Raw genomic sequence first — 72,089 nt, 5'->3', positions numbered from 1 at the left:
CCACTGCCCACCAACGAAGTTCCCCTTAACTCATCAACAAACTCTACCCACCAGTTTCGGGCCTAGGTAGTCTCCAAAGTTGCTAGTTGGTGGCCGGGAAGGAGAGCTGGAGGGGATGGTGTTTCTGCCTGCAAAATTTTCTGCCACCTTCATTTTTAGCCTCTCAGTTTCCTACAACCTTGACATGCCACTTGCTTCATTTTTTGCAACAATGGCATTCCCAGTTTTTTCTCTAGACATCATTTTCCTTGTCTGTAGCATTCTCCAACGTTCATTTTCGTGTGCTTTGTTACTTATACTTCTATAGCATTAACTCTCCGTTTTGTCTTGTTCCCTTGCAACCTTCAGCGCGAATCCTTTAACTTCGTCAGGGTATTTGCGACCAAATATTTTCTGTTCGTCAATCATTTTGCGTTATTGATTTTCTTTTTATTTAGCGTTTTTGTAATATTCATATTCTGTCTACTAAATTTTTTTTCATCTTGCCTCTTCTTTGATCATTGTTAAATACTTGCTCATCCAGAAGCTAAAACTTTGACAGCCCTGCTGCTGATTCAACTCTTCATCATAACCGCCTAAATGAAAACTAACCTAACTCAACCTAACCTAACCTGCTCGTATTTTAGTTGCACCTGACTCTGTTACATCTGATCCAAGATAACTTAACCATTACTCATTTTGCTGATGGTAGGATGTTGCTTGGAAGGTACTCAGCATGTTGGCTTTCACCCACCGGCCCATATTCGTGAAACCTGAATGTCAAGAATATAGGGTTCCACTCAGAATAACACTCAGAAATTCCCAGTACTGTGCTCTGTGTAGGAACATGGACACAAAGGAGTTAACGTAACATTACCTATCCTTACCTAATCTCACATAAAACACAACAATATTTTAGGATCAGCCACGTTGGTACATGTGATTCATAGGTATGTTGATGTGCCCAAAGAAAAAGGAAACATGAAGTATCCCTAGCGCTTTCTTGCACTGGGTCAGGATAAAGTATGGAAACGGATATAATTAGATACCAAATAAGGTTTTATTTTTAGGTGGCAGTGAGGATAGTCTTAATCAAACTGTTATGTGACCAGTGACATTTTTAAATTCACAAAATAATTTTCCAGTCTTCCTCTCTGACATTTGTACTTAAGCTCAACCATTTTATGTTTCCCTTAAAATGTGATTACCCGAAAGCGTTCGAAGTATTTCTTGCTTTGTTTTACTGTGATATTATGTTCGTCAGGGAAAAATCATAAACAAGAAAGATGTTACAAGTTATCAGATTCATATGCTCGCTAGATTACTCTTACAGTTTTCACCGCCACGGGCATATACTGTATTTATACTCGTTTTACTCTAGTCTGGCCCAGATTTTCGTTCTTTTGTACCTTATATCACTAAGTTCATCGGCAGAAAAAGACAATGCTGTGATTCTACTTTCTTGTCATGCCACTCCTTGGTGACTGGCATTATATTCTTACGATTATCCCTTGTAACAGCTTAGAATTCAAGATAGAGAGATGGCAATCGTAGGCCAGGTTAAAGAAAAAGAGGTATAGCAGATACTACAAGATTCCTACCCTACTGTACACTGAATAAGGTCTTTTGGTGACAGGTAACAAACTATAAAAGGTTATCATCATACTGCAGGGGTCAAGACTCTAATGTACAGGAGGAACTACCTGTCGTCTAAAAAACAGCATGAAAAACAGAGAGAGAAAAAAAAGCGAAAATGAATTAGACATTAACAAGAAACAAAACACAAGACAAAGACAACGACAGCGTAACAAAGAGAACTACAAACGACAGTCACAATTGAAAATATAAACTAAAAAGCAATAACTCCACCACCACACCCACCACCACCGCCACCACAGTCGCCATCATCACCACCACCACCACCACCACCAACAACAACAACAGCAACAAAAACACCCCCACCCCACTAACCGAGCGTGCAGTACCGTTAGCGTAATTTCTGCAATATCTGTATCAATTAAAATAAAACAGCGGCGGACTGACAGCCATTGTCGACACAACTAATTATGTGCTGCACGGACGGGGATACTTTTGTACGCACACACACACACACACACACACACACACACACACACACACACACACACACACACACACACACACACACACACACACACCACAGGCTAATGTTAAGTGAAAATGTGTACGCTTGCATGTATGTATGTATGTATCTGTTTATCTACACACACACACACACACACACACACACACACACACACACACACACACACACACACAGGCTAATGTTAAGTGAAAATGTGTACGCTTGCATGTATGTATATATGTATATATGTATCTGTTTATCTACACACACACACACACACACACACACACACACACACACATATATATATATATATATATATATATATATATATATATATATATATATATATATATAAACGAGAGGCCTTTGGACACGTTATAGTTTTACCAGGATCATAAAAATGACCAAAATCGCCTTCAGTTGACTAAAGCACAACTTTCCCCAGTAACTTTTGCCCAGCTTCGCCGTGTGTCCATGGATCACTACCATGAGAAGCGTTGAAACATCCGATCATCTTTCCCGTTTGTTCGTTCATTTGTTTGTTTTTTAGCACAGGTAGAAGACCAGTTGTGATGGCTCCCGGAGTGTTTATTTGCTTAAAGAAGAAACCAAGTGTATCTTTCCAACATTTGCTTTAGGAGGTTGATGATGCCCCATACTGTTTTTGCGTGGTGATCCTTACAAAGTTCACATTACAATCAGAGGAGAGTTTAGAATTTGTTATATGTAGATATACGTGTGTCTCTCCACACACACACACACACACACACACACACACGGTTATTTTATCACATACACGGATCATAATTACAGACACAATATGCTGTACACACACACACACACACACACACACACACACACACACACACACACACTCACACACACAGAGTTCAGTCACACAAAAACTACTGCTGCCGAGTTTTGCATTTACCCTCACATTTTTGTTTCATAGAGCAATTTAATATCGAAATGAAAACCATTTTAGGATGGGGGAATGAAATTGATTGTCACAAACGAGACGCTTTGGGCCATTTTTTGTGCGCCACCATGAATGAAATAGTCTCTCTCTCTCTCTCTCTCTCTCTCTCTCTCTCTCTCTCTCTCTCTCTCTCTCTTTCCTGACCTCATTCCAAGGTATCATTATCTATTGTAACATCAGGATTAGGTTTAACCCCGTTTTAATTTTACTGATAAGTACAGGACTCGTGCGAGGAGTAACGCCAACCACAATATCCCCAAACACACCAAAGCAAAACTATACTGAGACAAGGTTGGGAAAACATTGGTCAATTTCGCTATAGGGCATGCGAATAGTCCATCAGACACAAAGGCAACATCAATACATAGCAAAGACAATGAACAGGACAGGTAAAGAAAATGCTCATGAATTCGCCTATGTAACTCACGCAGTACCATGTAAGTTGGCAAATGCACCGGAAACAGTCCACTAACCTGGGCTGCCAACGTGTGCATCGAATCTATCCTTCTTGTGACTACCGGCAAGTGTTCTTTAGTTCTTTAAGCCACAGATGCCAGTCAACCAACCAACCCCTCTCATTCCAAGCAGTTGAACCCTCCTCCTCCCCATCTTGCTAATGCGTTCGACTTCCACTAACCACGAGCCCCATTCTTTCCTATCAGTCGTCTCTGCCCTTTTCCCATCTCATATATTCGGCTCGCACCAACTCAGTCTTCTCTGATGTAGACCTTGCCTCTCCGAGACAACCACTACGTACCGTACAATTCAGCAAGCCACAACTAACCAACAGTCACCTGCCCCACCCATCAACTCTCCCTTCCCGCATGACACATGAAGTCCCTGCCAACTAGCATCCTTTCCCTGCCAACTAACTCATCCCCCTCCCATCTGGGAAACTCTCCTCTTACCAACCACCGACTCCATCCCTCCCTACGAACCAGTTCCCTTCCATTTTAATATATTTCGCTCTTACCAACCATTACTTCTTTTCCCTACCTGTTATCAAGCCCCAATAATACGCATTACGCAGCCTTCTTTCTCGGCACCTACCAACCATTAACGCTTGCCGAGCTTCAGACCTCATATGAAGCACAATAAAGGCCTTGCCACGATGCAAGCCTCATATGAGGTACAATTTACACTGATTATAAAATAATGACGCAGGGGAGGTAAATTACCTCACAAAGAATCAGCCTGGCAAGGATTAACACCCTCCTTTCGTACCACCCACTTCCCTCCTACCCATTTTCCTCCACCCCTCCTCCCATTATGCACCTACCTTTGGTTGCCACCAGCCATTAAACCTGTCCCTCCCTACAAACCTGGCCCACTCTCTTACTAACCATAAAACCCTTCACTACCAGCCCCGGAACTCCTCCCTTCACCCTCTCCCTTTACACCAACTCAGCCTTCACATCCCTCTCCTACAAACCATTCAGCCCTTCTCTGCCAACCATCAACTCCCCTCTCCACGCCCTCCCTCCACACCAACCCAACCTTCCATTCCCTCGCCCACCCATCAGGTATCCAACCCACATTCGGCTCCCACCCACTTCGCCTCCTCCGCCATTTTTCAAAGCCGTATTATCCATCAACGTCAGGCGTGATAGAGCGACATATTTTATTACCACCACCACCACCCCTCCCCCTCGCCTCCCGTCAAATTGTCAGCGATGTGGGGGTGGGCCAAGTCAACCATGAACCGGGAAATTTTATTGGGCCGGTCGCGCTGATGTATATGTGGGCTTCAACCCAGATTCATAGCTAAAGGGCATGTAAGACCCCCTAAAGGAATATATGAGGAAAACAAGGGACATTCAGCTTCCTAGATGTAACATTTAACCATAGAGAGAGAGAGAGAGAGAGAGAGAGAGAGAGTCGTCTCAAATGAAAATGTAGCGCTTGACTTATATAGTCCTCTAATAAGAACATAAAATCATATGCAACACTCAAGAGCACTCGACCTCCGAAGAAGAGCATACAAACCTTCTTAAGGAATACCTAGGGTTATTCAACCCCGCAAGAAGAGCATACAACTCTTTTAATGAACCTACAGTCCCCTAAAAGTCCATCATCATCATCATGATCTTAATTTATTGATACTATGCATTTAAAACGATTGAGGCATCACTTTCCTCTGATGAATGTCACTGAGTCGGTCATGCTGATCAGAGTGGGGACTCGAATTTGGGACCATAGAAAAATGAAAGATGCAGTCACCAAAAGGAATGTACAACCACCTCAAAGCACATTAACTACCAAAGGGAACGTGTAGAACAGGAAAGGAACATAAATGAGCAGTGAACTCTCTAGAACAAGCATAAGACCTCATAATACAAGAGAGAGACAGAGAGAGGGGGGAAGAAACTTCAAAATATGAAGGCTTTTCAAAAAACGATCGTATAATATGTCCCCAAAAATGTGAATTACAGCAAAAATTATCATCCTCAGTGTCATCATCATCATTATTTTAACCATCATTATTACCCTGGTGTTCACAAATGTTAATGGAACTACAGTATTTATAAATGCAATAGGGAAGAACCAGACACAAAAAAATGGAGAATATACAAGTCATCATCATCATCATCATCATCACCAAATATCTTAATAAAAATGGAGCTGTCTTCACGAATTGGAAAACAGAACACAAGAGAAACTAAGAGAAAGAAACAACAAGTGGACTAAAGAAACCAAGAATATGAAATGAAACCGACTACTCCAGTACTACTACTACTACTGCCACTACTACTACAACTACTAATACTAATACTAATACTAATACTAATAACAGCGATAAAACGTACCAAAAGCACTAACAAGAAAAAGTGTAAAGTATTACTGGTAAATTATGACAAACACATATCTCAAACAAAATCTCAAACATATATCAATAAATAACTAAGCTAGAGAAACAGTTTAATGATCGAGTGACATAACTAAAAAAAGAATGCGAGAAACAAAGGACACGTTTAAATTACAGGAGGGAAAAAATAAAAATAATATGAACAAGGAAACAGGGCAAAAGAGGGAGAGAAAAAAGTAATCTGTTTAAAAATGCATAGGATGAAAACTGCATTCCAATCAATAGGGACGACTCGCTGGAATTTAGACAAGCCGACTGGGAGAACGTAAGAGGGAGAGAGAGAGAGAGAGAGAGAGAGAGAGAGGAGGAGGAGGAGGAGGTACAAGAAGGGAGGGTGGCTGGGAATGAGGTTGGAGGATTGTGAGGTGGAGAAGTGAGAGGAAGGTTATGAAAAGGAGGATGGGTGACGAGATTGTGACAGGGAGATGTCTTGAAGGCGCTGAGGGAGGGAAAGGGGTATCTGAGAGGCAGAGGGGGTGAAATGGCGCAGGGAGATTCCGTGGCAGAGAAGAGAATGTGCGGGGAGGGGGGCGGAGAGAAAGGGACAAGGGGAGGAAAAGGAAGAGAGAGGGAGAGAGAGAAGGGAAGGGGGAAGATAGTGAGAGAGGTGGAGGGAGTAGGGGGAAAGGGTGATGTGAGGAAAAAAGCAAGGGTGAGAACAAGGATATAAAAGCGGATAGATCTCGACGGAATATTTGGGCTGTGAGGGTTATGGGAGAGATAAAGAGAGGGGATTGTGCTAGAGAAAAGGGGAAACGGTGAGTCAAAAGCAGGAAGAAGAGAATTGGGAATAACTCAAAATTAAGAGATCTTGTTATCAGAAAATCCTATGGATAGAATGCTCAGTCTTTTTACCAGGAAGAATTATAACCATGTCAAGGAACGTCGTAGAGGGCATAGAACATTCTTGGCCCGGCTTGGATCCTCTTTTGATATGGAGAGAGACGGAGCATATGGATATATGTATGTATAATGAGGTGAGGAGGAGGTGGGAAGAAGAAGGGAGAGAAGGGGGAAGGGGAGGGAGGTAACCAGTGGGGATACGTACTGGAAAGGGCTGATGTGAAGGATGAAATGACAAATAATGATAAAAGAATAGGGACTATAATAATAATAATAATAATAATAATAATAATAATAATAGTAATAATAATAATAATAATAATAATGATAATAAGCAGTTGTAGTAGTAGTAGTAGTAGTAGCAGCAGCAGCAGCAGCAGCAGCAGTAGTGTTATTATTGTTATTATCACCGGTATTATTATTTATTATTATTATTATTATTATTATTAAAATTATAATTATCATAATAATAATAATAATAATAATAATAATAATAATAATAATTATTATTATTATTATTATTATTATTATCATCATCATCATCATCATCATCATTTTTGTTATTATTATTATAACAATAAGAAGAATTTGAAGAGGAAGAGAAGGTGTAGGAGAAGGAGGAGGTGGCGATAAAGGCAAATGCGGAAAGATAGCAGAATGTTAAGAAGTAACGAAGTGAGGAAGTGGAGGAATAGATGCGAGAAATAGCAATAACATGAATCAAAATGAGAGAAGGCGGTTAAAGGTGTAACTGAAGAGGAAGGGGAGGAGAAAAAGGAGGAGTAGGAGGAGGAGGAGGAGGAGGAGGGGGAGGACGAGGAATACAACGAGCGAGAGAAGGAAGAGGAGAAGAAAGAAGAGGGGGAAAAAGAGGAAGAGGATAAGGTAAAAGCGACAGAGGCAAGGACAAAGAAGTAGCACTTAAAACAAATGGAGATAAAGTAGAATGAGAGAATTAAAGCAAATGACGATGCATGCAGTGAACGTGGATGAGGAATTATGGGGTGCATACGAGAAAATGGAGAGAGAGGGAGCATGTGTATACGAGAAGAGATATGAGAAGGGAACAGCAAATGAAAGTAAAGGAGAGAGAGAGAGAGAGAGAGAGAGAGAGAGAGAGAGAGAGAGAGAGAGAGAATAACGATGATGTTGGAGGGAATGAAAAGAAATATGAAGACAGCAGAAAAGAGAAGTGGAGTTACTTCAATACCCAGACCACACTGCCATATGGTCCAGCTCTTTGGGGTCAGCCTTAACCCTTAGACTACGATGCCGTCTTGTTATTTCTTCCGTGATATCACCAGACGATTTTACTCAAGAGAAACCACCCGCAGTAATGGGTTAGTGAAGTGGTCTGAGCTCCTACACAACGAGACCTTCCTAAGACAAGTAAAATCGTCTGTTGATAGCAAGAAAAAAAAGTTTACTGAAAGGGTTGACCAGTTCATTATCATGTACTTTATACTTGAAATTTATTCTAACTCTCTCCAGGTGGTTTTATTTGGCTTAAGAGGAAGTTTTTGAAGTGGAGAAGTTATATATAGCTTTCATTAACCCCTTCACTGCATGGGGGTATTGTTCTTGGCTAACCGTGATCTGTACTTTTATCCCGAGGTGAGGAGGGGAATCCCTTCATATGTGCTTGCAGGGTAGGGCTCTCGTCTCAGCTCGGTCTGGGATCCTGTCAAGGTCACATATATATGAAGGCTGTTGGTAAAGACTACGGGACTCCTGCATTTACGAGGGTAGGGCTAGAGTCAGTCCTACTTTTAACAAATGTCGTGGTGGTATACGGGACACATGAACCCCGAATTTTCATCAGCAGGTTTCACCTTCAGAAGGCACTTTGGGTGGGCACTTGGAACATTTTAAGCCTCTTGGAGGACCACCGACCGCCTTTGGTGTCACAAGGGTTGGGGCACCTGAAGGTTGGCACAACTGCAATCTCTGAGGTGGGGAGACTTGATCAATGAGAGATCGGCAGATATGATTAAGCATGCTACTGACATACCGGTAACTGTAACAATGGCACCCATCTTAGATCCATTGCTGTTGTGATTTCTGTTTGCTTTCCTCCTTCTGTTGACAAGTTACCTCAGTCTATGAGCATATAATGCTGGTGAAACACGCCTTGGGTTTCATCACTCTTACTGCAGTATATGCTTCTGGTAGGGGGAATGTTCTACACCAGACTTGACAAAATTGTGGAACAGGGCCCCTCATGGGATGCACTAGTGATCTTGAGCAACTTTAACGCAGATGCTGGGACTGTCAGAAAAAACTATGAAAAAATGTGTAGGTGTCAGTGGCTCTGGACCTGGAATACCAGTGGTCTTCCCGAAAGATTTAATGACCAGGGATGAGTTCATGGCACATTTCACTGGGAATTCTGTTAATTAGTTCTTCCATTATCATTTCTCTTCATTGCTTTGTGGACTTCACCGCACCTCACCTGTGGGTAGGAAAAAGAGGTAGGATAATGATAATGAATTACGACTTTGCTTCTGGATTTCGCAAAATCCCATAAGCTGAGAATTGCTAGCCCTTGTCCCAGCAGCTAGATCTTCATCGCTGGACTTGTTATTCCAGTGCTGGTGGGATTGCTACAGAGATGGGCCAAATCCTTTTAGCTACTTAAATGAGGAACCTTTAGAAGTGCATGCCGCAAGACTTCAGAATTTTTTGCTACTGGCCACAGACTTGTTATTGCTGGTCTGAGAATGCAAATTATATCTGTGAAAGTTCGTAGATGCCTTCATGATAACTCAGGGATGAGAACTAAGCTAAGGAGAATGCAGTGTCAGTCACGGATCGGTTTAAGGGAATCAGTGCTCGAGAGCATCTTGTTGAATGATGGGACATGTTTAAACACATTACTCTGGAAGTAACTTATGAGTGTATTAGAAACTGTATCAGGAGACCCGGGGTCTCACCAGGGACCACTGTAGTTGGAGGGAGACCTTCAGGAAGACTAGCTGGGGATGGAGACACTTTACTGTACGAGACGCCGAAAGGGGAAATAACAAACAAAAAAAAAAGATAAAAGCACGGAAGAGAAAAGCAGAACTTGATTATCTAGGCAACGTTTGCGAGTAAATGCAGGAAATTTCCCAAAGTTTGTTCCTATAAATACAATTTTTGGATGTAAAAGCAAAATACATGAATAATTTTACAGAACAGTCAGGCTTGAGGGACCCTTCAGATCGAAACGGCCTAGTACCTTAGCCTCGTCCTAGGATTATTGTTTTGGCATGCGATATTTCCATCCTTATCTTTCTACATTCTGAGGGCTGTTAAACAATTCTAAAGGCTAAATTGAAAGTCCGGGAAAGTTGTCTCAAAATACCAGATCCAGGAACGTACACAATTAGCTTCTGGTCAATAAGTCTAAAAATAAAACTCGTAGGTTTTAGCAATAACCCTAGGAACGAAGAACAACACCATTTTGAAAAATCCCCTCGTAATATTTTCAATCCGACGAAGACACAAGGCTAAGGAAGAGAAAGAATACGACCGAACAAAACACACACACACACACACACACACACACACACACACACACACACACACACGAGAATCAACAATAGAAGCCTAATCCAGCACTATGAGGACAAAGAGACATGAAAAGAGAAAGAAGAACGTAACACACACACTCTCTCTCTCTCTCTCTCTCTCTCTCTCTCTCTCTAACCAGGCAAGACGAAGCAACCTACAGGACTCAAGAAAAAGAATGTAGAAACATACATAAGGCCAGGCATCTCCCTCCACACTGTATATCCTTCATGGCTCCCGCACACGCAAGGCAGAGACGCCATTGTGTGTGTGTGTGTGTGTGTGTGTGTGTGTGTGTGTGTGTGTGTGTGTGTGTGTGTGTGTGTGTCAGGCCTGGGGTTATTGAATGAGGCTGGGATAAATAGTTTACTGCGCTTTTGTGAACATCAAACCTGCGTCCTTCCTTTTGATGATAAAGCAGGAGGGGGCGTAATATACATGAGTCTCCCCCCCACCCACTGTGTCCCTCTCTGCTCCCGCCCCCATCTTCGTTCTTTTTCTTCGTTTCTGTCTTTCTGTCTGTCTGTCCTCTCTCTCTCTGTCTCTCTCTCTCTCTCTGCTTGCCTATCCAGTTACTCTAAATTTCTGTTTTACCCGTTATATAACACAGAAGGAGGAGGGCTTGTGTATACACGACCTGCCTATACCGCCCTTCTCTCTCTCTCTTGCTTTTGCTCCTCCTGCCTTTCATCCTCCTCCCACACATAACCTATTCCTAAAGTTGCTAAATTTACTTGTCTCCCCCAAGGTCCTGGAGAGTTTTTTATTATTATTATTATTTTTTTGGTGGAAAGTTGTGATTATTGCTGCTGTCTAACCCCGGTTTGTCTGAGATGGCAGACCGGTTAGGCACAAGTAAGCCTTTGGCGGGACCGTCCTATAATTATGTGCAGCTTGGCTTCACAAACGTTTTCGTGAGGGAGCCCGTATGCCTTATCATATGGCGTCATTGGAACCTGGGCCATCCCCACATAGCGTAGCACATACCATAGGTCATTCAGTAGCGCATGCCAATACTATCAGATTCACTTAAATGCTCCTGTAACAGCTCGTTTACCGAATACAAAGGATTCAGAACACGAATATCCATCATTAGAGGTGATGTTCAGCCCGCAAAAAAAATATATATATAAATAAATTAAAATAAATTAAATAAGCAAATTCAAAAATCCACCCGTACATCACTAATCCTTTTCTTGCCCCATCAGCAGTGGAGAGTCCCGCGGCTAAGCTACCCTGGCCTAATTTGCACTGCAAGGATGACCAGTTGCTCTCTTCTGTGTGACGTCAAGTGAGAAGTACCTTGCAATCCTGCCTCAGAAATAATCTCTTATGGGCCACTTCCCGTTGAAGCATCTTAACCCGCTAGACCACCATGCTTTTATGTGTTGCGTATATGTTTACCTCCCGACGTAGCTAAGGTGAAGTTTTTATTCTTGCTACCTCCAAGTGATTTTTTGCATCCTATGGGAGACAGGTTAATGAAGGCTGTATCTAATGCTCCCTTTTCGGTGAATGCTTCTAAGTTACGTAAAAATGGTTGTTAGTCGAATAAAGAATAAAACGCGTCATTGAAGTGAAAGAGACAAAGATCTTTTTACCGCCATGCAAGAATAAGCTGAAACCTTAGCTCTTCATTAAGGCATGAACATTCTAAACTAATACTTTTTATATCGTGACAAGAATAGTATCAAAGATCTCGAGCCGTCTCTGATATGAATAAAATCGTCTGGTGGTAAGAAGATTGAACAGAAGTGTCACTGTAGTAAGGGTTAATAGAACATGTTCCTAGCTTTTTCACCGCGTCAGGTCTTTCAGAACATGCTTACAGTCGTCTGGAGGTGACAAGAATATACTAAATAGAAGTCAGTATCGTGCTATATGTTTCAGTGAAGAAAACTCCTAACCTTTTCACCATTTAACTCCCTTCTAAGAAGGATAGACCTACTCGAAGAGGATAGAAGAGACTCAAGCAGACATTATAGTACTGTTGACAAAATCTTAATATGTTCAGCATTAGAGAAACTGATAATACTGGACATGTCACAGGGATGCGTGGTTGCGAGATAACGAAGAGTGCTGATGAAGGAGAGGACCATTAGGGTGGAGGGGAGTTGATGAATGAGCGAGGATTGGGGTTGGAAGAGTTGAATGAGGGGGTTACTGATGAGTGAGCGCATTTTGGCGTGGACGGCTGGGTATACTCTTGGGAGGCGGTGTCAGGTAACTCGGACGCAGGCATGTTAGTGCAGGGATGGGTACACAGAGCTGGGAGACAGAAATAGATTGTTGGGAGACACAGAATAATTGAGATCAACATGCAAATAAAAGCAAATAAAAGAATAGTTTGCAGGGAAACAGATCCATAGACTAGCAGGCAAGAAGACACAAAAAAACAAGAAACAGTGCCAAGGCACAGCAAACCCTCCCCGGCAGTCATTTTAGTGCTGACGTATAAACACAACAGGATATCTGGTCGAGGATGTCACATATCAAATTTGGAGTAAATCGGGTGAAAATTGACGATTTTATGCCCATTTGAGGCCCGACCCACCTGACATTGACCCCTCTACCGCTGTATATATATATAGATATATATATATATATATATATATATATATATATATATATATATATATATATATATATATTTGATACTCTCATTCAATTTAGTACATCCCATACACGTCCCAGATGCAACCAACTGCACCTCAGACTCACCCCTGACACGCCCCTGTTGGTGCGACAAAAGCTGATAGAAGTTAATATGTGACACTCAAAAACTCTGTGCTTTCAGCTTGCCAGATTTCATCCTTCAAAAAGATACAATTGTTTAGTTTAGTCAGTGAGCGAGTTAGCGACACAGTTATGGACACACTGGATTTGGCCGTCCGTATGGAGGTGGCGAAAGTACATAGAAAAGAAATATAGACATAAGGAAATAGACACAAAGTGTACATACATACATACCTTTATATACATACATACATACATACATACATACATACCTTTATACATGCATACCTTTATGCATATATACATACGTACATACATGCATACCTTTACATACATACATACATACATGCATACATAAATGCATACATACATACTAGCAGTCAGAGAGACGTACAAGGGAGGAACATGTGGGTAAAAAATAATAAATTACAGAAGCACAGAATCCAATATGAAATAGATAAATACTTATATATATGAAGATTCATAAATAGTCAAACTGATAAAACAAAGTCCTGAACTAAGAGGCAGTCAGACTGTGAATGAACCATAGAAAAAAAAAAAGCTATGTAAAGCAGGAAATCCTAAATTGAGAGAGAGAGAGAGAGAGAGAGAACTTCGTATACTCGGTGTTAGACGGGTAGTCAGTGTGTGTGTGTGTGTGTGTGTGTGTGTGTGTGTGTGTGTGTGTGTGGCATAAAAACGTAGAATAAATAGATTTTAGAGAGAGAGAGAGAGAGAGAGAGAGAGAGAGAGAGGGAGAGAGAGGAAAAAGAGAAAACCTCCGCCTCAGCCATTTGCACGGGGATATGGTTAATTCTCTCAGTAATATTGTCCGATTTTTCCTCTTGCAGTGAGAGAAATATTCAGGCCCGATTTAATTTGTGATTCTGGCCGTGGGTGGGTCATGAAGGGAAGGAAAAGGTCATGAAGGGAAGCGAGGCCATGTGGGTCATCAAAGAGAGAGAGAGAGAGAGAGAGAGAGAGAGAGAGAGAGGGAGAATTCATTTGTTTTGAGATGAGGTTACTGAGGTTGATTCTGGTTCGGCCCATGACGGCATGTATAAATAATCACAGTTGGGTCTCAATGCAATGTTACTGAAATACAATTGTTCATGTCTCTCTAAGTCTGCTATATTCTGAGTCTTCTGTGACTGAGGTTTAGCTGAATAATATTATCCGACATTTTCTTGAACTGATTAACTGAATCGTCTAAACAAAGATCGTTCTAGATTTGAAGTCGGGTTTTTTGGCTGGGTGAGTGAAGTGGGTGGCAAGGGTAAGTGGTGAGTGCAGTAGATGAGGTAGGAAGGTCGGTAGGGATTGGTACTGTGGGTAGGTAGAGTGGGTGTGTTTGGTTGGTCATTCGGTTGGGGTAGGTGAGGAGGGTAGATTGATGGAGTTGGTCGTGTGGATAGGGTGAGTGAGCAGGCTGGGTGGTTAGGGGTTGATCTTGCGCACTGGGTGGGTGGAAGGGGTTGGTGGCTGGGTTGGCGGATGGGAGAGTTGGTGGAAGGGGTCAGTGGGTGGGTCGGTGTGTGAAGCGGGGTGGGTTGTAAGGTGGGTGGGATTAGTGAATGGAAAGGTGGGTTTTGTGGGTGAGTGGATGCATGGCTTCTCGGAGGACAAGGCAGGAGACAAACTCACTATTCTTTGTGAATGACCAGGTGTGGAGGAGGTGGGTAGGTGAATGAGTGGATGAGGAAAATACGAGTAAGTCCACTGGGGAATCGGTCCTTGAAATAAGTATATCCATGGTTAGAGTAAGTGCATATGGGAAAATGAGTTCATGAGGAATGTCTTTGAGAGGAATATGCGCAAGTGGAAGCAGGTCCAATGGATAAGAAAGGTCCATGAGGGAAGTAAGCGCATGGGAGAAGATATGTCCATGTTGGGTTTTGGTGTCTCCTGGTGGGTAGAAAATACGTCAGTGGGTCAAACAAATTCATGGAGAAGAACAGGTCCATGGCTGAAAAATATGTTTATGAGGGAAGATATGCCATGGAAGAAAATAAGGGCCCTACGGGGTTTTGGTGTATCTCAGTGGAAGAAATTAGTCCATAGTGAAAAGAGAATATAAATCCACGTGTGAAATAAGTCCATGGGAAAACAGGTCCAAGGAGGCAAAATAAATCTTTCGTAAAAATAGGTAATTGACGAAATAGATCCGTTGGGGAAAATAGGGCTAGCCTATAAGGAAATCAACCCAAGGGGGATTATAGGTCCATAGGGGGAAATGTAAACTCCAAGGGTGAAAAAAAAAAAGTCGATGGGAGATTTAGTTCCGTGGGGAAAAGCAGGTTCGTGGGTGAAATTATGCCTTTGGGGAAAATAGGTCAATGGGAAAAATAGGTCCATGGGAGAAATACGTCTGAAAGGAAAATTTATCGGAGGGAGGAAATTGGTCTAATGAGGAAGTACGTCCATGGGGGAAAATGGAGGAGTGTAGCCGGTAATGGGTTTTTGTACTACTTGCACTCATGTACCCATTACGGCACAGAAAAAAAGTTATACCAAAACCTTAAAGAATAACAATTTTATAAGTATTCGTTCTTTCGTCTGTCACGTTCCTTAGGCATAGGAAAAAGAAAGTTTTGTTGATAATAAACCAAAACACACAATGCCGAGAAATAAATCATAGCAAAATAGATCCTTAAACAGTAGCTTCGTAAGACAGCATTAATGAGCTGGACGAGTAATTATGCAAGAGTCTGGACCGTGAACATGCAATCAGGGGTCATCAGTGGATAATTAGAGAGAGAGGCTAATAACTCAAGAGAATGCATGTGCTGAAAACTGCAGTGTGATATTAACCCTCTGCATCTAATGATGTGTTCTTAATGTTATTCTTCCTTTTTACATGATTTTATTCAATTTAGGAAGGAGCTCTCTCACGGAAAGGATTTGTGAAAGCTGTATCTAATACCTCTCGTCTGAAAAAATCTCTCTTTCCTTGAACAATATCGGCGAAAGACAGCAGGGCTAATGTAAAGGAAATAAGTCGTAGCCCTGAAGGAAGTTTTTCCCGTTGTTACATGATTTATTATTACGTTCTGCTAATACCAAACGATTTTACTCTGCTGAAGGGGAATCTTAGGATCATGACAGTTAACAACGAAAAAAATAAGATGGTAGGCGACGATGGCCAGTTGTAAGTGGAGCAAGCCTTGTCAGTGACCAGAAGTGAGTCTCGGAATGAAAAGGCATTCCTGCATGGCGGTACCGAAGGACGTGAGTTTCGACACTAAGTCATTTCTATATAAAGATACTCCAGTGCAACATTCCACAATCCTGGCCCAGGCTTAGTAATCTTCGGAACCTTAGCATTTCGCACGAGTAAGGTCGTTATTTTAGCGCTTTTCATATTTTCTGTTATTGATGACCTTTGACCCCTGACCTGGCGGATATATATAGCTCATACATGTACGAAGCACACTTGTAGTACTCATTAACGTCTATAAGCATGCAAAGTTTCAGTCTATTCCATCCACCCACTGTGGAACTACGGAACTTGAAACGCACGGAATGGCCCACCAGAGGTACAACTTCTAGGTGGCACTGCCAGCGACTGGAAATGAGTTTCGACACTAGGCCCTAAATGTCATTTTTGTATGGAGGTACTGCAGTGCAACATTTCACCCAAGAATCATGGCCCTGGCTTAATAATCTTCAGAACCTTAGCATTTCACGCGAGCATAGTCATCATGTTAGCCATTTTCACCATTTTCGCATTTGATGACCTTCAACACCTGACCTGGCTAATGTAGCACATAGGTGTATGACAGAAAGTTGTAGTACTAGTCAATGTCTATAAGCATGCAAAGATTCATTCAGTTCCATCAAGCCACTGGGAATGAGCGGGGCATTTTTGAGAACTGGTAGTGGTTCCTAGGGACGCTGAGGGCAACCTTCGCAGGGTTGCCACTTGAAAACTAGAGGAGAGAGAGGAAAATGGATGGCACACTTCAGATATGGAACGACTTCAAGATTTCGCGTAAAGAAGTCAGAGCTTCCAACGCCCATTAGTAATGCTTCTACAAATCAAAATGTGAAAAGTACAAAATAGTGTTTTTTCGGCCGTTGCTAGGCAACGAGTAGTTGCCTGCAATCAAAACCTTGTGGACACAATAAGGTCATAGGCTGGTCACTGTGTCCAAGTTTGGTCGGAATCGGTTGATTGTGAAGGGCAGAAGCCTCTGCCACAGTTGAATAAGAAAGAAAGACTAAAAGAATGAAACCAGACAAGAAAACGCGACTAACAATAAGGGCAGCATGAGCTGGCCTAAAACTGCTTGGCTCATGAGCTTCATCAGGACATGCTAGTATAAGAGGGTTGCTAGGCTGTCCAGTCAGTTGGTGATAATGTTAATACTCTTCATTTAGTGATGATGACGATGATGATATTCACATGATCATATAAACCTAACTATTACCGCAATCTCTGATGATGAGCTCAGGTTACACCACACCATGGAGCCCATTACCTTGGCGGTGTGAGAAGAGATTAAACCATATAGGACGTATATCAAGATCGGGTTTTCAGGGCAAGAAGTGATTACTGAAAGAAGAGAGTGTGCGTGGGTAGATTACGGGAAGGAGGAGTAGGAGAAGGAGGAGGAGGAGGTGGGGGGAGAAAGAGGGAGAGATGAGGTGGAGGCGGCTGGAACGAGGGAAGACAGAGATAGAAGGAATGTAAGGGAATAGAAGTTGCAGGGAGGAAAGTGACAGAGATGAGGTGATGAACAGGGAAAGGGATGGTATATAGACAGGAGAAAAAGAGAGGTATGGTAGAGGAGGCGGGAGATCACAAAAAATAGAGAGCTCAGAAAGGGAGGAAAGAAAGCGGGATATGAAGGAGGAAGAAGGAACGGAGAGAAAATGAAGATAGAGAAAGGAATGTAGGGAGGGAGAGGAAGAAGGGAGGAAAGGGGGAGAGATAAGGTTGATGTAGGAGAGGAGAGAGAAGCTAGAAGAGGAAAGGATGGAAAGGATGAAAGAAGAAGAAGAAGAAGAAGAGAGAGAGAGAGAGAGAGAGAGAGAGGAGGAAGAAGAAAGAAAGAGAGGGGGCAGAGGGATGGGAGAATGGTGAAAGAAATTGGTGAGCAAAAGAGTACAGGGAAGGAGAGAACTTATAGGGCTGGATAGAAGTGTGTGTGGGAGGGAAGGGTGGGGGACATAATTCTCTGAAGGAGTATTGTGGATGGACCGTGATATGGAGGCTGAGGGGATAGGCAGAGAGAAAGTGTGGGAGGCAGGACGGAGAGAAAATAGCTACAGGAGGAAAAGAAGGAGAAATAAGCCAAGAAGAGAGAGAATTTGGTGATAGAAGGAGGGTTTGAGAAGAAATATGGAATGATGAGGTGAAAGAGGCAGGAAGGGAGAGGGGTTGAAGTGTGAGAGGAAACTGAGATAAGATAAAGGAGGCACGAGGATGAGAACATGAAGGTGGAAGGAAAGAGTTAGAGAGAGAGAGAGCTGGAGGAAGAGGAGGAGGAAGAAAAAAGGAAGGGCTGGAGAAAGTAGAGAAGGTATGGAGAGAGAGAGAGAGAGAGAGAGAGAGAGAGAGAGAGAGAGAGAGAGAGAGAGAGAGAGAGAGAGAGAGAGAGAAAGAGAGAGAGAGAGAGAGAGAAAGAAAGAGAGAGAGAGAGAGAGAGAGAGAGGGAGGGAGGGAGAGACTCTGAATATGTCCCCAAGAGAGAACAAGAAAATGTAAACTTGCATGTGTGCTTGAAAGATATGAATGTTCCCCGCGCTAGTGTGTGTGTGTGTGTGTGTGTGTGTGTGTGTGTGTGTGTGTGTGTGTGTGTGTGTGTTTCATGCCCGTATAAGGTAATTGTTCTCTCTCTCTCTCTCTCTCTCTCTCTCTCTCGGCAGGTAAGGGCGTGGAAGCAATTAGTGGCAGCGAAAGAATTTGCTCTACCTCGGTTCTCCTTTCCTCTTCTTCCCTTTCCAGTTCCCTTCTCATTTTTCCTTCCTTTTTCCAACTCTGTCAATTTTTCCATTTTTTTTTTCCGTTTTGCCAATTAACTTTCTGCATACAGTATATTCCCTCTTTCCTACTCACCTCTCTCCCTCCCCATCAGCCTACCTTACTTGCCCGTCTTTCCTACGGACCCAGTCACCCACCTACCTACGTACCAACTCACGTACCTCCCTGCCTGCTTGCCTACCTTACCTACCAACCTACCATTTTTTCCTTTGTACTGACATCCTTACCTACCAAGCCACTTACCTTACCTGTCTTCTACCTTCCCAACCTACCACGCACCTACCTTCCTGACGTACTATCCCAACCTTACCATCACCTTACCTACCCACAAACCTTCTGCACCTGTTATTTATCCACACTACCAAATTACTTATGTATTAACGTCCTTACCCACCAAACCACTTACTTTACCTACCTACTAACTTTCCAACCTACCACTCACCTGCCTTCCTTACTGGTCCAACCTAAGTAACTATCACCTTACCCACCTACCAACCTTCTGCGCATCAGCTATTTATCTATCATTCCACACAGCTACTTACTACCCTTCCCTGTCTGCCTGATCTGTCTATCGAAATGCTTATTCTACTGCCCTCCTACCTCATGTGCATTCTTAGCTGTCTGTCTCACTTTCTAACCTACCTCGATTTTGCCTCCTCGGGACCCTGAACTTTTACTTCATACCAAACCTGCCTAGCCTATTCTAACCTAACCTAGTCTCCCGACCCAAGGTAACCCAACTCAAACTTATCCAAATCACCCCGATCCAATCCAACCCAACTCAGCCTACTTTGACCATTCCAAACCCAGCCTTTCCTAACCTAACCCAACGCAGCCCAACCCATCCCAGCCTAACGCAAACTAGTCCTTTCCTAACCTATCTATCTTTCACATTTCCACTCTGAAGCCACATAATTATTTCCCGGGAATAATTTGGGCTGGACGGAGTAAAAAAGCGAAGTCGATTATCTTTCTTTACGCGTGGCTCTAAATTGCGATGGTAGAGGCCTGAAATAATTTGTGCTGGGTTCATCAGGAGAGAATGCAATACACCCTTCTCGACGATAATTGCTCTGATTAAATATAGTCCGGGAATTTGCCGATTTCGTTTTTCCTTATTATTATTATCATCGTCATTATCTGCCTCATTGTCGTCGTCGTTGTTATGGTTATTGTCATCACTGTCAATTCCATCATCATAATCGCCAGTGCCATAATAGTCGTCATCGAAACCATCGTCATCATTATCAACGTTATCATGGTCACTACAACTATCGTTCTCATAATCATCGTCATAGTCATCACCATCATCGTCATCCTCCTTATCCTCCTCCTCATCATCATAAGCTTAACACTCATCATCATCAACGTCATCTTAGTACCGCTCCTCCTCCTCCCCCTCCTCCTCCTCCTCCTCCTCCTCCTCCTCCTCCTCATGATCATCATCATCATCATCATCATGCCTTATCACAATGATATAACTTGCTGAGTAGAATCTAGGAACAACAGAGGAAAGCGCCCAAACTGATCCATTATAAAATTGCCCAGAACAAATGTACGGCACATCCATTCACTCATTAAATTGTTGAATGCAGGATACATCACTGTTGTCATCAGCGTCACTGCCCCTCTCTCTCTCTCTCTCTCTCTCTCTCTCTTTCTCACGGAAATGGAGCATTTTGCCACTGGCTCGACTATATGTATATGGAAATGGTTGTTACACTATAGCGAACAACATGCCACTAATTTGGTTACAGTGTTCGACAGGGCTCGGTGAATGTGAATGTGCCAATACGAATGTGCTAGAGAGAGAGAGAGAGAGAGAGAGAGAGAGAGAGAGAGAGAGAGAGAGAGAGAGAGAGAGAGAGAGAGAGAGAGGCCGCCAGTGAAATTGATGATGAGTTTATGTATGTACGGCATGGTGGTGATATTGTGGATTAATGTTGATATTCTGTGTGTATGGGGGTGGCTATGATGTAATGGATGCATATTTGTCTCGCAGGCCAGAGGTCCCTGGTTTGTTTCCCGATGTGGCGGACCAGGAGTTATCAAGTCAGAAGTTTCTAAATGATAACAATATATGCGTGGCTGATGTCGTTACACTGATGTCACGGAAGCTTCCTCAGTGTCGGCCATTTGCATAGACGCATGCTTAGGTTTGATTAGTATAATCCGTGGAGGGTCTGGAGGAGTAAAGCCTACTCTGCCCCTCAAGTAAGGATGGGGGAGTAAAGATATTAATCCAACCTAAACTATAGCGTCTATACAGCGGGTTAACGTTGAGTGGTGTAAGCAGAGCGTTGGTGTCATATCATGAGCGGCGCATACTCAGTGGTCATTTAGAAATTTCTGGCATGTGGGAACTCCTGGTCCTCCACACCGGACCAGCCACGGGATGTGTAGATAAGGCCTACTTTTCCGCAGTCCGTTCATGCCGAGAACTAAAATAGGGACTTGGATGTAAGTCGATTAAGAGGGGAAGAAACTACAAACTCCTCTTTTACACAAACATAAAACACCAACTTTCTCTCCTCCTTCTCCTCTTCCTCCTCCTACTTCGTCTTCTTCTTCTTCTTCTTCTTCGTCGTCGTCGTCGTCGACATTGTCGTCGTCGTCGTCGTTTTCTTCTTCATGTTGTGTGTATATATGCATGTTCTCGACATGGGTGTTAGTATTTTTGTGATTTTGGATATGTGTGTGTGTGTGTGTGTGTGTGTGTGTGTGTGTGTGTGTGTGTGTGTTATTATGCGAGTGTGATGGTGACTCACGCTACTGTGACAGTCAATGGCCGCCACAACGTCAAAAAAGAATTCTGTTTACCTTTACGCCTGGTGGCGGTGGCGGCATTTTTAAACTATTTCCGACAAAAATTTTATTCCGACCAGATGTTATAAAACCACTGGGTCATGCACACACCAATGCAGTTTACAGAAAGAACAGCGCCATGCATACTGATAGCGGGTGCTTTCAGTTCGGCGAGTTTTACGTGAACGAAATATAAAACATTTAGTGCAGTCTTTGCGATATTCTTGAGTGGGAAAAAAACTCAAAGAAATGATATGCTGGACTTCACTGATAAAACCTGACTGTTATCTGGACTGTGTGTGTGTGTGTGTGTGTGTGTGTGTGTGTGTGTGAGAGAGAGAGAGAGAGAGAGAGAGAGAGTGTGTGTGTGTGTGTGTGTGTGTGTGTGTGTGTGTGTGCCGGTACGTAGCTAATTACACTCACACAGACTTACACAGCATATGTCAGAGAGAGAGAGAGAGACTCACTACACCACAGTCCCCTTTCTTCTATTCTCCCAGAACTCCTCACCAAGAATTCCACCGCTGCACCTTCACAATCACCCATCAGTTCCCCTCCTTTCCCCCCTACCTGTTTTCCACCAACCTTTCCCCCTTACCAAAGCTCTTCCTCTTCTCTCCCCCTCTTAGCGCCCACCTACACCCCCGAGTCTTCCACCACCCCACCACAAATCCCCGTCTTTTCTTCCCTCATCCTCCACACCAACATAACTCCCTTCTCAGGTCTCCTCACCTCCCACACTTGATACCCCTCCCCTCCCGGCTCGTCTTCTCTCCTCTCTCCTCATCCCATCAGAACTACCTCTTCACTCCTCATCTTGTCCCCCATTTTTTCTTTCCTTCCCGTACCCTCATAGCTGCCCCTCCATCTACACCACGCTTCTCCCATCTTCTCTTGCATCCTCATTCCCTGCCTCAATCTTTCCGACCTCATCCACCTCTCCCCTCACTTCAGTTCACAAAAGCTCCTCCATCCTCTCTCTCTCCTTCCTCCACCCCTCACCTACAGCATCCACCCAGCACCACATCGCTTTCTCTTTTCTCCTCCCCTCCATCGTTTCTACCCCTTTTACCCACACTACACCTCTCCTTTCCTCTCCTGCCCTCACCCCTCCATCTTCTTCTCTAACCCTCTTCCCTCTTTCTAACATTTATTCTCATCCTTCCTCCACAACTCTCTTCTTTCCCGCACCCTTACATCCCTCCTCTTGTCTTTCCTTTCCTCCACCTTCTCTTCCGATTTCCATCCATCTTCATCTTTTCTCCAACTTAATTTCACCCCCCCTGCTGAATTTCCATCTCCTTCCCTCTTCCGGCCCCCCTCCTCCCACCCCATCACCCCATTACCCTTCCATGAGTCTCTCCTCTCCTCTTCTACCTTTACCCCCTCACCTACTGTACTTGTCCCCATCCACTCCATTACAACAGTAGTTTCTTCCCTTTCTCTCAACCCAATCCCCTTCTTCCTCACCCCCTCCCCTCTCCTGCGTTCCTCTCCCACACACCACTTCCGTCTCCTGCAGTCTCCTTCTCTCCCCTCCTGCACCTCACTCTCACTGCTATCCTGCACCCCTCTACCCCTTCTACTACCCCTAACCCCCCAGCTACTTATCTGGAGCGCCTATGTTCCCACGAGGTTCGCCCAAACAAAGATACACACTCACACATACATTCACACACACACACACACACACACACACACACACACACACACACACACACACACACACACACACCGATACACAGAAACATGTATGTACATACACATACCTAAATATACACACATACACTTACATACACATAGTAACAGACACACAGACAGACAGACTGGCAGGTAAAATGAAAAACAGAGACAGACTGACAGGCAGAATAAAAAAAAAACAGAGAGAGAGAGAGAGAGAGAGAGAGAGAGAGAGAGAGAGAGAGAGAGAGAGCGGGAGAGAGAGAGAGAGAGAGAGAGAGAGAAGGCAAATGCATCGTGATGTGTGGTGGAAGTCTGGGGGAAGATTTATAAATATTCTTAGTCCCCCCCCTTTTTTTTATATATATATATACAGTATGTCCTAAGTTTCCATTGTAATTCATCATGTTCACGGAATACTTCCTACGGTGGTATTTTTCCCTTTAATATGACCTGTGGTTTAGTTCTGAAAAGTGAATAGCTGAATGACTTAGGGTGGGAAATAGAAGCAACCAGTCTGCTGCACAAAGTCTCTGTTCCGATGATGTCATTATATTTTCTTCCTGTTAATTTCCCCTGATTTTACTGCATTTTCAAGTGGCTTCGTGCTAGTGGGTTCTGTACACTCTTTAATATACCCCATACCACAACAAATCCTTCGTATGGTCAGTGAAATTACCTGGTGACAGCCTGATAAACACGAAAGAAACTTACATTGAATGGGTTTGTGGTGGTTCGTTTCGTTGTTTGGTATTATGTTTCCCGTTACACCTGTCAATGCAGTAACTTTTTTTTTGTCTTGCTATTGATGCTACTAGACTATTTTACTCAGCTTATGAGATCTTCCTTTTAGAGAGTGGGTCTTGAAAGCTTTACCTAACGCCTCGTGTTCGTAAAGACTTTCCTTTGTTGTGTAAAATATATTGGAGATGCAAGATTAAAATAAAGAATACATCATCAGATAGCAGGGGATAATTCATTTTATATATCTGTTCACTGTTTTTTTACATGATAGGCCATTGGATGAAAGTAGCAGTAGCAGCAGCAGCAGCAGCAGCAGCAGCAGCAGCAGCAGCAGTAGTAGTAGTAGCAGTAGCAGCAGCAGTAGTAGTAGTAGTAGTAGTAGTAGTAGTTAAGGTGGCCAGGAAGCTGAAGCTGCTTTTCTTCATCAGCCAATCATACTTCTTTTGGGAGAGAGGGAGGGAGATGAATCACGTTTCTATACAGTAACTGGGAAGTGAATCACCCTAGTTACATTGGTGTCACCACGGGAAGGCTCCCCTTTCCAACGTCATGAGAGAAGGTAAAGAGCATAAGTAAACCATCTTCAGTTCAGCTTAACCCTTTCAGTAAGATGAAATCACTTTTCGGTTGATGCCTTCCATATTTAGATAACATTAGTAAACCTAGAATCGACCTTTTGTATTCAAGGGTTGACCATGGCTATTTTTAACCCATCCACTACGAAATTTTTGTTTCTAAGCGGAATGAGAATTTAATAGAGTAAAAGAAGATAAACCTGGAGCATTGTTATGGTTAAGGCAAAGAATGTTCGTAAATATAGACCGTGGCGCATCGATCTTGCATATCGCCTCCAACAATGCAGGTATCCGTCAGAGAGAGAGAGAGAGGGAGAGAGGTGGAGGAAGCTAGCTTTATTCTGCTGGCAAAAACTGCAGGATGGTGGTATCTGCTCTTAGCTTGGTGTGTGTGTGTGTGTGTGTGTGTGTGTGTGTGTGTGTGTGTGTGTGTGTGTGTGTGTGTGTGTGTGTGTGTGTGCTGCATCTAACCAAGTTGTTCAACTTTTCTATGATTCGTCATTAATTTTCCACAAATCACAGTTTCGATAATAGAGTTGATGGTAAGGTTACAAGAGAAGTGTAAAAGACGCCTTGACGGATTCTGCACACCTCTTCCCTTGTTCTTCGTAAGACAGGCTCAGCACAGCAACCCTACGCATCAGCAGGAGACTCTGTGAAACCGGCAGGCTAAGTGAAGCCGCAGTATCATAGTTAGCCCTAAAATATTTCCACAAGAATACCATATTAATCTCTAAAATCGTTTTCTGTAACTGGACACCCCGTTGCTAGACAGTGCAACCACCTATGTTCCCCTCTTCCTCGGCCTTTTCCTCCTCCTCCTCCTCCTGCTTCTCCTCCTTATCCGCCATCTTCTCGGGGAAAAAATAACCTGTTTCCCCTCCACTAAACGTGGGTTGTGATGTGGAACAAATAATCATAGCGGAGGGGCTGATCGTAATTTTGTCAATATTATCTCCTCGACCTCCACTCTTTCCACCCAGAATAACCTTGTTTATTCTCTCATTATTGCTGCTTCTATTTGTCGAGTATATTGGTCTTCTAAAATAGTAGGGGTTATAATTATGTAACATTTATAAATATGTCCACAAACTGTGTGCTTTCTTAATCAAATTATGTATTAAAAGTGCTTTAGAGTGCGAAGTATGTGACAACACTAATGGATATGTGTTACGGCGGTAAACCTCTGTCCCAAAACTCAGTAATGTGTGAGAGAAATGAAACTAAATTGCAGCAGCATATCGTTGTAGTACCAAATTAATCTCTTCGTCCGTGTTATCTCGAAAATTTTAGAAGCTACACCGTACATGGCTGAATAACTTAACAACTGATGAATACGTATTAGGTGTCGTTTAAATGATCTTTCCCAAAATTCACCACCTTATTGCTGAAAGACAAAAAGCACCTAATTGGGCACAAAATCTGGGGTCTCTCGGAAGTTACAAAAGCTACAGTGAACCTAAGGATATCGTTGATAAGTTGGAAAAACATTAACAAGGTTGCTAGCTCAAAACACGTTCCAAGCCTTTGTGTGAGTGTTCTTAACTACATTTTATCCTAGTTTCCGTCGAATTTAATTATTCAGTTTAGAATCGACTTTTCAAACTGAGGCAGTTAACTATAGACTTCGTGAACTCTCTCAGTACTAGAGATCTGTTCTAAGTTAATTAAATTCGTCTGAGGGCAGCAAGGATAAAGCAAAAAAATGAATTATTCATTCAGTGTTAAGAGAGGCTTTTCTCACTGAAATTATAAGGGATAGCCTAAACACTAGAGGCCTTTCCTAAGCTGAATGAAATCATATGGCGATAAGAAAAATAAGCCTATAAAATACAACTCTGGACAAGGGGTTCAGGAGGAGTTGATTTTCAGCTGCTTTCTTCTCCGTTTCACTATTTTAAGATATATCCATCGGTTCATTTTTCTCCCCCCCCCATATATATATATATATATATATATATATATATATATATATATATATACTGTAGAGGTAGTTACAGTGAACAACATCTGTAGTTGCGAATGGAAAAAAAAGTGTTCACATGTACATTTTAATCCTTGTGGCTCGTCTTTTGGTGTGACTGGAGGAGCATTTGGCTCATGCCTTAATTTTTTACCCGCCCCGAGTTTCGTTGAATAAAGTTGTTTTTCGTATGCTGTAAGAAGAAAAATAATTTATTCTCGGTCAAAGCATAAACAGTTATAGTTTTTAGCACTCGTGGGTACATAGGTTTCGACTGAGACTTGCATAATCGTCTTACGCTGCTAAGTAATTAAACAAATAAATAAATTTAACGCAGTCAATAGCTGCTCCTATCCGAAGACATGCTTTTCAGTTTCTTCATGCATCCATCAAATTATTTTCTTCAGTTTGGAGAGACTTTCTAAGCTGAAGAAGTAAATCGATAACCTTCATTAACCATTTCACGAGCTGAAGCCATTTCAAACGTAGTAAAATCGTCTCATGGTAACAAAGATAAAACGTAAGAATCTGTTATCGGACTGACAGGGATAAACACTTACTCGTGCGATGGGTGTCGAGAGCTAAGCGTGAGTGCAGTGTGGTAAGGTAATAAAGTAAGCCGTGTTGTGTGTGGCAGTGTGTTTTACGACGTGTGCCACCACCAGGCAACGTGCACCAGCTGCCTTGAGTCGCGTAATATCAGGCTACGAGCAGGATCTCTGACTCCCCCAAGCAAAACAGACACTTACACACCACACACACACACCACACACACACGCCACCCCCTCACACCCCCTATACCTCCCCCCCAGACACACAAACCAAAGCAAATCAAAGCAAAAAAAAAAAAAAAGGGAAATGGTCGCGCTATAACTGGACTTGACGGAAAAGTCAAATACAGCTTATCTTGGTGAACGCACTATGTAAAAACCGCTCACTGAATGTCAAAGGCAAAATGAAAATGAACCTTGTACATAATTTATCCGTCTCTGTGCCAAAGGAATACATGACAAAATAAACAAAATAAAGGAGCAAGCGGCAAGGTAAACCATCAATTAGAATATTAAATTGACAGTTATTGTAGCATGTGTTTGAGCGGGAATAATTTCTGTACCACGATTTTCCAGAGAGAGGGGAGGGGAAGGAGGCGCCTAGCTTTAATGACAGTGGTGGTTGGCGGTATATAAATGGATGTGCAACGTGCATGATTTAGTTTAATACGTTATTACTCACTGATCTTTATGTCATACGGCATCAAACGTTTTTCGGTTTTTATATTGTCGTTGCTTTATTATTCAAAAATGGAATGCAAAGGTTTGGAGGCTACTAAATTTGTCCCCTCCTCAAAATGGAGATATGCCAACTGAGTTCAGAAGATTATTGACCTTTAGAATAGCAGCGTTGAAAAAGTGATGAAATAACAATGGCTGAAAGAGAAGCTAAAGACAGTTGATAAAGTGGTAGTTGAGACGATAACCTTTGACTCAGCTTCGTTCAGTAAGTTCATAATGCATGGATGGATCCAGCACATAGTTTTGTTCACTTTTTTGTTTATTTATTTATTTGCCTAGCAGATCTTGCACTATTTTCGCAAACTTCATGCAGGCAGGAAATGGAAAGTGCATTGTTGTAATTTTTGTTTGCTTATTGTGGGTTATCTGCCAGCTCTGTATACTAACAGAAGGATTTTTTTTTTTTTGGGGGGGGGAGGAAGAAAAACAGTAATGACAGTTCATATTGGGATAAGGAATTTAAACAGTTCATGAAACGAGTTTTGCACGGATCACACATCGTGGAAGGAGTGTTGCAGAACTTTCCTGCGACTCGTTCAAGGAAGGAGTGAAAAGGAAAAGTCAGCGACCTCGGAAATCTGACCTAATTTAACCTAACCTACCTAATCAAATAAGTGCCCCTGCAAATCCCAGGGACTCTGTGATCTCTGCACCAGAATGAAAATAATGCCACCTGGGTGTTAAAGGTAACTAGCGTCGCTTGGATCCTAGGTCCCGGACTCACCTGGCAACGTCACCTGCAGTTTGCGCTATGTGGAATGGGCACACCGTTCGGTCTCCATGTTCCTCTCCTCCCCACCTAGGTTTGCTATGGCTTTGTGATGATCCCCCTTCATACATGAAAGCTTCATTCCGCAGAGAGACAAACAAGACCCTTGTAAAAGAGTTAGCAGCCAAGTAGGGACAGGAAAGCCCGGATTCGGTTTCGAGGATAGTAATGATTACAGAAACGCCTCTGTGGAGTTGAAAATTGCCTTATTAGAGGCTGAGTATTGAATTTATGGTTCTGACACTGAAAGACAAATCATAAGTTATATATACCATAGTGTCATGTAGGACATATATTAGGACTGATGATCGCATAATTAACAAGACAAGCTTCATCTTTGATAGCTACATCCACTCCAACTGTATCCACCTCAACAAATTCATAAAGATGTCTTTTGTCTATGGACACCCCCCTCAGACGCACTTTAGACACACATGAGAGGCAAATCTCAGGCACCTCAGACACGCCCGAGACACGACCCAGACGCCCATCAGACAGGACACCAGTAACTACTACTCCTTAATATCGCCCATAAGTGTGACGTTCATAAAACTCTGCCGTTGCAACTTTGCCAGATTTCATCATGAAAAAAGTTATAGTGACTCGGGTGCGTGAGCAACCGATTGAGCGAATGAGGGTCACAGTAGACATGACCGCTCATGTGGGTGGGGGAAAAAAAAAACATGAAGGTGCGGTCAAGCCCTAGATTTATTACTATATTTTCTGAAACATGTTAGACGAAATATGTCCGACCTTTATGTTTTGTTTCTAGCCAAGATCTGCAATATTGGATGAGGGTTAAACACTTCAAACAATTACAGGGGTTCCATTAATGACAATAACAATTATGGGGTGCCTTACAAATTTGCACAGTCATTTTCGCTCAATAGCCGTGAGATCCCAAAAAACCTTAGCCACGCGAGTACTCATAGGGATTATTCATACTCAGCACAATAAGGATCTGCCATGGACTGCACTGTGATGAGGATTATGGAACAGCGGTAGATTAGCATTTATCATGTGTGGAAAACCGATTCTGAACAGTGTAGTAAATGGCAATGTAAGAATCGGGAGGCTTCGGACTAATGCTTATTGGATACATGGGGGTCAGGCATTCCCAGTCATCCCCTAGAATTCAACCCATAGTGATCATGTTATAGCCAGGTCCCTAATTTATTACAATGCCGAGTGAAGTGGAACTAGAAAATTTGATCAAGAATCGACCGAGCCATGAATCGAACTTTGTGGTCATTCAAATGCAAACGAGTCATCCTGCCTGCGTCACTGGCTTCCCGCAATCACCTGAAACGATATGTTATAATTGCACGTTAATTTTTCAAAAGGTCTCTTGCAATTATCGGGGCTGCAGGTAAACTGTCAGCTTGAAGGAGATGTAATGGAGTTAGGAAACCTCCATTAACCCATTCAATAAAGTTCTTTCTACCTTCAGCAAAATTTTCCGTCTTAGAAATACAGTGAACGATTTTTTAAAGACATTTCTCAAGTGCAGTGGTGTACTTACCGTCTTTAGGTTTTTAGTGATTCAGATCATTTTATTTTTGTATGCACACCGCTTTCTTAATACAGTACTCGTCTAAACGAACTGTAAATCATGTGAAACAGTAAATTAAAAAAAAAAACTATCCTGAAACCACACCATCTGTGTAGGTAATGTGGAGCCAACTTACTGTGTATGTACTGTGTATTACGTGAATCTCGCGGTAAAGAAGTTTTCCTTTTCATTAAATTCCATACATCTGTACTGCCCATCTTAACCATTTCACTGTTCTGCAGATAGTGAGGAAAGCCCTTACTTAAAGATTCTTACAAACGTAACTTTCGAGACACAGTAAATAGGAAGAATGGGTTTCATTTATATGTGCGGTCAGTTCAATCCTGTGATCTGTGAACGGAAAACCTAAGACGGTAAGTTTATCAGTTCTGTTCAAGCAGACTGGAACTTCACCCCTGGCCAATTTAGTCAGGACCACCAGACTCATGACTCTGGTAATTAGATAAAATACATGTACTGTAAATATACTTCACACTGAAAGCACGAAGAACACTGAAACCAATTTGTCATTTCTGGCGTCCTTCCATGAATTCGGCATTTTTTGTGCTTTCCTAAATACAGGACACACGTAAATCCAGTGAAATTTTAGGTTGGCAACTGCCAGGTCATCCTTCGACTGCAGCTGTAGGAGCTGTAGTGTTCCCAAAATTCCAACATTTGTCAGTTCATCAAAGTAGAATTGTCAGTTTATAAAGGTATAAAGCCAAGCCCTAAGCACGCCATATATTAAGTACTGTACTGTAGTACTGTTTTCAACATTTGGCAGGTTTAATGAAATTACATAAGCGTCTTAATGTATTTGCCAAGCATGTCAAAAAGTTATACTTAGTCGATCAAGAGAAAAATGAGGATGGATCACATGAATTATTACTACATAACTTATGTTCAGAGCAGTTAATGTGTAATATCTGCACTGGGTATGTCTTCACTAACAGGAAATTGCAAATAGATCACCCATGGAATACTTACGTAAACCGACAGAGCTAAATGGGTTGGATTTCATTAGTCATGTGTGGAGTCTCAACTGACCTAACTAGCCATTAAAGATATATATTTGAAAGTACCTGGAGTCGAGTTCAGCAATAATATTACGTAGCTGAAGTTATATTCCTACCACTTCCTTTAATGATTAACCAACTACCAGCACAAGACACTATCGCAATCACGTCGCCGAGGACAGTCCCTTGGCCACACGTGAGCACAAAGAGTGTCAGATTATATTTAAATCCTGCATCAAGGTCTTCGCTTGGATGGCTGCGCAATTGTATATGCTTAACATTGTAATAGGCATCTGCCAAATGTTCTACTTATAGTGTTTACCTAGCCATCTTACAAGCTTTACGATAATTGAAGCTATTAGAGGTAAAGGCCCATTATATCTTAGCCCTTGACAGGACTAAGAAATGGTCGATCTGTCCTTCAAACAGTGTTTTAACCAACTTCGTAATTACCTCAGTTTTTATTTTACCAGATTTAGAAAATATTCAAACTATTGCAATATCACACTGCTATCAAGTTCCAGTGAATCCTGTACGAAAGGATTAAAAATTATTTAAACATCTTTCAAAAAAAGAGAAAAGGTGAATGAATCTTTAGTAACATGCATTATTTTTATTTACATAGATATTCCACAATCCAATGCATTCTTTTTATTTACATAAATGTTTTAAAGACATGGTATATAAATCTATTGACCATAGAGAGTAGTGGACGTTACTGTTGTGGTAAGGATCCGAGTCACAGTTGTAATGATACTTTGGTGGAGCATCTGAGTACTGACGACAGGAACAGTGTGTACCTGAAAAATTTTAAGTTTTAGTCAAGCTTTAAATCAGCTACACCCCTACAAAAATTGTAAACCGAACTGAACATCATTTCCAAACTTTAAGCAACTCCATCACAATTATACGTATTTAGTAAGCAGTATTATCTTCATGCAACAGATCCAAACTAAAGATTTAAACTTCAACAATGCTTTCCCTTCCCGAACAAACAGCCTATAAATAGTAGCTATAATGCATGTGTTAGAACATGTTTAAGGAAGTTAAGAGGTTGTGTGGATCAAATATTAATCTTGAGGTGTTAGGGAAAAGTTTTATGCAGCCTTAATGGGTCTGGGGAAAGCATATGACAGTGGACAGACGAGTAATGTTTAAAATAGGGAGTTAGTGGGAAGCTGTTGGATGCTGTCAAATTTTAGTATGAAAGCACTAGGGGTACAGTACATGTGGATGGTGAATCTAACCAGATTTGCGGTGTTTGAAACCGATGTGTCATGTCTCAATGGATGTTCAGTTTCTATATGGATGTAGTCAAGATAATGGTATGGCAGTTGATGCTGGGAACAGATGGCATCGGCAAGGCTTGTTTAGAGTTATGGTGAGTTTGAAAGAAAAGTAAACAGGTGAATGTTGGGGAAAAGTGAAGTAGTGGCCTTTAGGATACAATCATTGGATGCATAATTAGGCTAGACAGAGAGGTTGAAACAGTTCAACTCTGTACTTTGTTGTTAAGTAATAGAGGATTGACAGAATGAAGTGAAACATGGAAACTTATTTAATTGAAAATGACAACAGGCAAGCGATCGTGGAAGTAAAGAGGTCACTCCATGATCGTATGGCGATACCCACTAACGTATGGAAACAAAGTTTGGACCTTGTTTTAGCAAGCCAGAAAAAGAGTGTGGAATAAGTTATTAGAGGAGCATGTGTACTCTGACAAACGAAGTGAAGAAGTTATGTAGAGTGTATATCGTGATAGAAAGCATCAAGAGAAATAGACTGAGTTTTGTCCATGTGGAGAGGATAGAGAGAATGAGAAGTTAATGGGGGATAAGGGAAGGGGAGACCAAGGATGAGATGGAGGAATGCAGTAGACAGGTATACGAGAGGGGGGGGTGTTAGAGGAGAAGCATAAATTTGTGGCGTTCCCTTATGGAATTAATGGAACCGATTAATAGGTCCGGCTCTAGGTAGATTCTATAAAAAAATCTACCTGGTGAGCGACGGCAATGTGGGTGATACTCTGAACCAAGTCTACAGTGGACGTAGAGGTGATAAAGCTCGTGAAGATTGAAGTCTCTGTCAAGGCCGAGTTTATACATTCAGTCGCAGTGACTATAGCAATCTGGAAGAAAAAAAGCACTACATTATCATTCTAATTTAAGTACTTATCTCTGCCACCACTTTTTTTTGTTTTGTTAGAAGCAAGCCTGAACAGTTTTTCTAGTTTCTGGATCTTTTTTTCATGTCTGCAAAACGAGCTGTCAAATTTGTATTTACGTAATTTGTCTGGCATGTAGCAGCACTTAAGCTGTCTAGAGTCAAACGACCCAACAATCTGACTTACGGGCGTCGAAGTGACCCTGATCACAGAGGTGTATGTGCGTAGATTCCCAGGTTGGTAGTTCCAGAAAGTGATGTACTGGGTGGCTGTGGCGGTGTATGTGGTGTAGTCAGTCACCCAGATGTCACTGGTCTGGGTCACACGAAGAGTGTGGGTCACTGTAGTCTGAAACGGTTAATATTAATCACTGAATACCGATTTTATGCCGTACTGACTGAGAACTCTAGTACTGTATTACAATCACCAAAATTAGAGGGCATCTTCAAAACTAGCTAATATATCTTTGCCGAAAGATACATTTGCTGAAATGTTATCAGTGGCTAATTGGCAATGAAAAAAATAAATGTAGGTTCCATTTTCTCCAGAACAATCAGAGCTGGATTTTAAGGTGAACCTATAGGAGCACTTTTTGTTTGAGCTTCATTTAAAATCTAGAGGATTAGATGAATCTTTTAATTACTTTTCATTCTAAACCCTCCAATAAGGTAACTAGTATTAGATAATTTCTGGTCAACATTCCGATCTACCGTTACAAAACTATCCAATACAATTACAATCAACAATGAAAGTTCACAAGAGAAAAAAAATATCTAATCAGCATTGGACGTAAAAAATTCACCCAAAGCAATGAGTCCGATTACTTCGGAAATGAACTTTGGTACCTAGTATCTGTCAGGAGATAAAGGTGGCATATAACTGAAGAATGAAATGTTCCATAGTTTGCATTTTGCTCAAGTTTTGTCGCCCCCGGAAAAAATATCTCGAGCTTTCCACTGAATGAATATCTTATAAAACACTGTTCTTTTGGTTCATTTCAGCGAAATTTCAAGTACTCAAATTCTACCTGATGGTATCTTACGGAGCTGTTGTACACCTTTACTTATATTTAGTTGGCACAGAGGTCTAGTAATTTGCCAATCTACTACCTTTAGAAGAAAAAAAACTTGTTGGCATTTACCCTAAACTTCACTAAAAAGGTAGAGAAGTTATTGCTAAACTTCAGAATAAAGTATGCCTGTTAAACAGCTCCTACAAGTGACTAAACTACTGGAGCAAAACTAGTGTAGCAAGAAGGAAATTCCCAGTTACTTACAGTGTCTGTGACAGTGTATGTTTGAGTCGCAACAACCTGTGGTGGAGTGTGGGTCGCGTACTGTTGGCACCAAACCTGGAAAAGAAAAAAATAAAATAAACTGGCGGCCAGTGTCACCATTATATTACGTACAGGAGTTCCAAAATAACTATAACCTTATGAACTAAGGAGTTTCTCCCTTGACAAGTTTAATCATATGGCTTTATTTCCAGAAGTAATGTCAACAAACTCTCTGGATGCAGAAAAGTACTGAATATGTTTACAAAAGGTTAAACACTCACCCCAGCACACAATACCGCGAATACGAAAGCCTTAACGGACAGCATCTGAAAAGATTTTATATAGCAAACTTAGCTTTAGCGTCAGGTATTTAAAAAAAAAAATAAAATATAAGGATTATTGTATAACACAATTCCTATAAAACACCAAAAAAAAAAAAAAAAAACAATATAATACACTACCATGGAAAACAAGTTGTGAAATCTCGATCTCAGAAAGTAGAACCCTCGCCCTTCAAATGCTCGACTGTGACTAACCTTCAGGCTTATTATCAGCCTATGTTACCTCTGTTTGGCCTGGATCGTGTTCGAAACGGTAGGATGACCTTGGATTTGTCTTGGGTGATGAGTATTTACGTTTGTAGTGTCATTTTTAGCCTATTTCACGGCATTACACTAGAAATTACACTTACAGGAAGATTTTCATTAAGTTTGACACTACATATCTGTAAATTGAAGTGCATAGCATACTGAACAAATTACTGGTGATGTTTTCGAATCCCACTTTTCAAACGATTCAGGAAGTCAGTCACAGTCCCAACAGAATTATCGACGTGGTAAGGTAATACATAAATTCTATCGTCAGATTTAGCTCTCATAGTCTAAAAGTTGGTGTTATTTTTGTATCCTGATGGCTTCATCTGTTTTTATACTCATCACATAATTGCTATTTTGGAATAAACAAAGCTTCGAGCGCATTTCGAAACTCACCTCAGAAGGTATGTTGATGAAAACGGAAAAAAGACTAAGCAGTTTATGCAGCTATATTTGGCAATTTCTTATTGGTTTTAGGATGATAATTATAATGATTTGAAGATATTGTGATAATGATGAATGATTATTGTGAGTAGCTTTTATAATAATGGTAATGATAATTATTATTATTATTATTATTGTTGCAGTTAAAATAATTTATAATATCTGTGTAAATGTGCATCATTATCTTAACCCCTGTGTGTGTGTGTGTGTGTGTGTGTGTGTGTGTGTGTGTGTGTGTGTGTGTGTGTGTGTTATTTAGTTTGCCTGTTATGTAACTCTGATTGATCTAATACTTTCCTTATTAGCAGCTTATGTCTCAAACAGCTCCCTATGAATCTTTTTTGTGCTGAGTGTAAGTGTCAGATTCCGACAATAAAATCTGCAATATGGCATGGTACTGAAGGGAGCAATAGCCGTCATTTGGACTACACTACGACAGCTCTCTCTCTCCAACTGAATAAAAAAATGTAATGGTAACAAGGGCAAAGTAATAAAGGCATTATCATTAGTGAGGAGGTTAATGACACTGGCTTCTGTGCCCTTGGTCAAGTGGTATTGTGGTGAACTGCTGACCAAAAGGTGTGTGTGTACCACTTTAATGTCTCACTGTGGCTATTCAAGAGGTAGTCCGTTCCCTGAGGCCCACCAGTCACTCCACGCACTAACAAATGCATCACACACACACACACACACACACACACACACACACACATATATATATATATATATATATATATATATATATATATATATATATATATATATGTGTGGGTGTGTGTGTGTGTGTGTGTGTGTGTGTGTGTGTGTATGCTGTTTGTTCAAAAAAAAACATTACGACCTCTTCCCAGTGCGTGTCATTTAGATTGCTGCCTCGCCACAATAAGGAGCAGTGTTGAAGTTTTGTTCCCTGATGGATGCCACACTTGCGTTTCTCCACTCAGTTAACAAGGTCACCATTATAGGCTCCACATCACTCCGTTATTTGGTTATATGGTTACCACCCAGCACTGTAAATGGTTTCCTGGATTACAGCTGGGTACAATGCATATAAGACGCAAGTAAAAGGTCATCTGACAGGCTTAAGGAGGTAGCATTACAGAAATTGTCTGAAGTAGTTGCAACTCTAGGCAAGTATGGGATGGGGAGCAAAAACTCTGTAAGGAAGACAGGACAGCTCCCATTGGTTACACGTGACAAGAAAAAAAATCTTGTCGTGCCGGGTTGCCAGAAGTATAATAATATTCCAGCGACATCTGTTGCACTCTACCAGTAGCCTATTCAACAACCCTTCGGGGGCAACACATACCTTTGGTAGTAATTATTTGTGTACCACAGTATAATCATTCTACTGCTTTCAGATTATGGGTTATTTACCACATTAATACGATAATAACGTTCAGCTAGCACACTCCTATACCGAACTTGTTATACGCCTACCTACTGTAATTGTAATGGTTAATGAAAGTATTATACATCAGTTGACTAAATGTTTTCACAGGATTTGCCAGGGATTATCCATAAATATATAAAGGAGACTGTCTGTCTGTCTGTGGAATCCGAGGGAAACGCATAATTATACAGCTCTAAACTGTTCAGACCATTGTAAATTTTTATGGCGAATTTATATGTGTGATTGCAGTACAGTTGCCAAAATTTTGTGAAACCTTGTTGAAACTACAAAAAAGTGGATTTCTGTAGAGTTCCTCTCTTGGTCATAAACTGGAACTTCATATTTTTCTGTGTTTCTAACAACGCTTTTCAGAGTGTCGCAGCGAGCAGGCCAAACGAGCGGAGCAGGCATGGCGAGCTGAAATTTGAGTAAATTTGAGGATTGGGCTCGAATAATATAATTCAGATTAACTGATGAAATATATAACTTAAGCTAATGAAAGTTATTCAGACTAATTGATGATTCGTATGGCAAAATTGAAACTAAATTTAACAGAGTACATAACAGTTGCTAAAATTTTGTGAAGCTTTCCTAAAACTGCAAAAAGGTAGATTTTATTATTGTCCCTCTGTTTGATCTGAACTGGAACTACACATTTTTCGGTGAGTCTTACTACGCTTTTCGGAGCATCGGAGCGAAGTGTGCCAGGTGAGTGGCGCAGGCACGGTGAGTAGAAACTCATGCGTAAATTTAAGGGTTGGGTTCAGCGAACATTACTCAGATTAACTGATGGATCATATAATGAGTATAATATATATATATATATATATATATATATATATATATATATATATATATACTGTATAACATGTATATACATGTTATTGCGCATTTCGGACTATTTTATCCAATTTACGAGATTGCTTTGGAAATGGAGAAGATTAAATTCGTCTGGTGGTAGCAGAGATAAATTGTAAAACAAGCCATCGGACTGGAAGGATCCATTTACATTCCATCCAATTCCCATACTAGTAAAATCAACCCGGCATATAATCACCTGGCGGCAACAAGAAAAAACTAATCGTACTGATTGACTATATGTATTTTGAAAGCTTGTAGGGTGCTTTAAGGAGGAAAATAATGCATGTCTTGCCACTCGTTTTTCATTATCGCTCATTAGGCTACCGATTAGACGGTTCCTTCTCTGAGGCCCACCAGTAATCTCTTTTCTAAGTACCTTCACGCGTAACCGATCATACTAAAGATATGCTTGGGCACTAATAATCACAGTCCCTACTGCACAATGTTATCACGCTGTCTCATTCAACTTTGGTATAATGATGGGGGAGGGATTATGGTATCGGAGATTTCTGAGCAGCCAGTTAGATAGACGCGAGGCCATATGAGACATCGCTGGAGAGAAGCACCTTGCATTTGAAAATCCTTAGAGAGCTAAAGCGATGTACTTTTATGGACTTTGCTAGAGTGAAGCATCTTACATCTCAAAATAATTAAGTGTGACTGACTGACCTGGCCTCTGCTAGAGATGAGTGGATACTGTTGACGAAATTCATATCTGCATGGTGGGGGGATCGATTATTCGTCCATTCGATAAACATTCCAGCACCTCATAAGCGACTGCATGTGTACGTGTAATATTCTTACCTTCCCTTGGCAGATGGCATAAAATATTGAAAGCAAATTAAACAAAATAAAATCACGCGAAGATAGCAAAAATACAAGAAATCTTCGTAGCTAAAGCACAGTAAAGTAATCTTGGCCTGAAGCAACTCCCTTTCGCCCATAGAAAGAAAAACACGAATGTAGCAGTAAAGGACTATAAGATTCAGTAGGAAAAAATAAATAAGGTGGATAGCATGGAGAGGAAATGAGAAAAAATCATGGTACTGAAGAGGTGTGTAGTTTCATCATTGTCAACCTGGTCTGCGAGTCTGAGTCATTATGTCCGATTTAACAATTGGCCGGTCATGGTGTTAGGTGTGTTTTATTTTCTTTTGCCATGACATACATTTGTTTTAAAATCTCTCTCTCTCTCTCTCTCTCTCTCTCTCTCTCTCTCTCTCTCTCTCTCTCAGACAAACACGCACACCGCATGAAATACAGCTCTCATTACCTTCCGTTCCCAATCAAGCGGTTTTTATTGTATCGTATTACACTGCTCACTTCCATCACAGTTTTTACAAGAACACTTTTTCTCATTAACTCTCTCTCTCTCTCTCTCTCTCTCTCTCTCTCTCTCTCAGGAAATATTTAGTTCTTTCCATTTTTATCACTGGTATTTTGCTGTCCACTCATTAGTTAAATGTGTGGGTGAATATTAAAAGTTTTGTTGATTTTATTATTTCAGTTTATTTTAGGCAACATTTTCTCTTTTCTACATCCAAGTCATCCCATTCATCATTGTTAAACAGGGTTAGGATAATGACGACAGTGATGGTAATTTTCTGTGTTGGGCAGGAGTGTATCACGATTGTATTTTACAGTAAGTTCTTTCTGTCATCTGTCTGCCTAGCTAGTAGACCTCCATTACACTTGTTATCCTCGGATCTTGAATTTGGCTCTTTCTTGTATCTTGTTTTTCTCTTGTAAGGAATTGTTTGCGGGCTCGTGGCCTTTGGTTCCTTCTTCCTAGCATTAAAAAGAAAAGAAAAAACTCTCTGCATCCAATGATTAACAGCCCCCATCCTCCCCACATGCCCAAACCAACCCAGTCTACCTTTCCTCATCTCAACACCAACACACTTCAGTCCCATCCTTACCCCCAACTCCTCCATCACAAACCCAGCCCCCCCCCCCCAGCCTCGCATTCAAAGACGCACCACACATCCACCTAATTATTGTCACCTTTCTCAGTACGCTTGAACCTGCAAACACCCTCTTCCTCCACTGCCCATGTCTCCCTACCGTAGAGCACCACATTCCCAATACATGCCGTATACAAAGAGCTCTTAGCATGGAGAGAGAGACGTCTCATTGCCAGAAGCAACAACTTCCTTACCTACTTCCAAGCACTGCCCACTCTAGCCACAGAACTAGCGACAACCCCGTCCACCACAGCACATAACATGTCTCCCAAGTAATAAAATTCTTCCATACATCAAAGAGATTCACCAGCAAGATCAATCCTTTCATGCCTGACAATCTCCACATGCTCTTAACGACACGCCGCACACATGAAATCAGCATTTTCTCGCAGTCTGCCTCTAATACCACTACATCTCTTACGCATCCACTAATCACAAACACTGCCAAGATGGAATTACTTCCCACGCCCTTGTGGCAAACTGCACTGGGCCATGCTCCCTCTTCTTTGACAGTGCCGCCACCAACCTTAAATACCATCACCTTAGTGTTATCTTCATTAACTCTCAAGCTCTTGTGTCCCATACCATTTCTCCATTTCCTAAATCTTCCCTCCACCTCCCTTTCATTCACTGCAGTCAGTATGAAATCATCGGCATACAAAATCTCCCAGGGGAGTCCATTTTAGAAGTTGCGTGAGAGGGCTTCAAGCACCATGATAAACAACAAGAGGCTCAAGACTGACCCCTGATGCACACCAGTAATCACGCAAAACTCGTCATTCAAACCTCCCTTCACTCACACCTGGGTGTGAGCACCCACATACATAGCCAAAACCACTCCAACCTGTCACTCATCGACTCCAAGCCCTCTCCTTGCCCACTTCATCACCTCCCTAGGGACGCTGTCAAAGGCCTTCTCCAGATCAAGAAAAACAGAGTACAGATCCCCCTCTTTTTTTTTTTTTTTCAGTATATTTTTCCTGAAGTTGTCGAACAATGAATATGAATGGCATAAGTGGTCCCTTTGCCCAGCATAAACCCAAACTGCATCTCATCAGTATTCACTCTTTCTCTGATCATACCTTCCAGAATTCTCTCCATTACCTTCATTGTCTGGTCCAAAAGTTTTATGCCTCTACAATTTCCTCTTTAGAGGGCATTACCCTTCCCCTTGTACACATTTACAATCACTCTCTTCAGCTTTCTATGAAACGCGGTGACTGAATTCCTTACAGGTTTGCCAATTTTCTTCATATTTGGTTTTTAGGTAACTTGTACCTTAGCCAACAACATATTTGGCGGACGATTAGCATTCTGCCCTTGAATACTTTTGTTTCATATTATTTATGATTTTCATTGCTCCATCTCAGAGTAAGCTCCCCCTGCCCAAACCCCCCCCCCTCCTACCCTTTCTCCCCATCAAAGAAGTTCCGTCATTATAGTGTATTTATATATTATAAATCACTGTAACAAGAAATAGCCATCCTAGAGTAATCTCCCCCAATCGAAACCCCGCACCCCACCCCATTCCCCCGTCAAGAGAAATTCCATCAGTATACCTTATTCATATATCATCAATCGCTGTAACAAGAAATATCCATCCTCTGGTTTCCTATTCATCACGTACCAAACTTTACCGCCGATCCATTTATCTGTCATCAAATTTTCTCCCACACAATTTGCTTCTTCTCTGGTTATCCCCCTCTTGGAGGAGGTTATGTATTCTCCTATGTTTGTCTGTCAGTCTGTCCAGAAGATATCTCCAAAAGTTCTCGAAGAATTTCAATTAAATTTTGTGGAAGGGTGGACCATGGGCCAAGGAAGAAGTTGTTAAATTTTGGGGTGGATCTGGATCCGGATCCGAAGTATCCAGCACAATATCTCCAAAAGTTCTCACTGAATTTCAATGAAATTTTGTTGAATGGTGGACCATGGGCCAAGAAAGAAGTGATTAAATTTTAGGGAGGATCCGGATCCTTTTTAATGGCAATGGAGGAAGTATGCGCTCTCGGAGTGCATTCTAGCTAGTTTATGTTTCAAGCATAACACAGCTTTAGTATAAACTCTCTTCCTTTAGCCTCTCATCTCCTCCATTGCCCGTGAAAGGCCATTCCATTTATCTGTTATTTTTACGCTTCGTCAGTAACCACCCTTCTCATCGTCCAGTACCTCCATCCAACATTTATTGCTCTCTCTCAACACAGGCTTTTCTCCCAACCCTCCAGTGAATGAATTCTTACCAACCTATTCATCTACCATTCAATAACTCCTTTTCTCCATTTCCCCACCAACCCCACCCGCATCCCCCCAGTCATAGAACTTTTACCACTGTCCCTCTTGTCTCATCACCCCCGCACCGCCCCTCCACTCTCCTTTTTCACTCGCTGCCTCAACCACTAATTTTCCCAATTCCCTCACGTCCCGTTTCTTTTGCAGCGTGATCGATCCACTTACACTGGGGCGCTGGAATCATCACACGTTCTTTTGTCCTCTAATTCTCTGGCTTTCTTTCCACTGCGGCTGTATTTTTTGGGTGGGGTGGACTGGCTATGTCACTGCGTTATCATGGTCATTTCATTGTTTGATTCTTTAGAGGGAACATAAAACCTAGGCAGCTTCTGACTAAGGGCTTAAGTAGGCATTAAGAGTATAACAAGGCTCTTCCCCCTCCCATAACACCCTACAGCTGAAATTTAGAGCGGTAAGTAGAGAACACCATGTGATTAAACAGAAATTATTGGATGGAAATTTCATCAGAAAGTACAAAAGGGAAAAACCTTACGTAACACCGTTTGGTTCATATCCTGTTTGTGGATCCTGATCGCCTTTCAATAGAAGAGAAGATCTATCTATCTATTGCCAGACGCCATAATCCCGTAAGGGGTGGTCATTTGACTTTGAGTTATTTGTTTTACGGGGAGGGGCACTAACCCTCCACCAACCCACTTGCTGACACGTAGGGAGCACGTATGTTCTGGTTATATGGTTTAATTATATAATGATGATAAACATCGCCTGTAAGGAAAGTAATGAAAATGACTGACGGTAACGGTGATGATGATATTGATGATAATGTTGCTGATTATTTTTTCCAAAGTGTATACACAGTGCCTGGTAATTTATGTTCTGACTTGTATGATCGGTATGCTTGTTGGCTTGTAATTAATATCTTGCTTTTGCTTTACTCTTTTATAAATACATAAATAGGTTCAAGAGCAAAGAGAGGAAAACACACACACACACACACACACACACACACACACACACACACACACACACACACACACACACACACACACACACACACATTATTTTCTTCTTCATTCATTTTCTCTGTACACGTTTCTTTTTCTCGTCTTTTTACCATTCTCAGTTTTTTTTTCTTTTTCTTCTGTTTTTCTTTCACTTGTTCTCTGAACCCCATAAAACAAGATCATTCAAGTGTCATACGAGATGCTATCTTTTCACCGCGATGATGCCGTTCCTACATTCTTGTTTGATAATAATGTACTCGTTTAGCAGTATGCATGCAAAACAATGTGTTCGCATGTTCTGAATTGAGTGAGTGTGTAGTTATGTGCTCAGCCTTGTGTGTGTGTAGTTATGTGCTCAGCCTTGTGTGTGTGTGTGTGTGTGTGTGTGTGTGTGTGTGTGTGTAAGAATGTGGGCATACGTGTTCATCCATGTATGTGTGTTTGAGCGTTCATGAATGCGCTCAGTCATGTGTGTATGAGGGTGTGTATGGCGGTGGTGGCAGTGTTGGTATGTGGAAGTCGATACTGTTCAACTTTTTGCAGAGTATGCGTGAATATTGTGCAATGGAATGTGTGTGTGTGTGTGTGTGTGTGTGTGTGTGTGTGTGTGTGTGTGTGTGTGTGTGTGTGTGTGTGTGTGTGTATTTGTTTGTAAGTGCATATGCTTGAATGGTAAATCTAGTGTACCTTAAAAAGTATTTTCTAACACCATCTTGGGAATGTGTATGTGTATCAATGTGTATGTGTAGATATAACCATATGTGTATATAATCATGCGCAGATATATGCATGGGGCGCGATTGTCAGTAGTTTTTAGATTTAATTATCTATATAAGGTTAAATCATCATCATCATCATCATCACGATTCCCAAACGTTAGGGTCACATACGAGGAGTGGGAGGGGATCATAGACACATAGAAGAATGAAGAACGCACATAATAGCAGTGTAAAAAGAGCATACCCAGCTCAGTGACCCACATACCCATTGATATATCATTCAAGTCTTCGAAATCACAGCTTTTCCTTACGAGTTAAACTGTCAATAAGAAAAGACAAAAACAACGTCTCTCTCTCTCTCTCTCTCTCTCTCTCTCTCTCTCTCTCTTCCCGAACCTTAAGTTCACTTTGTTGACGCATTTCACACACTCTGCCTTTCCTAAACTTCGCTGGCAAACCACCAACTTTAAACACACTCTCTCACTTCTCGCACACTCTCTCATGCACTCCAACATACTATTAACTCTCTCTCTCTCTCTCTCTCTCTCCACACACACACACACACACACACACACACACACACACACACACACACACACACACACACACACACACACACACACACACACACACACACACACACACACACACACACACACACTTCTGCACCACTGTGCTCACACCTACTTTTCTCTCTTTAAAACTTGCTCCACTGCAGTACCCTTCGTACATCCTTTCACATCTGTCTGTCTGTCCGTCCATCTCTCTCTCTCTCTCTCTCTCTCTCTGTTTACTTTACCTGTTGCCCAGTTGAGTGCCCCTCCTTCCTCTCCAACCATTAGATTCAATACTCCATCCCTAGCGTCTTTACCCTTTGTTTTCTTAGATAAGACTTATGTTTCACTTTTTCTGACCCATTTCCATTGGCCATTATTGATAGATAGATGGACAGAGAGGGAGGAAAATGGATGGATAAAATGATAGACAGATAAATAGGTAGAGGGAAATTCAGAGACAAAGAAATACAGATGGACAGATAGACAGGCAGAGATAGATGAAAAGTCAGAGAGAGAGAGAGAGAGATGGCTATATAGACAAAAGGATGGATAATTTTTTTCTTAGAGAAAGAGACATGGACGAGGAGACTTCACTGTCTATTATGTTTTTATTCTTTTCCGACAGTAATGTTGTTATGGGGGTCATGCATATGTTTTCTGCCATCATTGTCAGTATTGCTGATTTCTGTGTCCTGTTTGCCTTGAAGTTAAATACAGATAAGAGTAAAGTGATGGCTTTGGAGAGTGAACGTGACTTCCAGTGTCATAGCATGGTGAATATAGAAAAAACTTGGATTATTGGGAGAGCTTAAGTATTTAGGTTCAATGACGGAATAGAGGGGTAAATGTGTATGGAAAGTGGAAAACAAAGTGACACATGGAAGGCTAACGGAGTGCTATGAAGGCCATTATACGAAACTAAGGTTTTGAGAGTGGGAGTTGCGAGAGGATTGCATGGGATTATGGTAGTTGCATTAGTATATGTGTATGAGACATGTTTGATGTAAACAATCGTTCAGGAGTTAGAACAGTGGAGACTGAGTTGTTAAGAAATGTGTGTGGAGTGCGAAGAGTGGATAGGATACGAAAGAACGTGATTCGCGAAAGACGTGAGTAACGAATTCAGTGAATAATGGAATTGAGGAGTGCGTGCTTGGATGGTATGGTCATGTGGAGGGAATAAGTATAAATAGGGTCGTGAAAAGGGTATATATTTGCGGACTCCTGGTCTTGGTTCCTTCTTCTATCTATCTATCTATTGCCAGACGCCATAATCCCGTACGGGGTGGCCATTTGACTCTGAGTTATTTGTTTTACAGGGAGGGGCACTAACCCTCCACCAACCCACTTGACACTTAGGGAGCACGTATGGTTTGATTATATGGATACCACCCAGCGCTGTAAATGGTTTCCTGGCTTACAGGAAACCATTTGGCTTGTCACTCAATGTAAAGCCACCTGTAACGGAAAGAAAAGCAATAAGTAGTGACAGGAAAGATGTTCCTTGCATTAAAAAAAAAAAAAGTCATCTCCATCTTACTCTCATTTCCATTAGGCTTTACTATTCTCACCCCAAATCCTCATGACTTCCTGCCCACCCTGCGTAGAATTCACATATTTCTCCGACTAATGAATATTACTGGCGCTGGCTTTTCCACCCCATTATCATTTTTCCAGGAATTAATTACACATCTTCACAATGGGATTTTCGAGGCGTTACTTTTCCTTCCTTACCCCTCGTAATCTTGCACTTTTTGTCGGTAAATTTTCGATTTACTCATCCCTCATTCCTGCGAATTATGTTTCTTCCTTTAACCCTTTTAGATCTATTCCAACTACGACCAGACGATTTTACTCAGGTAAGGGTAATTTATAAAAACCCGATGCAAAATGGAATTACTTAATCCTCTGACGGAGTAGCGTTTCTTAATAATGAAGAATATTGCCAAGAGTTAGGCAAAATGAATTACCCTAAACTCCATTACCGCTATGAAAGGGCTACAGACAATGATTTTAACCTTATAAAATTGGTTTACTTAGTAGGATAACTAAGCAGAGCGTTAAGGAGATTGTTTTTCATATTTCAGCAGCGTACTGTCTCTAGTAAGAAAAAGGGGTTCCTGAGTTTATGAAGTGAAATATCTACAGTATCTACAATTATCATAGTGAAACGCAAATTGAACATATAGGGTTAACTTAAGGTTGAGTCTGCCTTTCCACATTTTCTATTTCGTTTTCTTATTTGTTTGATAATGCTAAAAAAATAATAATAATAATAATAAAGTCTACATTACTCCTGTACTGCTGAAGAGATCCTAGGGTGATAACCGTACAAAGTATAAAAAGACCATTGATACAGTTACCTTACGTGTTATTACTGCCTGCTGTCGCTCTAATTGCTGTCTTACCTTTCTCTCTCTCTCTCTCTCTCTCTCTCTCTCTCTCTCTGGGACATGAACCCTTGCTCGTGGGGTAAGCCCATCATTTCAACACGTGCATTTTAACTACGAGCAAGATGATGATAATGATGATGATGATGATGATGTCTTTAAAAAAATAAGTTAGTCGCCAGAATACTGACTTCACAACACATACTACTCCATCATGTATTCCACCTCTCTTTCTCACATTTTTTTTTCATTATGCCCCTCGTACGGTTTATTACTGCCTGCTCTTACTTTTATCCTCTCTCTCTCTCTCTCTCTCTCTCTCTCTCTCTCTCTCTCTCTCTCTCACGTAAATTCGTTTCATCCTTTACTCTTGTCCTCCCATTTTTCTCTTCTGCTTTTATTCGTTTTATCTATTAATCTGTCATTTTATCGCCTAATTTCACATATTATAATCGGTGGCTATTAAAATGGATTATTTCATCTTCAAGTATATTCACTAATCAGCTCCCACGTCTCTGTTCCCTTCCACCTGCCTTACACACTCACCTTCACTCTACCTCACACTCATACTCACTCATCGCGACTGTCACTCAAACAGTATCTGCCGCATCCAGCTCAGATTTCCCAGTTTCTCTCAGCCTCTACGTCAAACACCATTTCTCACAAACCCTCCCATCAACCATCAGCGACTCCCACCCCAACAATCCCAACCACTCCCATTCAGATTTCGCAGCCTCGTGGTCTCAGTCTGTAATTAGTGACCACCTCCTGCTCCAAGACTCTTAGCCATCTCCTCCTTCCACTCGATCTCTCTCAATGACGCCTACCACTTAAAGTTCCCCAACTCCCTCCCACTCACATTTCCTGGTTTCCTCTTCTCTTCTCTTCGATCTCTTTATCAATCACCTTGCACTTCAGCCCTCTCCTCGCCAGTGAATCCCACTCCAGCAGTCTCAAGCACTTCCTCTCTGACATTCAGTATCATCATCAGTTCTCTTTCGTCAACTCGCGTTCTTTCTCACAGACTTGCACTCTTTCCTACCTCACTCCCTTTCAACATTTACAGTATACTCCTTCATACCTCTTCCCCCCCCAGCTATATTCACGAGTACTTCCCTTCTCTTTCATCTTTCCAGTTACTTTCCCCTAAGAAGTCCCTTTTCCTCAAATTCCTTCCCTCTTTTTCCTGGCTCATCTTTGCTGCTATTGCCGCCTCCATCATTGCATCCCATGACCCCACCTCGTCTTCACAACACTTCACAGCCCCAGCCGCGCCCCTCAAGTTTCCTAGACGATTAAGTAAATTCCCTTCTCATCACACTCCCTCCCGCTCACTCTTCTTCTTTTTCCCTATCCATCTTTCATCCTTCTCTCATCGTTTCAGCAGCCCCTACCACCTTCTTCACCAGAGTCTTCCAGTATCTCATCGCCCCCCCCAAAATTTCATAACCTTGTAAATTCTTCCCCATTCCATTACAATCCATCCCTCATTCCTCCACACTCCTTCCTCTCCCTCATATTTTTTCCCCTCCTCCCCACCTCTCTCCCTTCATAATTTCTTTCCTATTTCCCCATCCACCTTCTTCCATCATTTCTCTCCCCACATTTCCTTTCGTGTCCCCTTCAGTAGTTTTGGCAGATTCATAAACGCGAAAATGTGTGCACCGTTCTCTTGTCCGCTCATAATTCCCAGGTCCACTGCTCTTCCCTCACATTCCCTCCATTTCTTCCCTTTCCTCACTTTTCTCTTCCCCTTCATCCTTCTCTGTGCCAGGTCCCATAACTTCTCTCCCTTCATCCTTCTCTTTCATTCTCGTTCACTTTTTCACCCCATCCCTCCTCCCCCTGTTGCCATTCATTGAAGCATCGCCACAACCTTATCTTTATCGAACAGTTTCCTCCACCTTTCCCGTCACATCTCTAAAAATATTATTAATAACAAGAAGAAGCACTCCCAGAGCGCAACACTCGCGCCCATCGTTTGGTCTAAGGGCCAAGCATTTATTTTTTTCCTGTGACCTTGACTTTTGACCAAGTGTTTGAAAAACGAATTACTTCATCTTGTAGGGACAGCGAAGGAATTTCATTGTTTTCAAAATCGAATCCCTTTGTTCTTGCTTACCCAGAACACTATCCCCAAGTCTGCCTTAATCTGGATCAAGCTGACCATGTTAGCTCAGACTTTGATTTAGCCTTGTAACCATGACGTGTGACCTAATGGTCTCAAAAACAGTCGGTCAGCCCCTAGCTATCCTTAAACCTTTTCACCAAGTTTAGTTTTAAAAAAGTTACTTTGTTCACACACACACACACACACACACACACACACACACACACACACACACACACACACACACACACACACACACACACACACACACACACAGGTAAAGCAAAACATGCCACCCGCGCTGACCCGGCAAATCCTGATGTTCCAGTGTAAATTCTTTCCCTGTTACCGTACCTTACACTAATACCCTTCTCATCCCCCTTGTCATCATTTCTTTCTCTTTCCATCTCTCTCTCTCTTTCTCTCTCTCTCTTTCTCTCTCTGTCCACCAGAGTCCCCATCTCTCCCGTCCTGTCCCCTTCAAGCGTTTCATAAATAAGCGAGTAATGTCTTCCTCATTTGTGCACCACCCTTTTGTCCGCTCATAATGCCCGTGTTCATTGTTCTTGCCCGGCGTCTTATCGATCCCACCCTGAGGTTCTTTGTGCTCAGTTATCTCTCGGCCACTTCACGGCTCACGTTCTCGCTTAACCCCTTCAATCAGATGACGTGCTTTAAATATAATTCCTTCGGCCACTAGATAATTTTTCTTCAGGGTAGGAGAGAAGTCTACCAGAAGAGAGTAAAAGAAGACTGTTTTTAACCCCACCAATTCAGAAGGTCTGTATAAAGATGAATGAAATTGCCCCATGATAAGAAGAAAAAAAGAAGTTTTAGGATTCATGTGGCTAAAATGGATTGCTTGTAATTTCTGTGCTTGGGCGACCAGTGCTTGATGGTCGGGGGTCATTTGGGAGGGAAACAAGCTTCCGCCTCATTCGCTGGGGTTGGTACTCTTGGGGATTTTATTGAGGCCAACACCGGACGATTTTGATGTTAAAAAGTAAAAACAGTCGATGTGTGGCAAAAATAGGCAGCGTTTGATATCTGCGTGTGTGGAAAAGTACTTGATGGCTGAGGGGTGGTATGGAGGGGACACCAAATTCCCCTCTGCCCTTAACTCATTAGCTCCCAAGGTTCCTGTGTTAGGGATTGTTCTGGAAGGGTAGTGAGCGTACTGCTCTCCCCTTATCGGCTCACAGTCGCTATGCTCATAGGTCCCTAACCCGAGTTTCCTTTCTTTATTAATTTGTGATAATCCCCAGTTCCATCCTATACTGAGGACACTGGGGGCAAATGGCCTAAGATTTCCTTAAGTGAATGCTTATCTGTACTTTGAATGAAACTCTCTCTCTCTCTCTCTCTCTCTCTCTCTCTCTCTCTCTCTCTCTCTCTCGCTATGTATGTTTGCTTGTGTGTGTGTGTGTGTGTGTGTGTGTGTGTGTGTGTGTGTGTGTGTGTGTGTGTGTGTGTGTGTGTGTGTGTGTTTTAAAGGGAAGAGGGTGCTGAAGAGGAAACAAGGCTCCTCGTCCGCTTAAATATTATGTACTGGTAGGTGGCGAAGTTGTTTATTTCGGGGTTTTCCAATTATGTGTCGCTGAAGAAAGAAAAACACAAAATTTCTTCTTCAAGTAGGATTCAGACTAACAATTCCAATGACTGGTGAATAATGAACAAGGTGTCTTCATCAGTGGTTGAGAATGTGTGGATCAGTTTGTAATTGATTCAGCTGTTGAACTTAGCTACGTGCCCCCTTGTCCATGCTCACCCGCCAGTGCAGTTTTGGATCTTAATGTATATCGACATTCTAGGGGAAGATTGGGACCTAGCAAAGCTGATAATTTGTGTTCATGAGCCTCGTACAGTTGACGGGCATAAATCTAACCCTTCTTTGGTTTGGAGGAGGACATGTGGTGGATAAAGCACACGAGAAAGGCTACAGGTTACTCAATGCAATTATGAAGCTGGGAAGAGTTTGTGAGACAGAGAACAACGAGGGACAGAAAATGCAATTACGTATGCATGAGGTGGAAGGAAAACTACTGATTGCCGTGCAGGGGATTTATTATGGCAATTAAGTATGTGTTAGGGTAGATGGAGGTTTAGATGGGCAATTCAGCTTCACTGCAGGAATGAGAGAAGGGTGTGGCATGTTCTCTTACTTACCTACTGACACGTATCAGTTTCTTAGCTCGGTTGTAGAATGCTTTATAATATTAAAGAAAGTATCATCATTATGGGTGGTAGGTAGTGGCGACCATCATCCACTCACTTGATGTAGAGCTGCGTACATCTTCCTTCACTTTTTTCATTCTTTTTCCGTGTCTACCCTCCTCTCCTCCTGTTCCTCCCATCTTTCCCGTCACTTTTTATTACTCTCCCTTCCTTGTCAGGTGGCTTTACGTTTAGTGACAAGCCAAATGGTTTCTTATAAACCAGAAAACCATTTACAGTGCTAGACGGTAACCATATAACAAACCCATACGTGTTCCTGACATGTCAACAAGTGGATTGGCGGAGGGTTAGTGCCCCTCCCCGTAAAACAATTAACTCAAAGGCAAACGGTCACCTCTAATGAGATGATGGAGTCTGACAATAGACAGAGCATCATCGTAATACCACTCATTACATGAGGTAAGTACTATAAGCACACACACACACACACACACACACACACACACACACACACACACACACACACACACACACACACACACACACACACACACACACACACACACACACACACACACACACACACACACACAAGCTATCGACAGTGTCCACTGAGAAGAGATCATACTCTTACACTCATTTACGCATCTTTTACACACTGAAATTGTAAACAAAGGAAAACAATTCATGAGGAAGGATGTGTGATATGCTAATGGCTGCTTAGAACAGACATATATAAGGTTATGAAAGGCTGAGGAAAGAATGGCTAAGTGATACGCTGACAATTTCAGAGCTGATTCTGGATATATAATGGAGGTTGTTTCTTAGTAACCCTCTGACTGTGAAATGTTCGTCTTTGCTCAGTAATATAGTTATGTGTTAACCCGAGTAAAAATACCAAAGGTTTGCCAGTGCCGTGAAAGAATTGTAGCAAACCTATTCAGTCTCTGAAATATGTGTGGCATCTCGTTACAAAACAGAATGCTTTATGTTTGATTATAGAAGTAAAGTTATTAAGCTATACCTGTATATCTGTGTCTATAGCCAGACGCCATAATCCCGTATGACGTGGCTAACAAACAAATTGCCTCCACGTAACCCTTTCCCCTGTCATTTCGCAGCCCTCCGTTCAACTTTCACCCACCTCCCCTCTTTCTCATATACCTCTCTACTCCATCCCTCCATCTCATCCTAGATCGGGGTACGCCATCTCACTCGCATACACTGATTTAGTCTCTCAATATACCTGACAACCATATTTTTAGCTATGATAATACCATACTTTTAGATGTGGATAAGTTCATTTATATCAGCAGTCCCACACATACACGAGGTGGGAAGGATCCAGCACAGTAAGAGGAAAGTACAAATGCAGAAATAGACCAAAATGCAGAGAAACACGCAGACAGAAGGATTAAATTAGGCAAATTCTTATCCCTCTCAGGTCGGGACAACCTTTTTCAACATCTATTGACGCCGGACGTTTTATTCAGGTGTGTGAGTCTAAGCTTATGTAGTGTAAAACGCTACTGTCAAAATTAATTGTTACCCATAAAAATATCGTGATATAACATTTTCTATCTTACATAACTGTGGTTCTCTACATTTTCTTCAGTAATATAAAGATGTTTTTTCTATAAAAATCATACCCAAGGTACTAAACGTTTGCTGTGGCAACGAGCAGTGTGAAGAGAGAGAGAGAGAGAGAGAGAGAGAGAGAGAGAGAGAACTATAAAGGGAGGGAGAAGGAAGCAAAATGAGAAGAGAACAGTGGACACGGTATTACGAACGAGCGAGAGGGCGGTACACAAATGAGGAACACATTTACACACTTAACGTAACTGCTGAAGGGACCTGAGAGAGAGAGAGAGAGAGAATGGATTGCAAGAAAGACGGGAAAAAGAATTTACTCGGCTGTGATTTTAAGAGATGCGATGGGAACTTCGAAAACGCAGGTGAAGAAACGGTGAGAGCCGCTTGAATGCTGACATGAGGAAGAGAGAGGGACAGAGAAAAGGAAGTGACGAGAGAGAAAAGGAGTTGGAGTGGCAAAGGAAAAGAATTCACTTGGTTTTCTAGGAAGCTTTAGGACACGACTATAAATGAGGAGGATCTAGTGAAGAAGAAATTGGTGGTTGTTAATCAAACTGACCCTCCACTCCGACTGCACATGGCCTTCGACCTATCTGAAAGGGGTGTGAGATCTTAGTCAGTTTAGAACAAGTGAGTTATACCATACTGTCACATGAACCATCTAAAACCCCGCCTAGCTAAGATGGGAAGTGGGGTTTCTTCCTCCTGGTTCCATGGATGTAATGCGGTATTAAAGTTTGGGGGGCCCGGGCTCGAATCCAGTCTCTTAACTGTGAATAGTTTTGTTATATTTCAGTTATATCGTTGGCCAGCATAGATGTAGGATTCAAAACATTGCTGTGTTGACAATATATCTTAAGAGTACGATACCCTGGTGAGCTGATCAGTCCATTTCCTCACACTCCGTCACCAGGAAGCAGTATACCCAGTGGCGTTAAGCTGCCACATTAAATGCGTTTAATAATTAATCACGGGGAGAGAAAACAGCCTTGCCGTGAGCTACTGCACATAAAAGCCCAAGTACCCTGGTAGGTAAGAGGGGTACTGGAAGTCTTCTTGGCTCGAGTTGTGTGTCGTGTAGTTGGATTATGCCTTTCCAGAAGGTTCACGCACTGCAGCCGGATGTGGCCCATAAGGATGCAGGTTCAAGGATGGACGGAAATTTTTTGCCCACATAACGCCACTTAGGGAAAAGTGACTGGTTGTCTTTGCCTTACATGTATGGGCAAATTAAACTCCTGATTCGGTAATAAATTGCTGCATTTCTGTTTGGGTATGATGATGATGATGATGATGATGATGATGATGATGATGATGATGATGATGATGATGATAATAATAATAATAATAATAATAATAATAATATTATTATTATTATTATTATTATTAACTCTTCCTATTTCTCCTATCTTTCCTGTCACTTCTTATTCCTTTTCTTTCCTTCACAGGTGGCTTTACATTGAGTGACAAGCCAAATGGTTTTCCTGTAAGCCAAGAAACCATTTACAACGCTGGGTGGTAACCATATAACCAAACCATACGGGTGGTAACCATATAACCAAACCATACGTGCTCCCTACGTGTCAACAAGTGGGTTGGTGGAGGGTTGGTGCCCCTCCCTGTAAAACAACTAACTCAGTGTCAAATGGCCACCCTTTACGGGATTATGGTGTCTGGCAATAGATAGATAGATAGATTATTATTATTATTATTATTATTATTATTATTATTATTTTTATTACTGTTGTTGTTATTATTATTATTATTATTATTATTATTATTATTATTCTGTTACTACTACTGCTACTACTACGACCTCTACCACTACTACTACTACTACTGCTGCTGCTCCAACTGCTGCGGCTGCAGCTGCTGCTGCTACTACCACTACTACTAGTCTAGTAGTAGTAATAGAAGAAGAAAAATAAGAAGAGGAAGAAGAAAAAGAAGAAGAAGAAACAGTAGTAGTCGTAGTAGTAGTAATAGCAGTACTAGTAGTTGTAGTAGGTAGTAGTAGTAGTGTATTCCACAAGATATTCCTTAGTTGGGTTTTTATTCACAGAGTAACTTTTCATTCTAAGAGACAGCACGTATTTATAGTTTTATAATACTGGTTTCCCATTTCCTGGTTCCCTTCCCTCCCGGCTCGCTCATTCCGGGCCCCTCCCTCGCTTTATTAAGTTTGCTCTCTTAACCGGGCCGGGAGGAGGGCACCAGGCGAGATAATCAATGAAAAAGCTCTTAGTTACGTTTTCATTCCCCCACGTCTTTTTAAGCTTCTCACTTTCTCCATGAGGATTTAGTTAACACTCCCCTGGATTCTATGGCATGTTAATCACTTCTTCGGAATAATTTGCATTTACTGAATTTTCTTTAAACTTACAAAATAGCGATATCATTGTGTGCCTTTAAAACCAATTGCTTATTTAATAAAACTCTCATATTTGGATTTTCACTTCTAAGTACTTTCTCCCACTCATTTTCCATACAAATGATGATTTTTTTCTATTTTACCCAGGTTATTTTCCTTCATCGTTTCTTGGGGACAAATTTGTGCATTCTGAATTTGCTTTCGCTTTTCAGTAAGTTTATTTAAGTTTTCTTTTTAAAATATCCTTTCAGCTGATCCAGGAGGAGGGAAATTAGTAAAATATCCTCGTAACTGATCCAGGAGAAGAGAAAGGGGCGAGATATTGAATGAAAAAGGTCTTACTTTGGCTTTCACTCTTCCACAGTTTTCATATTTGTTACCATTCTCTCAAGGTTATCATTGTGTTAACTTATTTCCCATTGGTCTTTTGTAGCTATATACTCGCTCTTCATTTGACTCTTTACTGCTGTTATATCACATTTCTCTCTACTGGCTGCTGTTAAATATTTCAATGTGCTAAATTGTTTCTAGTTACCCTGATTCATTAAATGTCTTTGACTTCTAATGCCACGTCATTGATTTTTGCATTTTTTTTTTTTTTGTTTAATGGTAGATACTTAACATATTTATCTTTGACTTTTTCTAGGTTTTTGCTTTCATTTCTTCCAGTCATTTACATTGGCCATAATGCTTTTCATTTCAGTAATTCCTTTGTCATTGTTTCATGTGGCATATTCCCCTCTCTTTATCTGTGCAGTTCATCTTAGTTACTAGCAGTTTTCCATTATTCGCTCAGCACTCTTTGTTTGTCAGCATTTATATCCGCTACTGCAATTAGCGACTGGAATGATTTTAACTCTTTGTCTGCCTGGCTCTCCGTCTGCCTGTTTGTCCAATGAATTACACCAAAACTAATGCAAACATAACAATGAACAATTCCTGGGGCTTTATCAGTTAATGCAATGGCTGTTATTTCATAATAATTTTCTCGAACGTTAATAATGTGTTTGTAACATTTCCCCAGTACCAAGCACGTTTAACTTTCACAAGATTTCTTCTCTATTTCCATATCTCTATACACCCTGAACTTTTTTTCTTTTTTTTTCATAATTACCTCCGTCGCTAAAGGAAAATGGATTTTTCTTCTCTCAGAGTGTTTATATTCTGTCATTAATATAGACAACAATTTATTGCTAAATATCAATATTCCTAAGGAACACGATTCGCACCAGTTAGTTGGATATTCAGGTACCTGGTTCTACCTGGTGAACACGGACAGAGGGAAACAGACAGACTTCAAAGGTATTGCCGTCTTGAATATCTAAATCGGGTTCTTTCAGTTACGAGCAGGAAGTCCCACCCAGTGTTCTAAGAGCTCGCTGTCTCGTGTTTCAGGTCATCTAGTTACAGGACATTATTTGGAGAATCGTGGTGAAAAATCTGAGAATTTTATTGAACTAAAGACATAATTTTGATGGGAAGAAATAAAGACTACCCATCGTACTGGGGGTAAAATGTTCAACAAAATTTGATTATTTTTTCGCCCCTCATTAAATATTCTCTTCTGCATTCTTGTTCAATATTTCGTATTAATTGTTCATTCTTATTTTCCCTTCTCTTGATATCGTGTTCATTCTGTGTCATGCACTCCCAGTAAATCCTTATATATATTCAGTCCTCTTCCTTCTCCTCTTCCTCTTCCTCCTTGTCTTCCTCTTCCTTCTCCTTGTCTCTCCTAGGACAAAAACGTAACTGTTTTGGCAAATTATATACTGCTTTGCCTGCATCTCTCTCTCTCTCTCCTACACACACACACACACACACACACACACACACACACACACACACACACACACACACACACACACACACACACACACACACACTCCGGCAAGCAAGCGCAGACTTCTGTTTTTACTTATCTCTTGTAATTTTCCTTTACCAAGTAAGTCCATGTATTTCCACTCTTCTTACTCCACATCCACCCTCATTCCTCTCACTTTATCTTGATTTTAGTTCTTCTTTGTGTTTTTCCCTGTATTCCTACATTTTACCCATTACTTCTCTTCCTCTTCTTTTCGTCGTATTACATCCTTTTCTCTCGGTAAAACTTTGCTTATTTAGTCTTTTTTTTTCTCTCTTTCTTCCACCCTCAGTAATGTCCCTTTAGTTGTATTTTTCGTTCTTCTTCGTACGATTTTTCTCTTCTTGCTGGTCAGCACTACGTCTTCTTTGATTTCTGTACTTTTATCATCTTGCAATCCACTCTCTTTGTTAATCCTTATATTGTTAGTATTTTGCTTCCTCCTCCCTCATTCCTCTCGTTCTGTTCATTATCTTTGTTCTTCATTTCCTTCTCAGTGTATTCTTACTATTATCTTTTCTTAGCTGTCTCGTCCTATAGTATTTTGCATCCTTTTCTTTGTGAATCATTGTATATTCAGGCTTCTTCTTCCTCCCTCAGTCTTCTAACCTTCATTCTTTTTCTTTGCTCATCTTAGTCTTCATACTTGTTACTCTTCAGTGTTCACCCTGCTTTGTCTTCTCCTCGTTTATCATTTTACATCCATCTTTGGCACTATATCCTTGTATAATTAGGCATTCTGCTCATAATTCCTGTTCTCCCCCTTCATTTGAAGTTGTGTTCTATATTTTCTCTCTTTGATGTTACTATTTAGCATTCTGTACCATTGCCTCCCTTATCATTTTAAATCATTTTCTCTCAGTAAATCCTTGTAAATTGAGGCTTCCTCCTTCTTACTGAATCCACTCCATTTGTTCTGGTTCTTAGTTCTGTTTGGTCCTCTCTCTCTCTCTCTCTCTCTCTCTCTCTCTCTCTCTCTCTCTCTCTCTCTCTCTCTCCGGTTCAGAGCTTGTACTCGTAAATCTTTGATCTATCTTCCTTTAACATTGTGCATCCTACTCTCCCTGAAAATTCTTGTATATTTGGGCTCCCTTCTCGTTCCTCAGTCCTCTACCTTTATCCGTGTTCTTCTTTCTTCCCTGTCTTTATTATTCATATTCACCTTTCCTTGCCGTCTCTTCCTTTACCATTCTTCATTCTTCTCTCCCTGTAAAGCCTAGTATATTTAGTCTTCCTCCTCCTATTCCCCCAATCTTCTCACTTTGTTCTTGTTCTTCTTTCTTCTTCGTCCTCATATTTTAATTGGGCTGTTCAGTTTTTAGCCTTCTTGCCTTCTCCCGCTTTATTATTTTACACGGGTCTCTTCTTGTAAATCTTTATAACTGTAGATTCTCCCACTTTTTCCATTCCTATCACCATTTATCTTGATCCTTTTCCTTTTTTTTACTTTGCTTTTTATAATGATTCTTGTCGTTCACATTTCTTCGTCTTCCCCATTATTATTTTGCATCTTTAGCTGTAAATGGAAGTGTCTTCAGGCTTCCTCTTCCTCTCTCCTCAAATTCACACTCTTTAATCTTGTTCTTCGTTCTTCTGTCTTCTTTTATTCTAACTATTCACCCTTCTTCACCATTGCCTCCATTATCACTAAACATCATTTTCTCTCCTGTGAAACCTGGTGTATTTAAGTTGCTTACTCGTCCTTCTTCTTCTTCTCCTCCTCCTCCTCCTCCTCCTCCTCCTCCTCCTCCTCCTCCTCTTCTTCTTCTTCGTTTTCCTTTGCCCTCTTCCTTTACTCGTGCTGTTCAGTGTGCACCCTTCCTTGCTTTCTCCTTTATCATTTTACATCCTTCCTTCGCTGCAAATATTTGTATATTCAGGTTGCCTCCTCGGCTTCCTCTTCTTCCTTTGCTCCTCCTCCCCTCCTCCCCCTCCTCCTCTTCCTCCTCTGCTCCTTCTCTTCCCTCCTCTTCCTCTTCCTCCTTTGATTCTCCTCCCTTCCTCCTCCTCTTCCTCTTGTCTCCTCAATGATTTCCTTCGCTAATGTTCCCCTTTCATTCCTCTTGTAACTATTAACACTTTCATGATGAACTCAGAGAATCCCTTTTCCTCTCGCAACCCTCTAATCACTGTCCCTCTCCCCTTTTTTCCCCTCTTCCCATCCGTCTTTCCTCCTGTCTCATCTATCTTCCTCCTCACCTTCCTCCTCCACCCTGCATCATTTATTCTTACTTCTCACTTCTCTTGTTATCCTCGTTACCTCTCTGTTCTCTCTCTCTCTCTCTCTCTCTCTCTCTCTCTCTCCATTTTGTCTTTCTCCTCTTCAGCTTCCTGCTCGATGTTACGAACCTCTGTCTACGTATCTGTCTGTCTGTCTTCCTGTCCATCTGTCTCTCTGATGTTCATATCCGTTTTTTTAACACTCAGTCTATCATTCTTCTCTCCCGTCTCTTTATCTTTTGAAAAATTAATGTATCCCCCCCTCTATCCGCCTCTCAAATAAACTAACATCCTATCCCCTCTTCGCCTCATTGTATCCGCCTGCGTCTATCTTCCTATCTAGCTTTCTCTCTCTCTCTGACAGTATTGATTATCCTTCATATATATCCATGTATATATGTGTGTGTGTGTGTGTGTGTGTGTGTGTGTGTGTGTGTGTGTGTGTGTGTGTGTGTGTGTGTGTATATAGATAGATAGATAGATAGATAGATCGACAGACAGATAGATAGATAAATGGATAGATAGATATGTGTGTGTGTGTGTGTGTGTGTGTGTGTGTGTGTGTGGGCATTGTATTTTATTCTCTCTCTCTCTCTCTCTCTCTCTCTCTCTCTCTCTCTCTCATTGCTTCATTTTCCGTTTTACTGCATGCCTATCGTTCTCCTATTTCTTCTCTCCTCTCTTTTGCTACCGTCTGTCTGTCTGTCTCTCAGTTTTTGTTTCTCATGACTCGCTGATTCTCTCTCTCTCTCTCTCTCTCTCTCTCTCTCTCTCTCCGGAATGTCCCCACCCAGCTTGTCATCCATCTAGATTTTGGCTCGGCTTTGGACAATCAGTCAGCCTTTACCTCGCCAGAGCCGGATATTCACACGCTGCACAGACAGGCCGTTTCGAAGGTTTTGTTTTTTTAAGAATTCGACGAGATGCAGACGCAGGACCTGAGAGACGGACCCACTTACTGATTCACCCACCAAAATTTATTGCTCTGCGTTGCCTCTTGTATATGGCGTTTATTATGACGAGAGAGGAGCAAACTTCACTACAGTAGAGAATATTAAGAGGGAAAGTTATATTGGTTTATCACTACACTTACGTACTGTATATAAATAATTGACATCTCTTGGCTTGGAACACATGACAAAAAAAGATAAAGAGAGAATATTAAACTTCCTCTTCAATATGAAAAAGATTGACAGTTTACAAGGAAGAATGTAGACCTGGACGCCTAGCATAGTAAGAATTCATGGAAATACAGAAGAACAACTTAAAAAAAACATCCCCTCCCTCCTACCCTCCCCCCCAAAAAAAAATACACGACACCTTGAGGCAGAATGCTGTGGAAAAACACTGGGTGAACACTGATTTACACACACACACACACACACACACACACACACACACACACACACGCATGTCATGTACAATACGTTGTTTTCGTTTTTTTTTTTTTTTTTTTTTAATACAGAGACGAAGACGCAAAGAAGACTGGAAAAAAATGCAGCGCAGAACATGATGAAGACAAATTCTTAAGGCAACTCATTGAGAAAGAATTATGAATATGGTGTAGCTTGCTATGAACGGGGGAGGTGCAGGGACAAAAAAAAAAAAAAAAAAGTTTTGCTGGCGATAAATGTCACGATGAAAATTAATCGGGTGAACACTTTGAAAAGAGTCTGTGAATATTTTGTTGCTTTTTATAAATTCAAAGTGAGAGAATAGTGAAAAGACTTTAAAAAAAAAAAAAATAAATTGAACATATCAGTTTTCAGAGAGAGAGGGAGAATGTATTTTAAGATTCGTAGCTTAAGCAAAGTTTTCAGAGAGAGAGAGAGAGAGAGTATATATTTTAAGATTTCGTAGCTTAAGCCACTTTGCAACAAGCAGGTTCATTTCAGCTGAAAAACTTAACGTGACTGAATAAATTTGAATTTCTTGTCACAGTGTTAAATAAACAAAATTTAACCAACGTAATTATAGCTTGGCTGCGTTGGAAAAATAAATATTAGTGTTACTGCTTACTCAGATGTGTTAAGGATATTAAATCCTACGGAACAATGTATTTAGTTTCCTCAGTCTAATGGCGTCTTCTGCATACTATTCTTACTGCATCAGGGAGAATTTATTTAGCAGAAGGAGGACTTTCGTAATTGGAGGGCTAAAACCTTCCTTAATCCCGTCTACTCGCCGGCTCTCCTAAATTGAGTAAAATCTCTTGATTCCAACAAGAATATGATTATGTACCACATTGAGCGTGCTAATATCCTCAACCTGACGACATATTATTGCTACCTTCGGACGATTATATATAGGTAAGGTGTGAAGGAGCGAAGGTGCTAATGAAAGGCAAACTAAACTACTTCTGTACTCCTGTGAGCTAAGTATTCTGGAGGCAACAAGGATGAACTAGAAATGATTTTCCGAGAATTAAAAAATGCCACTGGATGAATATGTGCTTAATGAAAAAAAAAAAACGAACTGGTTAATTAGGGAAAAACAAAAGGGGAAAATGGATTGGCGCATTAAAAAAAAAAAAAAAAAAAAGGAAGAATAAGAGACAGTGTAGGCTACTGCAGGAAACTGAAAGTGCAATACTCAAGAAAGTGATATATAAAAGAAATTCAGAAAGAGTTTGAAACGATGAAGTAACAAAGAAAACAATACACAACAGTCACTAATCGATTTTGCTCCGATGACATTTTTTTCCATTGCTACCTTCAGACGCTTTTATTCAGCTTGAGACACAATGTACTGGAAAGGTTAGGTATTGCCTTCATAAATTAACCCCCTGAATTTGTGACGATCATCTTAGTTTATTCTGGCTGCCACCAGAAGATTTTATTTATTCTATATGATATTATTTTTTCACTTGAGGGTGTAGACACAGCCTTAATAAACCCCTTCAGTACGAAACTTTCCTAAGCTGAATCAACTTGCCTAGATGAATCAAGAAAAAAGGAAGTCAGAGGGTTAACACCTTCACTGAGAGACGTCCTTCATAACTTGAGCAAAATCTGGTATTTAACAATAAATAAGTCATCGATTGATAAAGGCTAAGGAAGAAGTAGGCAGCACTACATCAAGTGAGTGAATGTAGTGCTGCCTACTTCTTCCTTAGCCTTTATCATTCCTTTTCTGTGTCTGCCCTCCTCTCTTCCTATTTCTCCCATCTTTCCTGTCACTTCTTATCGCTTTTCTTTCCTTTACAGGTGGCTTTACATTGAGTAACAAGCCAAATGGTTTCCTGTAAGCCAAGGAAATACCACGAAATGAAAATGTGCTAGTGAAAAAATAAAATGGTGTGGTTAGTGAGAAATTGGAAGTGCGAAACTGGACCGGTCAGTCAGAGGGAGAAAAAAAATAGTGGTAAAGGAGCATCATAATGAACAGTGTATTAAAATTAATAAAAACAGTGTGATACGTAAAGATAAAAGCACATCAAAAAGTGCAAATAAACGATTAAAAGTAATAAAGAGAAGACCAGTACACATCAGTCACTATTCGATTCACTCTGATGTATTGTTTCCGTGCTATCTTCAGTATTATTCAGTTTGAGAGACTTTCTACATTACTCGGGTTGTGGATGCTGCCTTCATCAACTCTCTGACTCAGTGATACGTTCTTGTCAGTTTAATCTAACACCTACCAAACGATTTTGTTTTCCCTAGATTTTTTTTTTTTCTTTACTGGAGGGGTTAGATATAGCCTTAATTACCCCTTCAGTACGAGACTTGCTAAGCGGAATCAGATTGCCTGGATGTATCAGCAATAAAGGAATTCTGATGGTTAACACCTTCAATGAATGGTTCTCCTTTGCATAAGCAAATTCATCCACTGTGAGCAACGAGAAAACGTCAATCTTAAGAGTTTAATGGTGAGTCCACCCTAATCCAATCACTAATTGATTATATTTCCCAAAATTTTCGGATGTTTTTAGAAAGAATAACATTCGCTTTTCTACGTACTATATAAAACATATTACTGATGACTTTCAAGGATTATTGACGAATAGTACTATGGCATGAGAACGTGTTTATATATTATTCTCCCTACTTTCAGGCGATTTTACTCAACCAAGGACGAACCTCTGTGTGTGTGTGTGTGTGTGTGTGTGTGTGTGTTTTCAGTTCCTTTCACGAGAACAGTAATAAATAGTAACCTAATTCTTTCTGCAATCGGTCGGGGTAACTCCAGGAAACGTCAGAAAAAAAGTTTGAGATCGCGTGATAACGCCCTTTACAAACTCTCTAACTCTAACAATTATATTCAGCTAAGAGGAAACCACCAGTAACGAAGTGTAGAAGTAACCCTTTCAATTCGAACACTCTTGTAATCTGAATAAAACAGACTGGAGGCAGCAAGAACAACCTAAAATATCACTGGGTTCAAGGAGTGACGCACCAAATGAAAACTTCATAAAAATAATGCATTTTATAGTCTGTGTGTGTGTGTGTGTGTGTGTGTGTGTGTGTGTGTGTGTGTGTCCATCCTTGTTAAATCCACACGATTTTTATGATGCTTTAGAGAGCATTGTAGTACTTGAGAGGTTAGATATTTCTTTCATTTACCACGTGAATCCGCGTGAATATTTATATATATATATATATATATATATATATATATATATATATATATATATATATATATATATATATATATATATATAGCTTATTCTCTTTGGTGCAGGACAAGACGATTTAACATATGTGAGATTTTTCAAACTGGAATGGTTAGATATAGCCTTAATGCACCCATCTAGTACGTGAAGCCTTGCCTGAGCTTAATAAAAACGTTTAGAATTTTAAGAATAAACAAAGAGACGTCATCGGAGTCATGGGGTTAGCATCTTCACTAACAGAGAACTTATGCAACCAAGAAGACGCATTCTTACCTCACAAGTTAGCCTCATCAAAATTCACGCAACCAGGTCATAACGCTGAAGTTATGCGAGTGGCTTAATTCCGTCATGTGAATTAACAACAATAACTAAGACTCATTTCTGACGCGTAACTAAGGGTCATCGAGTTTCATGTATCATCTTAATATTTAAGCTCTGGGAATGATCCAGTTCTGTTTGGTAATTTTATTAATTCAGTTATAAGCAACCATTTTTTTAGCTTTATAATTATCTCGCATAGTTTTGATATACATTCACCACTGTATATTCTAGGACCACAGTTTATAATTATGGAGAACTTAAAATGCCTCCAACAAGCATACTTTTGATGCGATATTATTGAACCTTACTTTCTTGTTTTCTTTCTTATTGGCATTACTACCTACATAAGATTTTATTCATCCAAGGAGGAGCCTCTAGGAGTGATGGGGTTAATGAAGGGCATAACTAATTCCATCAATACGAAAAGTCTCTCTCGCAAGCAGAATGTAGTAGTCTTCAGGCAGCAACAATAAAAATTACCTGACCACAGGCAGTGAATTAAGAATAAACAAGAATGCAAAGATGAATGAGGAAACAGTGCACCAACCCCTTCAAACCGAGGAAGTGTTTTACTTTATACTGGTCATTTTCAGGTTATTTAAGTCAGTTTAAATTTTCGAACGATAAGCAGCCTACTCTTTATCAAGAAAAAGTGAAGTGCAAAGGCAGGACTTTAACTGCACAGTGGAAGAAAAAATAGATGGACACTTTAAGATAATGCAATGCTAATAAGCACATTTCCACGTGTCTCAATGGTAACTCATAACGTAAGGTAACTCACAGTAAACTGCTTAACCCTTTTGCTTTGATGTATCTTAAAATATATGGGTGCTACATTCAGACGATTTTATTCAGCTTAAGAAAGATATTAAACTAAAGGGGTACATATGGTCTTAATTAATTCCTTCACTATAAAACATTCATCCAAATTTAGATAAATACCGACTGGTGGCTTGAAGAATTAAAGAAAAAAATGTTGATTGGTCGAAAGGATTAGTTCAGGCATCAAAAATTACAGGCTTTAAAAAATCGAGAAGTAAATAATAATTCTTCTTCATTAACACGCTTGTTTTCCGGAGCTAAGAGTGTAGGCATTATAGGCACTAGTGTACAGTGTATCTCAGATCAAAATGTGCAGTACACAGTGTCTGCTGGAGACATACACGGCTTCTCACTATGAATGTCAATCCACATGATGTATATCCACAATCCTATTGTCCCAGACCATCAAGAATGTCTTAACATATGATGTATATCAAACAATCTCTTTTTAGTCCAGACGATACAAATTTCATGTTACGAGCAGGTTAACCAGACTGAGCCAGTTACCTGACCTCATGGAAACTAACCATAGAAGTCTACCAGACACTACATTCCAACCGAGCCGTATATATTCCCAGATTTTGGAGGGTATAGTCAAAGAGAGCCCGAGAGTATGATCGAGGGCAGAAGGCAGGAGATAGGGTCAGCAAGGATGCATGCCGTCACGCTACATTACACTGTCAATCACATTTCGATGTAACTGTGTACAATAAACTCCGTAACCCATGAGTTCTCTGTAACTAACCTCGCTTACTATAGAGAATACACAAAAGGGGAAGATGAGAAAGAGAGAGACCTACCTATTCACTTTACTTGATGACGCACCATTTTACTAGCAGTGGCCCACGTTACACTCCACTGGTGACGGAGGGGAATCCATTAATCTACCATACACCTACAATCTCTCCATCTAATCAAACCCCTCGGCTACGTTCATCGATAAGAGGAGTCCAGAGAATTAGAAGCATGGGAGAATAAGGTACCAAACCAAAACAAAATGAAGAGCTCTTTGTATTAGTTTATAACCTAGAATCGCTGATTCTAGACGTTGAGTTTTTCCCAGAGAGTAGTTCCATACAGATGTGAGAATTTGGGGGATTTACTGTATAACTTTACAGTGGCTCGTTGGCCCCAAAATTGGACTTTTCAAACTTCAACACCTCCATTTTCAGTGCAAAGGAAAGGGAGTGTCCCGCCAAGGATTATAGTACATGAAAGAGACGCTCCGGGGAATCAGGTAGTGTGATGAGGGAACAAGATCCAGGGTAAACGAACTCGTCTGCTTCCTTTAGAGGGGACGCTGGCAAAAATGAGACGGTAAGACGGTGCGACAGAAGGGACCGAAGGGATTATTGGGTGATGCCAGATATTCTCAACTATATTTCTGAATGGCTGGTCAGGTCTCGTCCTTTCAAGTATTACCAATATAGAAAATGTACGTACACGGGCAGAAATGGTCACCATGCGAGACAGTCTATAAAAGATATATACTATATATGTGCCCATTACACAACGAGTCATTACTCACTCTCAGTGATATAGAGCACACAAGATAAGCAACTGGGGTAAACAGCAGACTATGGATGGTTCAAAATTGGCATCGTATATATCATTACATACAGCAGCTAAAACACACACACACACACACACACACACACACACACACACACACACGCACACGCACGCACGCACGCACGCACGCACGCACGCGCGCGCGCGCGCGCTAATTTCTCTCTCTCTCATATATATATATATATATATATATATATATATATATATATATATATATATATATATATATATATGAACACACTTTCTCCATGTTTAGGTAATGCACACACACACAAAAGAAAACCATGGTACGTTCCCAAGAACAGGTTATTGGCAGACACGGTTCCAGTTACCAGCAAAAGCTGATCTTAGAATTTCCTTTATCTCCTCCTCAAAGCAGCTCCTCCAGGTCGTGTGACGCAAATCTCTGGAGTCTGGAGGAGAACTGAAGGACCCGCAAGCTGGCTTGATATAGGAGACTTAGTGGTGAACCTCCCTGAGCGATATATATATATATATATATATATATATATATATATATATAGTTCCACTTTTTCAACGTGCATCTCTTCGATTTTACTACAGGTTTGAACTTAAAACCTTGCCACTTCGACCTGATATCTCTCTGCCGTGCTACTGCTTTGGCCTGGATTTCATCGACTCTATCATAACGATATTTCGACCTGCAAATCCTGAACTCAGCCTACCATTTCAGCCGTACAGCATTGCCAGCTCAACCCGACAACTCCTTCGACCGCTGCCTGGCTCCCGTCATGCCCAGTTGATTCTGATTTCCATATCGACACATTCGGTTTCCTTGTACGGGCATATCACTCCCTGTCCTTTCCTGCTCCCCCCCCCCTCTCTCTCTTCTATGGTCCTCTCTTCCTCTCTTCCCTTCCCCTCTTCTCTTGCTTCACTTACTCTCCCCTCTCTCTTTCCTTTCCTTTCCTTTACTTTCCTTCGCTACCCTACTCTTCCCATTCCCCTGTCCTCCCCATAATCCCTCCCTTCTTTCCTCAGCCGCCTCCTCCCCATTTACCCTGCACCTGATAGCCCTTCATCTCTATACCTCTGCCCTCCTTTCAAAGCCCTGCCCTCGTTCTCACTCCAAACTATTCCCTGCCTTCTGTTCGTCCTTTTCCTCTTTGTCACTGCTCCTGTTATGTCTTATCCCTTCACTTCGCCTCTTTGTCTTTTTCCTTTATTCCATCCATCCTCTCACGCCACTGCCCCGTTCCCTTACTTCGCCTCATCCCTCTGTATTTTGTCTTTCCCTTTCCTCCTCATTTCTCTCCGCTTCCTTTTCCTCGCATTCCCTCCACTGTCCAAGCCCTCCCTCCACATCCTTCATCCTCTGTACCTTATTACCCTCATTGCTACACATTCTAGTGCCCTGTCCGTTCTATTCCCTTCCTCTGGTCCTCATTCTCCTCTTTCTCATTCCCCTTCACTCTTCTGCATCATCCCCTCATGCCCCTAACTCTTCCCTGCCATTCCCTCATGTTCTTGCTCCTTCTCTCTCTCTCTTTCTTCCACTTTCTTCCCTCCATACCCGTCCTTTCTCCTCCTAATTCTCCTTCTACTTCTAAACATCCTGTCTCTTTTAAAGCCTTCACGTTCTTTCCATCCCTTTTATTTATTCTACCTTCCTCCAATCCCTTGTCTCATCTCCTTCACCCTTCTACAGTACTCTTTTCTCCTATCCTTCTTTTCCTTCCTCGACTCTCCTCCTCCACACCTGCCCTCTACAGTCCTGTACACATTTTCTCCCATACTAATGATTTCACCACAAATTCTCTCTCCCCCCTTCCCTCTCTCCCTCTCTCTCTCTCTCTCTCTCTCTCTCTTTCCTCCCCACCTCCCTGTCTTACCCTGGTCACGCCTCGTTCCCTGCCCAGTCAAGACTAAGCCTCAGTCTCTGCTTCACCCTCTCTCCCTTCCCTCCTAGGCTTGCTGTGATTATTCTTCCTCTCTGTTCCCTCTCTGTCTCACCCTGTTAACGCTTTCCCTTTTCTTTCTTGACCCTTACGTTCGTCTCCTTGTTAACTCCCTGCTTCATCCTGTTTGGCTTCTACCTATCGTCCTTTCAACCTCTATCTCGCTCATTTTTACCCTACACCTTACAAAGTCAGAGGAGGGTAATAATATCACTAGGATCAGTAGGTGTTCGTCTTTAGAGTTGGGCGGTAGGAAGGCAGAGTGGCTGGCTGGGCGTAAAGATTTCTTTTTCCGGGCCAGAACTCAGAAAGTATTCACTATAGTCATGAAATTTCACATAGTTATCGGTATTTGTCTTATAGTGAACCGGTGCCTTTTGATAGGTAAAATGCTGTGTCTTAAGTAGTTCTTTTGAAAATAATGAAAAGTTAAAAAAGATATTTTTTTTCCAGAGATTTCAATGCGAGCTGCGCAAACAATCTGAAGGGCCCAGGTTATGTGTCCTCAAAGCGTTTTCCTTACGCCTACCTTTAAAAGAAAAGATTAAAAGGTGGGGGTGTGGGCCGTTATGCGCTTGGTTAGGTGTGCAGGGGGGTGGGGGGGTATGTGCTTGGTCAGATGGAGGGTTGCAACAGCGTAGCGTTGCCTGTGTTTACATCCCCAGTCTCTTAGCTTCCCTGCCTCATCTAGTCTTACTCTTGCTTACCCATACTCATCCTCCCAGCCTCTTTCTCATCCTCCCTTACCTTACTCATCCTCACTCTCCCCTTCCCTGCATCACTGTGACTCATTCCCTCCCTGCTTCATCCTGTTACTCCTGCTTTGCCGGTCACCGTACCTTTTAGCCCCAACTTGCCTTACTTTCTGCCTTGCTCCAAACGCCCTCATCTGGCTTCTTCTTTCCTCTCTAACTACCCCGGCCACGTCGTTTCTTCCTCCTGCCTTCCCTCTCCTTCTCTCTCTGGCTCACTTCCTCCTTCCGTGGTGATTAATTTTCTTTCCTGGCTTTTTCCCCTCTCTCCACCCTCCCCCTCTCCTTGCCCCCCCTTTAGTTCTCTCCTTCCTTTCTTCCTTGCTACCAGCGTCCTCCGAGTATACTTCCTCTTCCCCCCCCCCCTTCCTTTCTCGCCGCCTCTTCCTTGATTCTCTCCTTCCCTTTCTTCCTGAGTACTCTCTCTCTCTCTCTCTCTCTCTCTCTCTCTCTCTCTCTCTCTCTCTCGTTCTAGCACTCTCTCCTGTTCTAGTTCTTGCTCTCTCTCTCTCAACCTACCTAACCCTGATTCCCTTCCCCTATTTGTCTCCCTTGCACTTCATTTCCCTCCTCTTCTTTCCATTTTCCTTCACTAATCTCCCTGTTTCCTTGCCTCATCCCCCACACCTGGTTCTTTTACCTCTTTTCTAACTCGCCTAACCTCCCTCCATACCTTTCCTCTAGTTCTGCCTTCCTCTTCCCATCCCTCCTTCCCTTTCTCATTTTTCCTTACCTACCTCGCCTTCCCTCCTTCCCTACATCGCCTTCCTTCCTTCCCTACCTCGCCATCCCTCCTTCCCTTTCTCATTTTTCCTTCCCTACCTCGCCTTCCCTCCTTCCCTACATCGCCTTCCTTCCTTCCCTACCTCGCCATCGCTTCTTCCCTACCTCACCCTAGCTCACTCCTTCCCTCGTTCGGAAAGTCATGACTCTCGAGTCTTTCTCAGATCAACATGCATTCTAGATCCCAGGCAGTTTAAAATAATTCTTTTGACATCATGCATTCTTTCATATAGGCAAATAAAAATACCAGAATTGTATTAGAAATAAAGCTTGTAATCTGCACCTTGATTTAGGCTTTTTAACTTTTTGGTCGGAATTGATTTTGTGCTTATTCAGTCTTTGAGTGCTGGTCTTTCTCTCAACTGAACATCATCTGGTGTTTATCCAAATACAGTTCCTGCTTTTATTGTTTGCCGAGAATACTTACTCGATTTTGTTTTGTTTTTATTTTAAGCCTTTGAATATCTTGATTTCTCACAGTTTTTTTTTTTTTTTTTTATGTTAACCTGAATGAAATAAAAACTAGACGAAAGGGTTGAGAGTTTGGTTCTTTCTTTGCCTGCGAGTCACAGGATGGCTTGCTCAGTCATAAGCACGCTGAGAATTTTGTTGAAAAAATAATATCATAGAAAGCTATATACTGATGATGGTATACACGCGATGCATTTACCTTGACTATACTTCGTTCGTCTCATCTTGGCGGAGATTTTCGTCATTTTGCTGACAGTATATTTCTCTTACCTCTGTGTCGAAATCAGACAGTACTATGGCCCTACGTCCTTTCCACAGCACTTTTATGGCTACAGTCAATACAGAGACGGCAGTTTGGGGCCAAGTTAAAGTGGACAGCATGTGGTAGCAGGTCGGCATCCCATCAGCCCTAGCACATGTTCTATCATTAATTCTTCCCGCCACAGGACGATTTTCCTCAGATTAGATTTAGAATTCAGTGACCCCTATACAGCCTGAGGTCTTTCCAAAGTTAAAAAAAAAAAAAAATGCACCAGTATTTCATAACGGGACAAAGGACACCGTTGATACTGCACCCACCCCAACCGTATTCACCACCCTAGCACATCCTAAATCGTGTTTATGGTCTTCAGACAGACCACACCCGAAATACACACCACACATATCTCAGAAACATCCCAGATATGCCGCAGATCCACAACAGACACACCACCAGTACCCACTTCCCCTCATCACACCCCACAGTGTGACGCCCATAATGCTTTACGGGTGCAGTTTGCTACGTTTCATCCTTAAAAACGGTACAATGACTCAGTAACTGGGGGAGTGTCACGAATCAATTCGCGACATTTCCTTTTTGTGAGAAGCCACGAACTATTAGTGGAAAACTCACTGTGTATCGCTCAGTTAACCGTTTTTCTCTCCATTTCGGGGTATACTTTCCAAATCATTCGTCACTTTCAAAAGTGACCGATTTAATGCACGCCACTAAGTGCGCTACTGAGCGATACAATTGTTTCTTTATCGTTCGCCTCTGCTTGCATAAACCGTTAGCCACGCCTTCTTTTGGTGGCTTGTCGTCCTGCCTATGCATTATTTGAATTCAGTTTAGTGTTTGCTGTGACGGAGACAGGACCTGTGCAGCAGTGCGAGAGGTCAGCTAGTACCCAAACTCCACTTACAGTTTCTCCAAGCTCCCACCTTTAGTTCTCCAGCTTTGGGTGATACACCGCATTCATTGACTAGTATTTCCTTTGTGTATTTTGTAGTCTTAAGAGTTTAGTTAAGGTGTTTTTCCTAGGCGTAAGTATTTAGCTTCTGTGTGAGTGAGCGAGTGCGTCTCATTTAATTTGATTTGAAATGTAATGTTAAATTTGTTTTTGTAATTAATAAATTTAACAGTTCTATTTCTTGAGCTTAATGTAGAGTAAAAATCTTGTTTC

At 41.4% G+C, this 72,089-nt stretch overlaps 1 protein-coding gene across 1 annotated transcript; it reads right to left on the bottom strand.

Moving 5' to 3' along the window:
- Positions 1-32,136: 32,136 nt before the first annotated feature.
- On the bottom strand, positions 32,137-49,229 carry LOC145404682 (uncharacterized). The gene is made up of 4 exons (XM_080276236.1): positions 49,182-49,229; positions 33,798-33,959; positions 33,444-33,575; positions 32,137-32,247 (listed from the first exon to the last, which is right to left on the bottom strand). The coding sequence occupies exons 1-4, from the start codon at positions 49,227-49,229 to the stop codon at positions 32,137-32,139; spliced, it is 453 nt and encodes a 150-aa protein (XP_080132362.1).
- Between the last annotated feature and the right edge of the window lie 22,860 nt (positions 49,230-72,089).

This window comes from Coenobita brevimanus, chromosome 7 (genome assembly GCF_032717465.1).
Source record: "Coenobita brevimanus isolate Jiangsu-jjx chromosome 7, ASM3271746v2, whole genome shotgun sequence".
Classification (NCBI taxonomy): Eukaryota; Metazoa; Arthropoda; class Malacostraca; order Decapoda; family Coenobitidae; genus Coenobita; species Coenobita brevimanus.
The sequence above is the reverse complement of the archived record's forward strand: the minus strand, read 5'-3'. Positions and strand labels throughout refer to the sequence as shown.

What these genes read in the sequence shown, in the direction of transcription:
- LOC145404682 (XM_080276236.1), bottom strand. Translation starts at nt 49,229, where the DNA reads ATGGTCAGCTTGATCCAGATTAAGGCAGACTTGGGGATAGTGTTCTGG. An exon ending in ACTTGGGGATAGTGTTCTGG is followed by an intron (nt 33,960 to 49,181) that starts GTAAGCAAGAAC and finishes TAACCGTTTCAG; the next exon opens with ACTACAGTGACCCACACTCT. An exon ending in TCAGGGTCACTTCGACGCCC is followed by an intron (nt 33,576 to 33,797) that starts GTAAGTCAGATT and finishes TTTTTCTTCCAG; the next exon opens with ATTGCTATAGTCACTGCGAC.